Below are 72089 nucleotides of genomic sequence, written 5' to 3'. Positions count from 1 at the left end.
TGGCGCCTCTACTGGAGTCCTCTCCAGAAACCTTTGCTATGTGCTCTCCAGCAGCTGCTGCAGTGTCTTCTCTAATAGCCGCTTCAGCATCTCCTTCAGCAGCCACTTCAACATCTCCTCCATCGGCAACTTCAGCATTCTCTCCAACGGACACTTCAAAATCTCCTTCAGCGGCCACTTCAGCATTCTCTCCAGCAGCGGCTTCAATATTCTCTCCAGAAGCTATCTCGACCTCTTCCTTGGAAACTACACCAACATCCTTTTTAGAGACTGCCCCAACAGCCTCTTGAGGATGCGCCGGTTCGTATACATCAGAGTCGAGAATTAAGATACCGGTGTGAATAGGTTAATCATAATTATTCCCACCTGTAGGTTGTTTAGGCTCTACCCTTCGTTGTTTCAGTCGAGCCGCGAATCTTTCGGCCCTGGCGCTTGTTGGTTGAGAAGCTTCATCACGCTGAGACGCTTCATCACGTCTCCACTTCTCTTCCATGTCAACTGAAGCCAAGAAATCTTGAACGCTCCCTCGAACAATGCGTAAATTTGTGAGAGGCATACCTTATATGGCACGACCAGCTTCACGAAACAGAGGATCAATTTTACCTAATACTTCCTCACACGCAGAAACTCTGGGTTTGTGTAGATGGGAAAAAATGATTTGCTGGTTTTTACGGAATCGAGGAGATGACCGTGCGGAGGAGACTCCTTGAACCGAGAAAATGCTCAACCTCACACAAATGTACTGCAAGAAGGGAGTGCTTTAAGTTCGAGATATCAATCTGTAGGAATCCGGCCTAAACCAAGACAATGGCCGTTCCAGAGTCAATTCGGTCATAAGAGAGGATGTGTCGGTATGTAGGAGGGAAGATGACAAATGTGTGAGATCAATGGTGATCGAGATTGTAGGTGTGTTGTGTATTCTTCGTCAGAAAGTTCTGAATGATTGAATTTACTCAGTTGAGACTGATTGCTCAGATGATGAGTTCGTGTAGACAAAAGATTGTCTGTATGAACTTGTCGAGGAATTCTTGTCTGTTTCAATCATGATTCAGAGGCCTTTTATATTGCTGAAATTGTAAACACCTTGATCCCATGAAGTGTAACAGTTGCTGAAGTCAAGGAGTAAAGATGTGGGAAGTTGTGTTAAAACCAGTTGCTCATCGTGCGGAGACTTGGTTGATTTCCCATCCACTTACTTTGCTAACTTCTCCAACTGATTGCACGACTTGCTCACATTCTCATCATGTATATGAACACACGTGCCGTAGAACGCCAGACCAAAACCCTAGTTAATATTCCCCCATGTGACACGATTGACATCTCGTGATTGTGGAGTCAGTTGCTGACTTTATGGGACGACGAGTCCTTGTATTGCTGAGTCGAACGTGATTTGCAAATGTTCTGAGACTTGTGATTTGAACATGCCTGCTGAGACAAAAGTATATTGTCGAATAAATGTTGATAACTTAAGGTGAGCAAATGCTGCTGAATTGTTGAATATTGATAGTTGAACTAATATTCCTTAGTTTGAGCAAATATTGCTCGTATAAGCAAGTGTTTCTCGTTTGATAAATTGTTGATGTCAAGACCAGATAAAATAAAATATTAATTTAAGATACCAGCAGCTAGGCCGAGCATAATTATTAAAGTGTTGATCACGGGATCAACGTAAAATTATTAATGTTTGAATCTGCTCAAAATTATGTTTTTGCAGAGCTCTGGATTCGAAACCCTAATTTGATCAATTGATGATTTATTGAAAATCAACCACAGTGAAGGAGGTACCGTCTACATGGGATGATTAGGGCTGCACAACGGGTAGGGTGGGTAGGATATGGCCTATACCCGTCACCCTACCCGTTTACTGGCGGTTAAGAAAATCTTTACCCGCCACCCTACCCGCCAAATAATGGATAGGGTAGGATACGATTAAAAAACTTGCGGGTAGGGTAGGGTTGGCGGGTATGGGTAGGGTATGTGCACTCCTAGGTAGGGTGGGTAGGATATGACCTATACCCGCCACCCTACCCGTTTACTGGCGGTTAAGAAAATCTTTACCCGCCACCCTACCCGCCAAATAGTGGATAGGGTAGGATACGGTTAAAAAACTGGCGGGTAGGGTAGGGTTGGCGGATATGGGTAGGATATGTGCACCCCTAGGGATGATGAGTCGACCATGTAATGCCCAGATGCTCAGACAATCAAAATACCAAAGTCTCCTGATGACTAGTTGGTGAAAAGATGATTAAATGCTGGTTTAATCATTTATTAAAATAGTGCTCGTGTGAGCGTCAGATAGTAAAACCTGATTATGGAGAGACGAGGGACTGACCAAGGGGGCATGATACCGGCCCTTGGTGGTCACGGGACCAGCTGATGGTCGTTTGAGCAAACTCCAAGTTGTTTGAGAAGAGTTTGGACCTAATATGAGCAATTTAGCAAATTAGGTCAAAATTGTTAAAACACGTGGGACCGGTTCTTTGCAAGCCTCGGGGCCAGCCTTGGTCGGTCAAGGATATGTTCCTGTGTCACCATAATGTTCATGTCTCAGTCCTGATAGTTTCGATATTTTCTGATGCGCGTTTGAGCAACATTTTGAGAAAATATGAAGGATTCAGGGTTTTGCTGAAACAGGGGAATCTTCATGAGATGATGAAAAATAATTAATAAAATAGGGAATTTCAAGGTGTGGGACCGGCCACGGCTAGGGCATGGCCGGCCATTTAGCAAGCGCGGTCCCGCAACACCTTTCCCAATTTTATGCAATTTTATGTATTTTCCCTGATGTGAGCGAAATACCATAAAACTGAGGAATTTCATGAGATCAAAGAATTTCCATGAGATTATGGAAATAATAATAATAAAACAGAGATTCATGAAGTGTGGGACAGGCTATGGCTATGGCATGGCCGGCCGACCAATGAGCACGGTCTCATGGCACTTTCCCTAATTTTATATTATTTTCATGACTTTAGGGAAATATCATGAAATCAAGGAGTTTGTTGAAACTAAGGATTTTCCTTGAAGTGAAGGAGTTTCCATGGGATGAGGGAAATAAATAATATTAAAATAATGAGACAAGAGCGTATGGGACCGTCCACGGCTAGGGCATGGCCGGTCGGCCAATGAACCCGGTTCCGTGCATTTTCTCCCTAATTTTACATAATTTTCATGAGTTTAGGGAAATATCATGAAATCAGGGAATTTTCATGGGATGAAGGAAATAATAAAATAATAAGGAACCATGAGGTGTGGGACCGGCCATGGCTAGGGCATGGCCGACCGTCTAGCAAGCTCGGTCCCACGACACCTTTCCTTATTTTTATTATTTCTTTGACATGAGAAAACACCATGAGATTAGGGAGTTTCCTTGAGACGAAGTAGATTTGCTCAAATGAAAAGACTTTCATGAGATTTGGGAAAAATAATAAAACATGATAAAATATGAAATTAGGCGTGGGACTGGCCACGGCGTGACTGGACGGTCGGTGAGCCCAGTCCCCTAGTGCCTTTGCTAATATTTTTTTATTATTATTTTCCATCCCATTTTGCATAGGTTCATTGTTCCTTCGTGTTTTGGAATGCTCGTTTGTGCCTTCAGGTGCTCGTTTGTGCATTATTGCTGAGTACACTTGCACCGTTTTAGTCGGGGCTTAATCGATAGCTGCTCAGATGCTCGTATGTTGAACATTTATCACTAACACGTGGAATTCTGCTGGGAAGAACTACGAATTGAAGTGACGAAATATTACGAAGAATCGTAGAGTAGAATATTTTTGAATATTCAGTTAACGATTAGAGATAATTAATTGATGGCTCTATACTAGCAGGCATGCTGTCTAGGAGCATTAATTATCTGAGAATTGAGAAATATGAGCTTGTTGAAACGTCATATCTCTTTTATATAGTCAGGGAAAACTGGTTGCATCCTGAAGACGTTATTGCTCTATACTAGCAGGCAAGTTGTCTAGGAGCCTGAAAAAGCGGAGGTCTAACAACACCACTCAATATTTCACTTAGAAATATGTATGGATAAACTCAAATATACTTTTAAGAGAATCAACAAGACTGAATCAATTAAAAGTACATCAACAAGTTTATATCTCTCTCTCTTGATTTGATTTCCTCAAACAGAAACTGCGAGTACTAATCAAATACAAGGAATAACTTGGATGGTACCAAAGACCAATATCCAAGGATCAATCAATGACAATCAACAACCAAAGGTTGGATTACTCTAATTGATGATCTGACGCACAACCTGTATTATTTCAATTGTAAAGATAAAACAATATAATGCGGAAACTTAAATAACACAGACACTAGAAATTTTGTTAACGAGGAAACCGCAAATGCAGAAAACCCCCAGGACCTAGTCCAGATTGAACACACATTGTATTAAGCCGCTACAGACACTAGCCTACTCCAAGTTAACTTCGGTTTGGACTGTAGTTGAACCCCAATCAGTCTACCACTGATCCAAGGTACAGTTGTACTCCCTACGCCTTTGATCCCAGAATGATACTGCGCACTTGATTCCCTTAGATGATCTCACCCACAACTAAGAGTTTCTACGACCCAAAATCGCAGGCTTTAACAATAAACAAATCTGTCTCACATAGAAAAGTATATCAAAGGATCAATCTGTCTCCCACAGAAAAAACCCTAAAGTTTTTGTTCCGTCTTTTGATAATAATCAAGGTGAACAGGAACCAATTGATAATCCGGTCTTATATTCTCGAAGAACAGCCTAGTTAAATCAATCACCTCACAACAATCTTAATCGTATGGTAGCGAAACAAGATGTTGCGGAATCACAAACAATGAGACGAAGATGTTTGTGACTAATTTTTATATCTTTCCTATCGGAGATATTAATCTTAAGCCAATCAATCATATTGTACTCGTACGATAGAAGATGCAAGATCAAATCACACAACTACGATAAAAGTAGTATCGGTCTGGCTTCACAATCCCAATGAAGTTTTTAAGTCGTTAACCTGGTTTTAGAAGATGTATTGGTTATGCTAACAGATTTCTTACTTCTTCTGGAATATTTACCTTGCTTATCTTTATCCAGACTCACTTTTTGCATGTTCTTTTGAAGTTTTGTGACTCTTTTGTTGCTTTTTTTGAATCTTCAACAGGTATCTTTATCATGCCTTGAGTTTCCACATAAGGAGCAGATCAATGTAGATTTTTCATCTCCATGTAATTTTTCCTGTTTGACACAACACACAACCATTTTTTCCTGATCTGCAAAATCCATCACTTTTGTTGTTTTGCTTTTGAATCCTAAACCATGATTGTTCCCAAAGGATCTCTGACCAAACAACATTGTTGCAATTTTTTCAGAGCTTCCAGACAGCCTTTGCAGGTCATCTCTGAGAGAATTAATCTCTTCTTCCTTTAGAGACATGGTTTTGACGAATTTAATATGAAGATGCTCTATCTCAATATTTTTCGTCTGGAGTGATGATTCAACATTCCTCAAGGAGGCTTTAAGCGAAGGTTCTCTAGAAGAATCTCTTTATTCAGGAGATCAACCAACTCAGTGTCAAATTCAAGTTCCGAATCAGAATTTGAAGTTGAAAGAGAATCTGAAGTAAGGGCAGTAAATCCATTGCACCAGTTAGACTCATCTAAGTTATATAGAGAAGTATTGTCTTCTGTTGAATTATTTTCAGCAACTAGAGAAGATGGAAAACCTGCAAATCTATTCTTCCTTTTTATTAGATTCTTGACCTCTTTGATTACTAGTAAATGATCACATTCATCACCCCAGGACAGGTGAGAGGAAGACATCTCAGGTTTGTTCACAGCGTTGAGTGCGAACGTTTTTCCTGTCTCTTGATCAAGAATTCTTAACTTTCCAATTAGTGAAGTCTTGGAAAATGTATAAGGGTTATTTCCCTCAATGATGGCATGCTTCTTAGAATCGTATCTTGATGGCAGCGATCTGAGGATTTTCATCACAATGTCCTTTTCAGGAATGGTCTTACCCAATGCAAATGATGCATTAACAATTTCAGACACTTTGTGGTAAAAATCATCAATCGATTCATTATCTGCCATACGAAGATTTTCCCATTTAGAATTCAGATTTTGAAGTATGGCTTCCTTTTCACTGGTATTTCCTTCGAATACGTTTTCTAAGATATCCCAAGCATCTTTATATCTAGTGCAATTTGACACATGGTGCTGAAGGTGTGGGGTAATGGCATGTATGATGCCATTCAAACCGTCGGAGTTTTGCTTTGCAGCAAGTATCTCGGAAGGATTATATTCACCAATATTCTTGGGAACGTTTACGTCTCCAATTGCCACAGCATGAGCATCATATCCATTAACAACATATACCCATGATTGAAAATCACGTGCTTGAAGAAAAGCTCGCATAGCAATTTTCCACCATAAGTAATTAGAGCCATCAAAGACTGGTGGTACGTTAATAGAGATAGTACCTCTGTCCATGGAGTCAGATCGCTACGAACACAGACTTGTAAGGTATTGAACGTGTTTGCCTGCTCTGATACCAATTGAAAAGGCGGGGGTCTAACAACTCCACCCAATATTTCACTTAGCAATCTGTATGGACAAACTCGAATATACTTTTAATAGAATCAACAAGACTCAATCAATTAAAAGTACATCAACGAGTTTATATCTCTCTCTCTCTCTTGATTTGATTTCCTCAAACAGAAACTGCAGTACTAATCAAATACAAGGAATAACTTGGATGGTACCAAAGACCAATATCCAAGGATCAATCAATGTCAATCAATAACCAAAGGTTGGATTACCTAACTGATGATCTAACGCACAACCTATATTATTTCAATTATAAAGATAAAACAATATAATGCGGAAACTAAAATAACTCAGACATCAGAAATTTTGTTAACGAAGAAACCGCAAATGCAGAAAAACCCCGGGACCAAGCCCAGATTGAACACACAATATATTAAGCCGCTACAAACACTAGCCTACTCCAAGCTAATTTGGACTGGACTATATTTGAACCCCAATCAGTCTCCCACTGATCCAAGGTACAGTTGTACTCCCTACGCCTCTGATCCCAGCAGGATACTGCGCACTTGATTCCCTTAGCTGATCTCACCCACAACTAAGAGTTGCTACGACCCAAAATCGCATGCTTTAACAATAAAAAAATCTGTCTCACACAGACAAGTCTATAAAAGGATCAATCTGTCTCCCACAGAAAAAACCTAAAGTTTTTGTTTCGTCTTTTGATAATAATCAAGGTGAAAAGGAACCATTTGATGATCCGGTCTTTTATTCACGAAGAACAGCCTAGATAAATCAATCACCTCACAACAATCTTAATCGTATGGTAGCGAAACAAGATGTTTCGGAATCACAAACAATGAGACGAAGATGTTTGTGACTACTTTTTATATCTTGCCTATCGGAGATATTAACCTCAAACCAATAAATCAGATTGTACTCGTACGATAGAAGATGCAAGATCAGATCGCACAACTACGATAAAAGTAGTATCGGTCTGGCTTCACAATCCCAATGAAGTCTTTAAGTCGTTAACTTGGTTTTAGAAGAAGAAAACCAAAGGTTAAAGGAGACACGACTCTAGCACGTAATTGAAGCAAAGATGATTTGACTCACTTGAATCGGTTCATGAACTTTATAGCCACGGTTTGCAAATTGCATTCCTTAGTCTTTATAAGTTTAAGTTCAGAAATCATCTTCAGATATATAACCTTCTTAAGTTCGCACACTAGGTTCGCGGACTTAAGCAACCGGGCAGAGTTTACAAACTCCAGCAGAAAATCTCGGCAAATACTTTCCGCCGGTTCGCGGACCGGTACTCACGTAACAAGTTTGTCAACTCCAGCAGAATTTCTCGGGATGAGAAGTTCGGCAGTTCGCGGACTTGGCAACAAGCCATTCTTATGGTTTCTCTTGATCAACAAAGTTCGCAAACTTTGGTTCAAGGAATAGGACTTTTGCACATATGTGTTTCGACAACAATACTTATGTCCATCATTGGTTATGTAATCTAAATTCTCATTCTAACCGTTGAAACATTCTTAGAGGACGTTATATAGTTGTTACACCATTTCTCGTCAAAGAAAATTTCAAAGTGATTGAAACATATCATGACTTTCGTCACTAGGTAAAGATAAACATGGTCGAAGCGAAACGCTTACCAACACATATTTCGAGATATAGATAGGCGAGGTATACTCGGCTCGAAATACCAAATGTGTACAATCCAAGTCTATATATAGCATACGACTTTTTTTCTCAATAAGTAGGAGATAGAGTAGATAGACTTTTGAGTGACAGATAAGTTCAAGTCTTCACATACCTTTTTGTCGAGAAGTTCCACCGGTTCCTTGAGTAGTTCTTCTTCTTGTATGATGAATCGACATGAAGTCCTTGAGCTCAACTACACTTTCTATCCTAGTCCGAGACTTAGCTATAGTAGACTAGAAATCAAGACTTATAGTTTTGATCACTAACATTGACAAACATGCTTGAGATAGCAACACATGCGAGTTCGACCGAGAAATGCTCCAACAGAGCCGTCCAATCTTTCGATTCTATATAGAAGTAATTACTGAAATTGCTCAGTATTCATGAGATGTGTCGTTTCCTGCTGAGAGACTACACATCTACATATACTCTGAGAGGCAGTAATCTCAGTCAGAGATTTCATGGAACGAGCATTCATGCTTCAATGAAAGACATGAGCCTCAATACTCATCTGATTGCTGGATCAGGAGCATGTATAATTATGGTTTTACGATTTTAACCCTTGTAGAAAATCCACCATCTACAGCTTGTCAACTTCAAAGCTATTCTACGGAGAATTAGAAGAATAATCCTCGCCAGGAGTTCCCATCATATACTGCAGAGAAGTATTATGCTTATATCAACAACCTACAATGTAAAAAACAAAAGGAAACTGCAAGAGGATATGAAGCTATACCTGGAAAGAAGACGAGCGCAATTCTTTGGTTATCGATATGAAAGGAAAGTTCAAGTTTTGTTTTTATATTCCACATAATAAGATCCCGGAAAAGAAAGGACTCTCTACCTACCGAATATAAAGCCTAACATGCGGAATATCGATTTATCTACCCAAAGACAACTTGCATGTGCCAGGAGGACTGCGCTTTTTGGTACTTCATTAAACGTATCTTGATCAAAGATCGATCCGACCTCTATCCTAGTAATGCCTGTCAACCTTGCCTCATAAGTTTTATCTATATTTTTCACCATCTAGTGCTTACCCCGCAACAATGTCAATGTTACGTGCTAAGAAGGGGACTTAATGTTGATGGTGGTTTTTAGTTCAGGGCTAAAATTGTAAAACCATGTATTTAATGAGTCGTTTGCAAAGGGACTGATCCATTTGAAAGTAATGACTGTCCGGGCCTCTCTACTCACACATGTATTGAGCAACTCAGTATATTTATTTAGAATGGTGCATGTAGCAACAATCCCGAACATTCTGTAAACTCTCGCCTGCATTACTCATTAGTGTATGGTTTATTGAGTATTTTCCTGTGCTATGTTCCCTGGCTGAACCCTTAGTATTGGTACGACATGACAATTAGTGTTCACTCGCAGCTGGGTAGTATGAATTTCCCGAAGTATCAAAATTAAGGCCTGCATGAAAATGCTCAATCAGAAGATGCGCTAACTGCTCTCTAGAATAAAAGAATTTTGTGTCAACATACAAAATTTGTTAAATTTGTTCAATTTTGTGATAACTCACAAGATTCAAGTTTTGGCCCAATTAATGTACTAACATTAGATCTTTTGCGCCTTGTGCAAATATCTCGAACCCTATTGGTCGAGGCCAAACCTAGATAAACTGGGAACTAATCCGCCATGGAGCTAGTAGGAGCAAAGTTCTACCAAAAAATGAGAAATAAAGAAGAACTGTGGCAAATGGGAGCTACAACAAAAGAGGCGCGACCACGCAACATAACTGGTCGGTCCATTCCAACAGGCGCCGCCTGTGGCCGATGGCCACGCTCCATGTTGCCCTTGCCAATCTATTTTTATATCGACCAATCAGGTCGCTCTAAATGTACCACACGCATTTAGAATGAGGTCGTCCCCACATTGCTTGTCGGCCCTCTTTCTCATCGACCAATCGGTCGCTCTAAATTTGCCACACATATTTAGAATGAGCCCGACCCCATATTGCTTACCGACCCTCTTTCCCATCGACCAATCAGATCGCTCTAAATGCGCCACACGCATTTGGAATGAGGCTGGCCCCATGTTGCTTGTCGGCCCCCTCTTTTTTGACATCGACCAATCAGATAGCTCAAAATCCGCCACACACACTTTTAATAAAGTTGGAAGTTGGTTGGTCGATGCTCCTAATTCCATTAGGAACCTAATCTAGACGGCCCAAGCCAGTCTCCAAAAAATCACGGCCGCACGGTTTGGCCACTTGATTTATTAAGCTTAGCCGCTCCTAATGATGCAATTTTTACAAGTGGTAAGTAGAGTATCGTTCGCTCGGACTTTTTTTTTTGAATATTCGGTTTTAAGATTAATAAAATAAAATACTAAAGAATTATAGAATATGGAGCAAGATGAAGAGAGATAGGTCTAGGGTTTCGGATTCCACTACTTCTGATTCTTGTAAATTAACAATTTATTATCTCAAACAATTACTCATAAAATACTCAAAACCATATTGAACCCAATCTCATGTTTTGGAAGATATAACGTTTAAAATTAATTATGCGACTTTCGTCGTTACATAAAATATAACCTCCTTCGGTAATAAAAGATCGGTATCTAAACTACCGAAAACAATTAAAATGAAGCATTTATAGAAGATAAATTATTAGTCATGAATAACACAAATAATAGAGTAATTATTATCTAAGAAATAAAACTATTAATAATACATATCAAGAATAACTTCCTCCAAAACCCTAGAAAGTAATTTAGCTACTCATGAGAAGAGAATATGAAGAAATCAGATTAATCGGTGTATTAAAAATAATAAATATATCTTACAACGATTTTCAGTGGCTAAAGACCTCCAGTTACCAAAGCAGTACAATTACCAAAAGCCTATTGCAAGTGGACTATAAACGATAAATGTTGATTGATCTTGACTATAAGACTGCTTTCCGCGACTGTTTCTTAGGGTGTAATGTTCTTCGTTCTTCTCCTTCAATGGAAGCAGCAGAGAGGTTTGGTAACTCTCGATTCTCTGCTCCTAGCCTCCCCTAACTCTCCATATATCTTCCTGGCATCCCAAGCAACATATTTATACTCGATAGGGCCTTCGAATCTTTCTCAATTACTCCCGTCGATCTTCTTTCCTTCTTTTCATGATACGGGAAATAATTCCCTTTTCCTTCCCTATTTTTGTTTCGCACGAGATGGCTGGTGTATAATTCCCTCAAGAACGCTGAGTTCATGTTAAGCACGCCTTTAACACACCTAATTCTTCCAGAAATAGGGCAAAAACACGAAAATACTTCTCGTGTGAATATTGTTCCCGGTTTTTTTCAAACCCAAGTTGCAGCCATATCTAATTGATTCCAACACATGTACATTCCCTGTTTGAATGAAACGGGTCATTTGGCAACCAATGCCGACCAAAAGTCCGATTAAGTCTCAGCCAAATCACTTCCACAAATATACGCAGATGAACAACCAAAAACCGTGAACCTGTTTTCTTTAAATCCAATTATCCAGTCAATTCTGAACGATTCTAAGACCCTTACCGACCATGTTTAACCTTAAAAGGCCCACAACAACTAAATTCAGCGTTTGAGTCTCACTAATCTTTGATTAAATCTCGAGCCCTAATTTCTGCTCTATGATAACCAGTTTTCCCGCCAAAATTGTTTTCCCTGTTTTGCTACAAATCAATCATTCTATCCAATTTTGATCTAATCCGACGACCTTACCAAGCCTGTTTAGCCCTTAGGAACAAACCCATTTAGTTTCAGCGCTTTAGTCTCACTAGATTTTCTCCAAACCACCAACCCTACTTATGGTCCAATTTTCCTGCCAAAATTTGAAATTCAAAAGGTTGAAGATGATATCCCTTATCCAGTTCCGGTGTCCCTTTAGCAATTTGGAGTATAAATAGCAATTCCTGGGGTGCGAATAACAATTTTGGGGTACAAGAAGTAATTTTGGGCTGTACATAGTGAAAACTCATGGGTGGCTTTAGCGACTCCTCCGGGTGCCTTGAAAGCATTTATGGGGAACTTATGGGGTGCCCTTAGCCAAAGTTGGGGTGCCTTTAGTACTTTTTGAGGTCCAGAAACCACTTTTCGAGCCGATTTCTCCATAAGAACTTATTTCCTTGAAAAGACTTAAAACAAAATTATTAGCAATAAAATGAGTCCTACCGAATGTAATTATGGGTGAAAAATCGTTTGCACTTACGTGCTTATAAAATTCCCCCACACTTACATTTTGATAGTCCTAGAGCAAAAGAGAAAATATATATCCGCTCAACAACTGGATAAAGAGTGATGTCTGCTAAACAGATAGACGAAACCACTAAACAGCGGTATAAAGATGTCTGCTAAAAAGCGAGACAGATCCGCTAAACAGCAAGACCGAGAAAAATGTCTGCTAAACAGCGAGACGGATCTGCTAAACAGCTAGACAGAAAGACCCGCTAAACAGTCGGTCAATTATTTTTATTTATTTATTTATTTATTTTTTAAGGAATTAACATGCAAGAAAATGCACATACCATACAATAGACTCGCTCAACAGGTGGTCATAACATGCAAGGAAATATCTAAAAGTTACCCACTCCCCCACACTTAAAACTAACATTGTCCTCAATGTTTCTTAATGAAAGCACAGTACCAAAAGTGAAGTAACATGAGGAATCAATAAAGATATAGGAAAGATAGTACCTGGATGAAGCGTAGCAATCCTTCTATGGGGAATAAGAGGAGGGTCCTCCAGAGGGACCTTAGTATCACCATGTACGGGTTGCCTCCCATAAAGTGCTAAGTTTAGTGTCTTCAGCCAGACTTCGGTATAATTAGTCACCACGTAAAATCATATAGTAATAGTCGAAACAACCGTGGGTCATCTGCATCAAACATTGTTAACACAAAAAGAAGAAAACTGCAGCAGACCAAGAAAGTGAACCAACCAAATACACCCTTATCAAGTTTTCTATTTAAGACAACTATGTCTAGTTGTGGTTCGGGTTCAGGTTCTATGAAAGGGTCTAAATAAAATATTTTCATTGGATGAGTTTCCTCATAGACAGGATCTCGGGAATCAGGTTGTAGATTCTGGAAAAACTCAAATAAAAACTTAGAAGCACATAATAATAACCTGAATAATTATGGATCCTCAAATTCAATCAGACTTGACCCACACAATTGACCACAATGAAAGTGGTGGTCATTCTTAAGAAAATGTATCGACGGTTCTATTTTCTTAAAATAGTTAGGTTTAGTTCTAAAAACTATATAACGACACATTTCAAATTGAGATACTCCCACATTTGACAAATAAACTATTGGTGGGACAACAAAGTCAATTATGGTATCATGGATCGGCTTAACCACATCAACCAGAGGATGAGTTTTTATCAACTGAGTTTCTTTTTGGACATAACTAGGTTCAGGAAAACGTGCATGAAAATAGTCTCTTAAGATGGTAGAGGCACATACGTCAAGTCCCAAGCTAGGGACCTTTGTAAGAGTCAAGGGTAAACCACGGGGAGAATGATATTCAGCCCCAAACTTAGAATTGTCAATATCCTTGGATAAACTAGTCACAATTTCCTTAATTTCTAAATTATCAGATTTAGGAAAATGGTCTTTTATTTATTCTAAGTTGTAATCATGTGGTTCTAAATTTCTATAATCCTCAGAAGGGACTATTATTTCCGAATCACTAGACTCTAAAACACTAGTCTCAGGATAAACTCTTTCCTCTAATCCATCCTCGGCTTCATAATCATAATGGTATACTACACCATCTAAAACTATGGTATCCCTAGTCAAATCCTCATCCCTTTTGAATAGGTGAATAATTATCAACATTATCAGGATTTGAACTAGAAACAACATTATAATCATAAGGCTCAATTGGTGTAATAATTTTCTCGTCACTATGACTATATATTTCAAATTCTTCATCGACACCATCCTCATCATCATAAAAATACGAAGATGGTTGAAATGGTTGAACCTTGTCTAAACATGCAGTGTTTTCAGATCTAACCTCGTCCTCTAAATTAGGTGAATAATTATATGTATTATCAAGGGTAAGATTGGAAACACTATTTTGGAATTCAAGTTCATGATGAGCAATATCCTTAGGTGCATATTGTTCCACATACTTATTAACAGTCTCACTCATTCTATCCAGGATTATTTGAGATTGACGCGCATATTCACGTGTAATTTCATTGAACTTCTTAAGTAATTCCTCTAAAGAAAGACTTGAATATTCATCACTACGTGATATACCAGTCACTTGTTGAAACTATTTGAGTGCATCTTCTAAGGAATGAGTTTTATACTCATCAGGAACTGGTGGCAATTGTCTGATTAAATCCTCTAAAGATGGAGAACTCTCATTTTTTTCATTATAATATTGCTCATTCGCCCGTTCGTATGATTGATGGACGTGCGAATAATAATTGGGATCACCATGGTAAGAACCATAACCTTCAGAAGGTCGGCATTGGTCCCAACTACTATCCACACTTCGGTCATAGTACGGATATTTTCCATTCCGATACTCAGTCGAATTATTGTTATATTGGTCTTTATAATACCAACTCGACATTTTTTTGTGCACATGCAAGTGCAGGGTCGACTAAAATTTGTAGTCTCAGGTTACCTCAGCAAAATATACCTACAGGTACGAGGCCGAGGCTTGTGGAATTTCGGCTGGTAACTCCTATAAGGCCCAAGGAACGGGTTCAGCGTACTTTTCCACGGGTTTTCCTAAAATCGGTTTTCTGACGATGCAATTGGTGTGTGCAACGTGTTTTTTTTTATATATAAAAAGAAAAAAAAAATTTACAAAGAAAATAAAAATCCTAGACTAATTATATACAAATAAATAAAATATCTAAAGAATCAAAATATTTCCTAAAATAAATATTTACAAAAATAAATAAAATTACAATTGAAACTTTGATACTTACCTGTGTGGCGCACAAATTTTATTTCCAATTTAAATTCCAATTATCCTGCACACGAAAAATAGAAAATACCCAAGAGTAAAATCTAATAAAATAATAAATAAAATAGCAAAATATTTACAAAAAGAAAATTTAAAACCTAACCTAAAGGCAAGTCCGCGTCGGCGGCGCCAAAAACTGATGCAGATTTTACAAGTGGTAAGTAGAGTATCGTTAGCTCGGACTTTTTTTTTGAAGATTCGGTTTTAAGATTAATAAAATAAAATACTAAATAGTTATAGAATATGGAGCAGGATGAAGAGAGATAGGTCTAGGGTTACAGATTCCACTACTTCCGACGTTTGTAAATTAACAATTTATTATCTCAAACAATTACTCCTAAAATACTCAAAACCATATTGAACTCAATCTCATGTTTTGGAAGATATAACGTTTAAAATTAATTATGCAACTTTCGTCGTTATACAAAGATATAACCTCCTTCGCTTATAAAATATCGGTAGCTAAACTACCCAAAAAAGTTAAAATGAAGCATTTATAGAAGAGAAATTATTAGTCATGAATAGCACAAATAATAAAGTAATTATTGTCTAAGAAATAAAACTATTAATAATACATATCAAGAATAGCTTCCTCCAAAACCCTAGAAAGTAATTTAGCTACTCATGAGAAGAGAATATGAAGAAATCAGATTAATCGGTGTATTAAAAATAATAAATATAGCTTACAACGATTTTCAGCGGCTAAAGACCTCCAGTTACCAAAGCAGTACAATTACCAAAAGTTTATTGCAAGTGGACCGTAAACGATAAATGTGATTGATTTTGAATATAAGACTGCTTGCCGCGACTGTTTCTGAGGGTGTAATTTTCTTCGTTCTTATCCTTCAATGGCAGCAGCAGAGAGGTTTGGTAACTCTCGATTTTCTACTCCTATCCTCCCCTAACTCTCCATATATCTTCCTGGCATCCCAAGCAACATATTTATACTCGTGTTGATGGTGGTTTTTAGCTTAGGGTTAAAATCGTAAAAACTTAGTCAGACAGTGATGTCACACTTGAGTAATAATGTCGCCACTAGCACATTTATTGAACCATTAAACATGTCTGCGTAAAATTACCAGGGTACCTTTTTTATATGTCATGATCCACGGAAGAGTCCTCGGTATTGAATGGCATCATCTCAACCATGCCAGCCACACCACCGTGTCAATGACATGCCATGCCAGCCACATCTCCGCGCCAAAGGCATGCCAACCATGCCAGCCGCACCACCGTACCAATGGCATGCCATGCCAGCCACATCTCCGCGCCAAAGGCATGCCAACCATGCCATCCGCAACACTGTGCCAATGGCATGCCATGACAGCCACATCTTCGCGTCAAAGGAATGCCAACCGTGCCATTCGCACCACCGTGCCAATGGCATGCCATGCCAGCCACATCTCCGCGCCAAAGGCATGCCAACCATGCCAGCCACACCACCGTGTCAATGGCATGCCATGCCAGCCACATCTCCGTGCCAATGTCATGCCATGCTAACCACATCTCCACGCCAAAGGCATGCCAACCATGCCAGCCGCACCACCGTGCCAATGGCATGCCATGCCAGCCACATCTCCGCGCAAAAGTCATACCAACCATGCCAGACGTACCATATTGCCAAGGCATGCCACGCCAGCCACACCTCCGCACCAAAGCCATTCCGGCCATGGCTCCATGCCGCTGGCTGCCAATCGAAGGGTTGCAACAATCAACGACCACTCTTCCTTCTGAGATGCAAATCTCAGCCGTCCAAGTTCGCCACTAAACGCGTGGCAACTTTTGGCCCAATGCCAAGCCCTAATTTTGCCCGCGCCTAAACTATGCCAAAACCCTAATTTTGGCCGCGCCTAAAACTATGCCAAAATCCTAGCTTGGTCGCGCCTAAACCACGCCAAAGCCATGCCGACCATGCCTCCATGCCGCTGGATGGCAAACGAATGATTGCAACGTCCACCCTTCCTTCTGAGATGCAAATCTCAGTCGTCCAAGTTAGCCAACAAAAGTGTGGCAACTTTTGTCCCAATGCCAAGCCCTAATTTTGGCCACGCCTAAACTATGCCAAAACCCTAATTTTGGCCGCGCCTAAAACTATGCCAAAATCCTAGCTAGGCCACGCCTAAACCATGCCAAAGCCACGCCGGCCATGCCTCCATGCCGTTGGCTGCCAAACGGAGGGTTGCAACAATCAACGGCTACCCTTCCCTCTGATATGCAAATCTCAGCCGTACAAACTTGCCACCAAACGACTTGTGGCAATCTCTTGGCTACGGTGCCAACTCTTGGCCACGGTGCCAAAACCCTAATTTGGACACGGTGCCAAAGCCCCAATTTGGCCACGCCAAAGCCATGCCAGCCATGCTTCCATGTCGCTGGCTTCCAAACGGAAGGTTGCAACAATCAACGGCTATCCTTCCTTCTGAGATGCAAATCTCAGCCGTACAAGCTCGCCACTAAACCAAACGACTTGTGGCAACCTTTGGCTACACTGCCAACTCTTTGGCCACGTCGCACACTTAACTATGCCAATTCTATGGTCACGACACCAAACCCTAATTAGCCACGCCAAGATCATGCGAAAGCCATGCCAGCACCGTGGCCACGCCACTGGCTACCAACGGAAGGTAACCACAATCAACGGCTAACCTTCCTCTCAAGATGCAAAATCTCGACCGTCGAAGGTCACCATTGAGCCGGAAAGCCTCCCAAGCTCAACTTGCCAAACAATAGCAACATGCTACACAAAACACTCGAGACATCAAAACATGTCACAAACCGGGGGATGCTCATCAGGGTATTCGTCTGGCGGTTTACAGAGTGCGGCGTACACTACGCCCATTACAAGAAAGTGTCATAAGAGTGAGGCGGTTAGTAAATACAAGAAGTAATGGTGAAACGTTACCTTCATTATGGAAACATCAATTCTAGGTGTTACCCGTTACCGCTTTCTTCCATTTACTCAACCGTTTCCACTTTTTACGAGACCAGGGTACGTTTCGTTGTGACTTGTACAAATAGTTCTCATGTATTTCCACCAAAGAACAAGTTTTGTTCAGGAGAATACAACACTCAGAAATCACTTGTTAGCTTTCCCATATGTTAGCTTTTTACTTTCTGATACAAGTGTTTCAGGGTGAAAACGGTTTCTGCTAATTTTGGTAATTTCGGGTGGGTGGGTGAAAAACGAATTTAAACCCTAAACAATATACTGTAAGGGAGTACTTTAGATTCGAGAGATCAATCTGTCCAAATCCGGCCTAAACCAAGAAATGTCCGTTCCAGACTTGCTTCGGTCACAAAGTGAAGGAGAATGGTTGGTTTTGGGAAGGGAACCGAAGAAAGTGTTGAGACCAGAATAGTTGATTTTGCAAGAGTAGTTGTTTCACGACTTGTATCAGAAAGTGGGAAGCTAACAGATGGAAAGCTAGCAAATGTTTTCTGAGTGTTGTATCTTCCTGACCTGAACTTGTTGTTCGGTGGAAATAGGTAATGCCTATTTATACAAGTCGAAGTAAAACGTACTCTAGTCTCACTAAGATATGGAAAACGGGTGACTAAATGGGAGGAGGTGGTAACCGGTAACGCTTGGAATTGATGTTCCATAACAGAAAGCGTTTCACAATTACTCCCTGTATTTACTAACCGCCCCATCCTTATGACACTTTCTTATAACGAGCGTAGTGTACGCCGCACGCTGTAAACCTCCAAACCAATACCCAATAAGCATCCCCCAGTTTGTGACATGTGTTGATGTCTCGAGTGTTTTCGTGGTGTAGCATGTTGTTGTTGTCTGGCAAGTTGATCTTGGGAGACTTGTCGGCTCGGTGGTGACCTTCAACGGTCGAGATTTTGCATCTTAAGAGGAAGGTAGCCGTTGATTATTGCAACCTTTCGTTTGGTAGCCAGTGGCATCAAAGTATGATCAGTATGGATTTAATATGGCCCAGTTTAGGCACGGCCAAAAGTTAGGGTTTTGGCTTTGTTTAGGCGTGACCAAACTAGGGCCGAGGTTTCCATGAGTTACCCGGTAACCTTGGACGGCTAACATCTGCATCTTAGATAAAAAGGTGGTCGTTGATTGTTGCAGGCCTTCGTTTTAGTAGCCGCATAAGGAAGGCCGGCATGGTATGGCGCGGAAAGGTGGTTGGCATGCCATTGGCACATGTGGCATGTCATGCCTTGGCGCGGTTTGGCGTGGTCAAAACTAGGGTTTTGGGCCAAAGGTTACCATGCGTTGTTTGGCTACCTTGGACGGCTAGGATTTGTATCTAGGATGGAAGGGTGGCCGTTGATCGTCGCACGCCTTCGTTTGGGTAGCCGCATGGGGAAGGACGGCATGGTATGGCGCGGGAAGGTGGTTGGCATGCCATTGGCACATGTGGCATGGCATGCCGTGGCGCGGTTTGGCGTGGCCAAAACTAGGGTTTTGGGCCAAAGGTTACCATGTATTGTTTGGTGACCTTGGACGGCTAGGATTTATATTCAGGATGGAAGGGTGTCCGTTGATCGTTGCACGCCTTCGTTTTGGTAGCCGCATGGGGAAGGCCGGCATGGCATGGCGCGACAAGGTGGTTGGCATGCCATTGGCACATGTGGCATAGCATGCCTTGGCGAGGTTTGGCTTGGCCAAAACTAGGGCTTTGGGCCAAAGGTTACCATGTGGTTGTTTGGCTACTTGGACGGCTAGGATTTGCATCTAGGATTGAAGGGTGGCTATTGATCGTCGCATGCCTTCGTTTTGGTAGCCGCATAGGGAAGGCCGGCATGGTGGGGCCAAGGCAAATGGCGCGAAAGACTTGGCATAGTGGGGCCAAGGGTTTGGCACTGACGGCTTGGCATGTTGGGGCTAAAGCATGGTGCGATTGGCTTGGCATGGTGGGGCCAAGGGTTTGGAATGCCATTGGCGCATGGTGCGGCTAGCATGGTTGGGGCCAAGGCAAGGTGCGGTTGGCTTGGCATAGTGGGGCCAAGGGTTTGGCATGTCATTGGTGCATGGTGCGGCTAGCATGGTTGGCATTCCTTGGAGCGGTAGACGTGGCTGACATGGTTTGCCAATGGCACAGTGGTGCGGCTGGCATGGTTGGCATGCCTTGGTGCGGAGATGTGGATGGCATGGTTTTCCATTGGCACAGTGGTGCGGCTGGCATGGTTGGCATGCCTTGGCGCGGAGATGTGGCTGGCATGGTTATCCATTGGCACAGTGGTGCGGCTGGCATGGTTGGCATGCCTTGGCGCGGAGATGTGGCTGGCATGGTTTTCCATTGGCACAGTGGTGAGGCTGGCATGGTTGGCATGCCTTAGCGCGATAGCATGGGAATTAGGGTTTGGCATAGATGATGTCGGTCAACATTAAGGGTTCTGTCGTGGAACATGATACATAAAAAAAAAGGTACCCTGGTAATTCTTACGTAGGCATGCTGATCGTTTCAATAAATGTGCTAATGGTCATGGTGACGTCATGTAAGTTGTGCGGTTTTACGATTTTAACCCTAAGCTAAAAACCACCATCAACAACAAGTCGTCAAACAACTACTCTTCCCGAATAAACTATTCTGGTCTCAACACTCTCTTCGCTTCCCTCCCTAGACCAACCCTTCTCCTTCACTTTATGACCGAAGCAAGTCTGTAACGGCCATTTCTTGGTTTAGGCCGGATTTGTACAGATTCATCTCTCGAATCAAAGTACTCCCTTGCAGTACATTGTTTAGGGTTTAGACTCGTTTCTCACCCACACACTCGAAATTACCAAAATCAGCAGAAACTGTTTTCACCCTCAAACAATTGGCGACCACAGTGGGAGATCAATCTCTCGGTTGCAATATCGATTTCCAGTTTCACCTTTCAATTCCAATTTCAACATGGTAGAACTCATATCCGGGTCTGCAACAAGCCCTGCGGTTGGCAAGTCATGGCGCGGACGGATTGACATGGCGGGGCCAAGGCATGGCGTGGTTCCAGAAAATCTAGCATGGCGGACGGCTTGACATGGTGGGGCCAAGGCATGACACGGTTTGGTGAGGCAAGCATACCGGACGGCTTGGCGTGGTGGGGCCAAGGCATGACACGGTTTGGTGAGGCAAGCATAGCGCAGACGGCTTGGCCCAGTAGTGGCTTGTCTTTTCCGGCATGGTTACATAGGAAGTTCTTTCCTTATTCAAAACCCCGCAAGTGTTATGCCTGTAGAAAGGGGGCGTCATTCGTTCTCCTCATGTCACCTTGTCGGTTTTGTTTTTTCCAAGTCTCGATGCTGGCGGCAGAGAAGTAACAATGCGGGCAAGCGTGTCTTAAACATGTACTTCCACGTTTTCTCACCAAACCCTAATTTACCTCACGTGTCCAGGCATTCCCTTATGTTCGCTAGTAGAAAACGGTTTCATTAGAATCTGATATCACGCCTCAATCCGCGGCTAGTAGGAGGCTTTCCTTTTCGGGACCTCATCGCTCTGCTGGTTATAAGATATTATCTTGAATCCTTCACTTGCACAGGTCGTTCTGAAATCGTGTCTATCCTCTATCTTTTCTCTGGTTTTGTAGCGCATAATGGGATCTTCCAACGACAGACATGTCTCCAATTTTTCGGGGAGAAACTTTGGAATCGACGAAAACCAGTCTTCTTCTCATGGAGAGGCGTTGAATAGAATTGAATCTTTGTTTCATGAAGCTGGAGAAATCATTCGGGACATACCTTTGGAGGAAGAACGGGAAGGCGGCAAAGCATCCCAGTGCGTTGGGAGGATTTGGTGCAACAAAACCTCTTCGCGGCCCACTGTTAGGGAGGGACAGTTTGCTTCTCAGTTGAAACGGCGGAAGGCCGAGCTTGTGAAACTTTTAGGGGAAAATCAACGTAGCTCCCCTGTCCAGGACGGTGTCATAACCCTTGATTCTGATGAATTGAGAAATTCTCCTCGAAAGGTCGCTGAGAAGACTTCCGAGGAAGATGATGATGTTGCGGTTGATGAAACTGAAACAACTTTTGGAGAAGACGGTGAAACTGTTGTCGGCGACATTGCATAAGTCGTGTTGGCATATGCTGGATTGGTTTCCGAGGCGGATGTCGGTAAAAAGACGGATGATATTGTTGCTGAGACGTCTTCCGAATGGGATGTTGAGGCTGTTATTGCTGATGTGGCTTCCGGATGGAACTTTTGATGCCCGAAAGATTGTCGGGGAAAGTGTTTGGAAAAGCTCTGACCGAGGCATTGGAAATTCACACATTAAATTTCTATGACTAGCTTCTTCTTCTACATTGTTTCTATTCGTCGCTTAGTTTTCATGATGTTTTGCAGACTTTATTTTTTACCTTCCTTGTATTCGCGGCGAAGTTAAGGTTTCTTCAATTAGCATCCCGCTTGTGATTTCTGTTTTTGAATAAAACTTCTCATTTTTTGAAAGACCAAAGCCTTCCCTTAGAATGGGTTGGTGTTTCTGGTTGTGATTGGATGGTTAATGGATCTCAATGATTTGGGATTTATTTGGTATATTTTTCTGAGATTTGGAAAACTCATTCGGAAAGAAATGTATGCCTTTTGAATAAAAAGGAAACCCTAAAGAAGAATACAAACGGTGCATTCATCTTGGGGAAAAACAAATATCAAGTGGAAGGAGAAATTGTTGATGAAAATACTAAAGGGAGAGTGGTGGAAGAGGGTAGTACAGCGTTTTAGGGATTGAAAATCTTGAGCAATCGCGAGTGAACTATCACACCTCCCAGCTTGTCTGTGTTGATGAGCTTGCAGTAACCTCCCAAAAGGACGTCTGCCACCAGATATGGCTCGTCTTCTTTTTCCTTGGTTGAATCGGTCCGAACAGCTATTTTTACCGCCATCTTACCAACTTGAAACGAGTTCACTTTGACCACCATATCTCCAATTTGAAACAAGTTAGGGTGTTGTGTAACCGTTTGAATCTTGGTCTCGTCAGTTCCGATGGCAGCTTCCAAATTCTTTGCAAAGCATTTTCCCAGCGCCCCATTCACATCTCTTGACAGCGTCCGCGCCAGTAATCGCGCTGAGTCCTCATGACGGAATAGAGGAAGAAATGACTAGTTGTAGAGAATATCGTTCAGCCAAACTTACTTGTTTGGAATCCATGAGTTAGCGCCAACAGGTCATCTCCAGGTGTTCGGGTTCCATCGGTAACTCGTCGATGCGACAACAAGTGGGTCTGTTTGTTGGAGATTCTTTCGGGCGTTGACATCGGTAGAGGGGATGTTCCCAATTTCTCCTTGTTGTCGAGTACCCACAAGTGCCCCAATATCATGTCGTAACCCAGTTCTTTGACAATGTGGAATTTTCTATGCGTTATAGCGTCTCCCATCTTGATATCGGGGTTAATGTAGCTGTACGCGTTCAAGGCTTCCCCTCCCGAGTTCTTAATCACGGATGGGGAATGGGTAGCCTCTTTTTTCGTCGATCCCGCAGCTTTCAGAGTCTTGAAAGCAACAATGTTGAAGTCAGAGGGTCGTGTCGATTAGCGTGTTATCGAATTCAATACCTCTTAAATAGGACGTGGTCTTCAGTCCCCAGTTTTCATTTTAGATTCCGCTAGCTGAGAGAGCTTGGGATCTTGGCGTGGCTTCCGTGGAGGGAAAAAGCCGTTTGCCCGACACGACACGATTGAGAGCCGTGAAGATATCTTGGCGCTGCACCTTGGAAAGGTAGAGAATTTTGCATACGTGCTGCATCAAGGATCACACAGTCTCGTGCACTGAGTCCCCAAAGACTCCAAAATTCCTCACCGGAAGTGGGTCTCGATGTACTCCCTCTTTTGCTAGTTGAAGTTCCCCTGCTTCTATCCTTTCTTTGAAGATATGCTTCAGTCTGTTACAATCACTGGTTGAGTGGTGAACTAATCTGTGGTAGTGGCAGTATTTGGGTTTGCCATCTCGACCTCAGTCGGTGGGCGTCTGGGAGATGGTATCCTGATAACATCATCTTGAATCCATGCTTCTAAGATATCGATCACCTCCTCAATGGGAAACGGTAAATCCAGGGTATTTCCTTCATCTTCGTGATGATGCATGGGAGCTTTAGCGGTGGCCTTCCGTGGCGGAGTTGATCGTCATGCTGGTGCTTCGCGTTTAGGCTACTGGTCTGCGGCTGGGCCCTTCATTTTTCCTCCTTCGTTTACTACGCTCACAGAGGAGGAACAAACATTGTACTGCTTGTTGATGAGACGTCTATTCCCGCGAGTTTTACGCATGTCTTCGGCTCTAGCTGTTCTAGCTCTTTCTAATAATGCTGGTGATGTCGTTGTTGATCGCCTGGAAGCTTCATGGAGCTCATAGAATGTCTGGAAACGCAGGTTCTCTAGCAAGGCGCGGTAAATGGGAGTCATACCATTGATGCATGAATTCACCAGTTGTTGCTTGGTCACGTTTGGGTCATGACAGTCCAGTGATTGAACCCTGAATCTCTTAACAAAATCATTTGGATGTTCTTTTTCCCGTTGGTACATCCTTCCTAGTTCCGAGAAGGTAACTTGTTCAGACACAAAGAAGTACATCTTGTAAAATACGGTAACAATGCCACCCAAGTTGGGGATGCTGTTGTACCATGTGTACGCTCTTCCGGTAAGCGATTTCGAAAACTCCCTTAGACGAAGAACATGATTGTATTCATATTCGCCTAGGGACTCCAAGAAGCGAGAGACATGCTCACGTGCATTTCCGGTGCCATCGTATAGGGTGAATTGAGGAGAGGAGTATCCTCTTGGAAGAGGAATTCTTTGTATTTCAGGTGGGTAAGGAGATTGATGATGATGCATGTCTATTTCATCATTCTTGATTCGATTCCGGAGAAGTTTCTTTAGATCCTCTCATGTGACAAAATTGAATGGTTGACTTTTTTCCAATGGGGTTCTGGCACGAATCTCCTCGTCCGCGGAGACGCGTTCCGCCGAGGTGCTAGCGTCGGGGGTGTTGAAGGCTTTTCTAAACGGCTCTGGAGGGCGTGACTCACACGGCAGTCGCTCTGTCAGGGCTTTGAGAAAGACGAGTACTTCTTTCTGCGTCGAAACCATATCCGTTTAGGCTCTAGCGAGAACCTCCTGTCGTTCCATCAAATCAGCGACGGTGATATAGAGTCGGCTTCCTCTTGTTCCTCCGGTTTCTCGTCCCGTAGGTTGGGTAGTTGGAGTCTTAGTGGAGGTTGGAGGCGCCATGCTTGACGAAGCATTAGGAGCGGTAGCGGCAGCTCTGGCCCTGGTGACTGGTGGCGTAACGCCTGAAGGAGCGCTTTCAGTACTGCCAGGATTCTGGAAGGGTTGGTTTTGGGGAGGGAAGCGAAGAAAGTGTTGAGGCCAGAATAGTTGATTCTGGAAGAGTAGTTGTTTCACGATCAGAAGTGGGAAACTAACAGATGGAAAGCTAGCAAATATTTTCTGAGTGTTGTATCCTCCTAACATGAACTTGTTGTTCGGTGGAAATAGGTAATGCCTATTTATACAAGTCGAAGTGAAACGTACTCTGGTCTCATTAAGAAATGAAAAACGGGTGAGAAAATGGGAGGAGGTGGTAACCGGTAACGCTTGGAATTGATGTTCCATAAAAGAAAGCGTTTCAACATTACTCCCTGTATTTACTAACCGCCTCATCCTTATGACACTTTCTTATAACGAGCGTAATGTACGTTGCACGCTGTAAACCTCCAAACCAATACCCAATGAGCATCCCCCAGTTTGTGACATGTATTGATGTCTCGAGTGTTTTCGTGGAAAACATGTAGCATGTTGTTGTTGTCCAGCAAGTTGAGATTGGGAGACTTCCCGGCTTGGTGGTGACCTTCAACGGTCGAGATTTTGCATCTTAAGAGGAAGGTAACCATTGATTATTGCAACCTTTCGTTTGGTATCCAGTGGCATGAAAGTATGATCACTATGGATTTAATATGGCTCAGTTTAGGCGCGGCCAAAAGTTAGGGTTTTGGCTTTGTTTAGGCTCGACCAAACTAGGGCCGAAGGTTCCATGAGTTAGTTGGTAACCTTGGACGGCTAAGATCTGCATCTTAGATGAAAAGGTGGTTGTTGATTGTTGCAGACCTTCGTTTTGGTAGTCGCATAGGGAAGGCCGGCATGGTATGGCGCATCAAGGAGGTTGGCATGCCATTGGCACATGTGGCATGGCATGCCTTGGCGCGGTTTGGCATGCCAAAACTAGGGTTTTGGGCCAAAGGTTACCATGTGTTGCTTGGCGACCTTGGACGGCTAGGATTTGCATCTAGGATGGAAGGGTGGTCGTTGATCGTCGCACGCCTTCGTTTTGGTATCTGCATGGGGAAGTCCAGCATGGTATGGCGCGGCAAGGTGGTTGGCATGCCATTGGCACATGTGGCATGGCATGCCTTGGCGCGGTTTTGCGTGGCCAAAACTAGGGTTTTGGGCCAAAGGTTACCATGCGTTGTTTGGCGACCTTGGACGGCTAGGATTTGTATCTAGGATGGAAGGGTGGCCGTTGATCATTACACGCCTTCGTTTTGGTAGCCGCATGGGGAAGGTCGTCATGGTATGGCGCGACAAGGTGGTTGGCATGCCATTGGCACATGTGGCATGGCATGCCTTGGCGCGGTTTGGCGTGGCCAAAAATAGGTTTTTGGGCCAAAGGTTACCATGCGTTGTTTGGCGACCTTAGACGGCTAGGATTTGCATCCAGGATGGAAGGGTGGCCCTTGATTGTTGCACACCTTCGTTTTGGTAGCCGCATGGGGAAGGCCAGCATGGTATGGCGCGGCAAGGTTGTTGGCATGCCATTGGCACATGTGGCATGGCATGCCTTGGCGCGGTTTGGCGTGGCCAAAACTAGGGTTTTGGGCCAAAGGTTACCATGCGTTGTTTGACGACATTGGACGGCTAGGATTTGCATCCAGGATAGAAGGGTGGCCGTTGATCATTGCACGCCTTCGTTTTGGTAGCCGCATGGGGAAGGCCGGCATGGTATGGCGCGGCAAGGTGGTTGGCATGCCATGCCTTGGCGCGGTTTGGCATTGCCAAAACTAGGGTTTTGGGCCAAAGGTTACCATGCGTTGTTTGGCGACCTTGGACTTCTAGGACTTGCAACTAGGATTGAAGGGTGGTCGTTGATAGTCAAACGCCTTTGTTTTGGTAGCCGCATAGGCAAGTCCAGAATGGTGGGGCCAAGGAAAATGGCGCGGACGGCTTGGCTTAGTGGGGCAAAGGGTTTGACACGGACGGCTTTGCATGGTGGGGCCAAGGCAAGGTGCAGTTGGCTTGGCATGGTGGGGCCAAGGGCGTGCCATTGGCGCATTATGCGGCTAGCATGGTTAGGGCCAAGGCAAGGTGCGGTTGGCTTGGCATAACGGGGCCAAGGGTTTGGCACGGACGGCTTGGCATGGTGGGGCCAAAGCAAGGTGCGGTTGGCTTGGCATGGTGGGGCCAAGGGTTTGGCATGCTATTGGCGCATGGTGCGGCTAGCATGGTTGGGGACAAGGCAAGGTGCGGTTGGCTTGGCATAATGGGGCCAAGGGTTTGGCATGCCATTGTGATGAGTCCTAAAAAGTGCATATTTCTATATCTTTTTGTTGGCACTTAACTCATCTTTTGTGCATTAATTCTCCATTTTAACCCATATTCTGTATTTTCATTGTTTTCAAGAATAAATATTTTTATTAATTAATTTTGCATTTTTAGGTACCAAATAAAGTTTGGATGAATTGCGGAGCGGAAAAGAGCAGAAAAGTGGTGGAAGCCAAGAGGAATCACACAAGGAAGCCGCGAAGAATGTTGTGCGCAAGACCAAAAGGCTAGAACTGGGCTTGAAGAGGAAGAATTGTTCTTAAAGAAGATATGGGCTTGGCATACCCAAGGCCCAAAACCCTCACCCAAACCCATTTCCAATATCCATACCCGCCTTTATATTCAGCCGTCGGATTGGATCATCTCAGCATCGTACGGTCGCTTCATCATAGTGCATCAAAATCTGAAGATCCTGAAAAACACTATAGCACATAACTCCATCTTGAGCCGTCAGTTTCGTTGTACTTCCGCATCCAACGGTCGCTCCTCGCTTCCTTCCATCTCGTCGTTAGATCGATCCATCATCTCCACATCCCACGGCTCATCCTCGCTGTTCATCCAATTTGCTACAACCACCCAACACCCGAGCACCTAACACCTATACCCGTCATCCAAACAGACCTTACCCAATTTTCCATCGACCACCTTCTTCTCCATCTTCTCCCCCATCCCTCTGCAACAGATCCACCAACTCCATCGCCACCACACCCTCGTCTCTGCCAGCCACCAAATTCCACCGAAACATCACAACCACTCCAACCACTAAAACCCATCATCACCCTATTTCTCTAGCCATCTATTTCATCTATTTCTCACCTCACCTCTCCCTGAAACCCTAGGTGAGAAATTGATGAAATAGGTGAGTCTATAGACGTAATTGGAAGGCATGGAGAGGAGCAGGAAGAGCAGAAGAAGAGTGGGTCGAAGAGATGGAGCAATTGTCCCATCTAATTAGGTGAAAAATCAGAAACCCTAACTGCCCTGTTTTGAATTTGGGGGAAAATTGTAAACCCTAATTTTGGGTATAAATAGAAGGCTTATGTGTTGTGTTAAAGATATTCCTAGATTAGCCAGAGCACCACCAAGAGGCCTGGAATAGCCAGGACCTCAACTGTTAATGTTGTTTCAATTTCAGTTCAAGTTCAGTTCAATGTTTTAAACAATTTAAATTTCATTGTCATTTAATTTCATTATGTTCTAACTCCATTTGCTAGGGGTTAGATGATACTCTTGAATTGTAAGCTAGGATAGTCCTTGTTCATGTCACTGTTCTTGTAGTGCTGAAACTAAGTAGGATTGATAATTGGCTAGTTGAGTGAATGCACCTGTGATCAGTTGTGCTGTAAGAAGACAGCTGATTCTAGGGGTGTAAGAGTGAGAGTAGCTAAGGATTCAGTCCATTTGAAGGGTTGTGCTTAATTGAAGTAGGGAAGTTAGTAAACTTAGTGATCAAATGCACCTGTGATTGAGTGTGCTGTAAGAAGACACTCAATGCTAGGGGTGAACTAGAGAACTTAGGGGATTAACCTTCCACCAATGCGGATTGCTAGATAACTGGTTGAGCAAACAAGCCTGTGATCAGCTGTACTGTGAGAAGACAGTTGATGCTAGGGGTAAGTTAGTAAGATTAGTTAAGTAAATCATCCATAATCTTCCCTGAGATGAAGCAAGAACATGATTTGATTAGGATCTGCCTTAGTTTAGGATCAAGAAGTGGATTCAAAAGCCCTAGCATGTTCCTGTTTACTTGCTTTACATTCTACTGTTTTCAGTTCAGTCACTGCCATCATCTCAAGTGTGTTTTAACACAACCAAGACTCTTTGTTACAACTCAGTTTTAGTGAAACCTTAAGCTTCAACTACACACACCTTGTCCCTGTGGATCGACCCGTATTTGCATTGTTCTACACCTCGACACCGTGCACTTGCGGTATTAGTTTGTAGGTCTTTTTTAGAAACCTACCACATTGGCGCATGGTGTAGATAGCATGGTTTGGGCCAAGGCAAGGTGTGGTTGTCTTGGAATAGTGGGGCCAAGGGTTTGGCATGCCATTGGCGCATGGTGCGGCTAGCATGGTTGGCATGCCTTGGCGCGGTAGACGTGGCTGGCATGGTTTGCCATTGGCACAGTGGTGCGGCTGGCATGGTTGGCATGCCTTGGTGGGGAGATGTGGCTGGCATTGTTTGCCATTGGCACAGTGGTGCGGCTGGCATAGTTGGCATGCCTTGGCGCAGAGATGTGGATGGCATGGTTTTCCATTGGCACGGTGGTGCGGCTGGCATGGTTGGCATGCCTTGGCGCGGAGATGTGGCTGGAATGGTTTGCCATTGGCACAGTGGTGTGGCTGGCATGGTTGGCATGCCTTGGCGCGGAGATGTGGTTGGCATGGTTTGTCATTGGCACAGTGGTGCGGCTGGCATGGTTGGCATGCCTTGGCGCAGAGATGTGGCTGGCATGGTTTGCCATTGGCGCAGTGGTACGGCTGGCATGGTTGGCATGCCTTGGCGCGGAGATGTGGCTGGCATGGTTTCCCATTAGCATAGTGGTGCGGCTGGCATGGTTGGCATGCCTTGGCACGGAGATGTGGCTGGCATGGTTTGCCATTAGCACAGTGGTGCGGATGGCATGGTTGACATGCCTTAGCGCGGTAGCATGAAAATTAGGGTTTGGCATAGAGATGTCGGTCAACGTTAAGGGTTCTGCCGTGGAACATGACACATAAAAAAAAGGTACCCTGGTAATTCTTACGTAGACATGTTGATCGTTTCAATAAATGTGCTAATGGTTATAGTGACGTCATGTCAGTTGTGCGGTTTTACGATTTTAACCCTAAGCTAAAAACCACCATCAACAACAAGTCGTCAAACAACTACTCTTCCCGAATCAACTATTCTGGTCTTAACACTCTCTTCGCTTCCCTCCCTAGACCAACCCTTCTCCTTCACTTTGTGACCGAAGCAAGTCTGTAACTGCCATTTCTTGTTTTAGGCCGGATTGTACAGATTGATCTCTCGAATCAAAGTACTTCCTTGCAGTACATTGTTTAGGGTTTAGAATCGTTTCTCACCCACACACTCGAAATTACCAAAATCAGCAGAAATTGTTTTCACCCTCAAACAATTGGCGACCACAGTGGGAGATCAATCTCTCGGTTGCAATATCGATTTCCAGTTTCACCTTTCAATTCCAATTTCAACATGGTAGAACTCAGATCCGGGTCAGCAACAAGCCCTGAGAGCACCAGCACGGAACCCGTCCCTGGTACTGACACTCCTTCCTGTGACATCAATACGTCACCTAGTAATCCCAGCAACACGGAAAGCGCTCCTCCAGGTGTTACACCACCAATCACCAGAACCAGAGCTGCTGCCGCCCCTAATGTTTCTACGCAGCCTGCTAATCCCAGCAACACAGAAAGCGCTCCTTCAGGTGTTACACCACCAGTCAATAGGGACAGAGCTACTGCTACCGCCCTTAATGTTTCGTCGAGTATGGAGCCTCCAGTTACTCCGCCATCAGGATGAGAAACCGGAGAATCCAGAGGAAGCCGACCCCATGTCACCATCGCTGATTTGATGAAAATAGAGGAGGTTCTTGCTTGAGCCTAGATGGACATGGTTTCGACTCAGAAAGAGGTACTTGTCTTTCTCAAGACCCTAACGGAGCGGCTACCATGGGAGTCGCGACATCCAGAGCTGATGAGGAACACCTCCAATACCCCTGGCGCCGATACCTCAGCAGGGCACACTTTTGCAGACGAAGAAAGTCGCGCCAGAACCCCGTTGGAGAGAAATCAAACCGTCCAATTTTGTCACGCGAGAAGATTTGGAGCAACTTCTTCGGAATCGAATCAAAAGTGATGATATAGACATGCATCAGCATCAACCCCCTTACCCGCCTGAAATACAAAAAATTCCTCTTCCAAGAGGATACTCTTCTCCTCAATTCACTTTATACGACGACACCTGGAATGCACGTGAACATATCTCTCGATTCCTGGAGTCCCTAGGAGAACATGAATACAATCACGTTCTTCGTCTGAGGGAGTTTTCGAAGTCGCTTACCGGAAGAGCATACATGTGGTACAACAGCATCACACCAAACAGCATCCCCAACTGGGGTGGCATGGTTACGGCTTTCTACAAGAAGTACTTCTTCGTGTCTGAGCAAGTTACCTTCTCGGATCTAGGAAGGATGTTCCAACGAGATAACGAACATCCAAATGATTTTTTCAAGAGATTCAGGGTTCAAGCGCTAGACTATCACGAACCAAACGTGACCGAACAACAATTAGTGAATCCCTGCATCAACGGTATGGCTCCCATCTATCGTGCCTTACTAGAGAACTTGCGGTTCCGTACATTCTCTGAACTCCATGAGGCATCCAAACTATCTTTCACGACAGCACCAGCATTGTTAGAAAGAACCAGGCCAACCAGAGGCGAAGATGCATGCGAAACTCGAGGAAGTAGGCGTCTCGTCAACAAGCAATACAACGCTGGTCCCTCCTCTGTGAGCGTAGAACACGAAGGAGGAAAAAGGAAGGCCCTAGTGGCAGACCAACAACCTAAGCACGCGGCACCAGCACGAAGGGCGGCTCCACCACATAAGGCCACCGCCAAAGCTCCCATGCGTCATCACGAAGTTGAAGAAGATGTCCTGGATTTCCCGTTCCCGATCGAGGAGGTGATTGAACTCTTAGAGGCCTGGTTCCAATATGACGTCATCAGACTACCACCACCCAGACGCCCACCGACCGAAGCCGAGATGGCAAACCCCAAATACTGCCGCTACCATAGGTTTGTTCACTATCCGACCAATGACTTCAACAGACTGAAGCATATCTTCAAGGAGAAAGTCGAAGCAGGAGAACTTCAGCTGGGAAACGAAGGAGTACATAGAGATCCACTTCCAGTCAGGAATTGTGGGATCTCTTGGGACTCCGTACACGAGACTGTACAATCCATCATACAGCATGTACGTGAAATTCTTTACCTTTCCAAGGCACAGCATCAAGATATCTTTACATCCCTCAATCGTGTTGTGTCGGGCAAACGAATTTTTCCAGTTACGGAAGCCACGCCAGGATCCCAAGCTCTTTCAGGGAAGATGCCGAAAAACAGAACTGGGGACTGTTGATCACGGCCTATCTAAGAGGCGCTGAGCTCGACAACGCACTAATCGACACGTCCTCTGACTTCAATGTCGTTATCATCAAGATTCTGAGAGCTGCAGGAATTTTGAAGAAAGAGGATACCCACTCCCCAACCATGGTCAAGCATTCGGAAGGAGAAGCAATGAATGCATGCGGCTACATTAACCTCAAGATCAAGGTGGGAGACATTATAACGCATAGAAAATTCTATATTGCCAAAGAACTAGGTTATGACATGATCTTGGGGAGCTCGTGCGTATTTGACAACGAAGCAAAATTGGGAGCATCCCCTCTGCTAGTGTCGACACCCGAAAGAGTTTCCAACAAGCCGTCCAACCTGCTGTCGTATCAATAACTTACCAATAGAACTCGATCACCCAGAGAAAGCCCGCTGGCGCTCGCTCATAGATTCCAAACACAAGTAAGTATGGTCAAACAACCTTATCTGCAACTAGTCACTTCTTCTCTTAGCCCGTCATGGGGACTTGGTCCAATTATCAGTACGGACATTGTTAAGAGATGTGAGTGGGACGGTGAGCCTTTCAAGCGCTTCACCAAGAATTTGGAAGCTAAAATCGAAGATGACGAGACCAAGAGTCAAGCGGTTACACGACGCCCAAAGTTTCAAATTGGGGACATGGTAGTCAAGGAAACCTCATTTCAAGTCAGAAATATAACAGTGAAGATAGCTGTTCGGACTGATTCACCCGAAGAAAAGGAAGACGAGCCATATCTGGTGGAAGATGTTCTTTTGGGCGGTTACTGCAAACTCATCAATACTGACAAGTTGGAAGGCATAACAGTCCACTCTCTATGGATCAAGCCCTTCAATACCTAAAGAACGGTGCTACTTCCTCCTCCAAAGTTCTTCCTTTAGTATTTTCTTCAGCGATTTCCCTTTCCACTCAATATTTGTATTCCCTCCAAGATGAATGCACCGCTTGCATTCTTAATTAGGTTTCCGATTTCTATTTGAAGCATACTTTTCCTTTCAAACGAGTTTTCTGGATCTCAAAAAAAAAAACAAAAACAAAAAAACAAATAAATCCCGAAACATCGTGAAACTATTACCCATCAAATCACGACCAGAAAAGCCGAAACCCTGCAAAAAAAATACTTTACTCGAAACTTTGAAGGGAAGAATATACAAGGAATCATCAGACGACAGGAAAGGTATGGAATATCAAACAACTTATTTTGATGAAGGTTTTGGATCATTTCGAAAAAGAGGTTTTATTCAAAGAAGCTAAATAAGCGGGATGTTATTTAGCGAAACCCTAACTTTGTCATGAATACAAAGAAGATAAAAATGAGTTTGTGAAACATCAAAGCGGCTACACGCCATAGAGAAACGGAAAAAAGGGAAACTGATCATCGAAAGAAGTCTCCCGGATCACCAACGCCTCTATCAGATCCCTTTCAAGCACTTTCCCCAACAATCTTTCGGACAACAAACGTTCCATTCAGAAGCCGCCTCCGTAACAGCAACTCCAACATCCCACCTGGAACCGCCTCAACAGTAATAGTTTCCGCCTCCTGTCCAATACCCACTTCGACAACCGTCTCAGCATATGCCACCACAGCTTCTCCAACGTCCCTGACAGCAGTTTCGGCGTCCACTCCAAAAGCTGCTTCAGTTTCGTCAACCACAGCGGCGTCTTCCTCAGAAGCTTTTTCAGCGGGCTTTCGAGGATGTCTCGGTTCATCCGCACCAGAATCAAGGATTATGACACCATCTCGGGCAGGGAAATTAAGCTGGCTCTCCCCTAGAAGTTTCACAGACTCAGTCTTCCGTCGTTTCAACCGAGAGGCGAGTTGTTCATCCCTATCACTGGGCTGTGAAGAAGTTTTGTTGCTCTGTGGTATCTCAACGCGCTGGGATGCTTCACGATCTCCCCGCTTTTCCTCCATGTCCACCAGAGTCATGAAGGCCTGAGTATGTATCCGCACTCCACATAAATAGGTGGAAGGCATGTCATGAATAATTTTGCCAGCTTCACGAAACATAGAATTAATTATGTCCAATGCCTCCTCATGAGAAGAAAACCAGTTTTCGTCGATCCCAAAGCTTCTCTCCGAAGAGTCAGAGGTACGATTGTCACTGGAAGATCCCATTATGTACTACAGAATCAAAAGATGGGATAAGTTTTCGCCCTATCTGCACCAGCAATCTGCATGAACAAGAAAACAGAGTGAGGAACCAGGAGAAATCAAGAGAAGATACATGTAAAGAGGATATACGTGATTTCAAGACGATCTGTACGAACGAAGGATTCAAGATCGCCTCTTATATTCAGCAGAGAGATGAAATCCGAAAAGGGAAAACTTTCTACTAGTCGTGAATTAAGGCCTGATATCGGCTGGAAAAGATATTTGTCTATGCGAGTCAATTAGGGTTTGATAAAAAAAACACGTAGAAGTACGTGTTTGGAACACGCTGGCCTGCGTTATCGCTTTTGCTCTACTGCCAGCCCCGGAACTTGGAAGCGAAACCGGCAGTATAACATGAGGAGGAGAACTAACACCTTTCATATGGACGTGATACTTTGGGATATGAATAAGGAAATGATTTCCTATATGAGCCACGCATGGAAAGAGGCAACCGGGCCTGCAAGCGCCGCCAACAGTCCGTGCCACGCAAAGCCAACAGCCTGCGCCACACCAAGCCAGCGCTCATCCCAAGCCGATCCAACGCTAACGGCTCCATTCCAAGACGATCCATCGCTAACGGCTCCATTCCAAGCCGACCAACGCCAGCGGATCCGTTTTAAGACACACCATGCCAACAGCTTGCCAAGCCAAGATAGCAACGCCAATAACTCCGCGTAACCCAGCCTAGCCAAGCTGACGCCAACTGTTTGCATCCCGGACAGCAACCACCACTATCACTCCGAGGCCTAGCTAGAAGCACCACGAGCAGAATCTACGCAAAGCCACCAACACAAGAATCACGAATTCTCCTTACCTCTCGAAAAAGTTAAGACGGATCTTCCTGACCATCTTTTCATGACTTGCCACTTCGATTTTATCCTTGTCTGTCACCATATTATGCTTACCTCTCAACAATACCCCTGTTCCGAGCTAAGCAGGGGACTTAATATTGATGGTGGTTTTTATCTTAGGGTTAAAATCGTAAAACCTTAATCAAAGAGTGACGTCACACTTGAGTAATAATGTCGCCACTAGCACATTTATTGAACCATTAAACATGTCTGCATAAAATTACTGGGGTTCCTTTTTTATATGCCATGCTCCACGGAAGATCCCTCGGTACTGACTGGCATCATCTCAACCATGCCAGCCGCACCACCGTGCCAATCGCATGCCATGCCAGCTACAACTCCACGCCAAAGGCATGCCAACCATGCCAGCCGTACCACCGTGCCAATGGCATGCCATGCCAGCCACATCTCTGCGCCAAAGGCATGCCAACCATGCCAGCCGCACCACCATGCCAATGGCATGCCATGTCAGCCACATCTCTGCGCCAAAGGCATGCCAACCATGCCAGCCGCACCACCGCGCCAAAGGCATGCCAACCATGCCAGCCGCACCACCGGGCCAATGGCATGCCATGCCAGCCACATCTCCGCGCCAAAGGCATGCCAAGCATACCAGCCGCACCACCGTGCCAATGGCATGCCATGCCAGCCACATCTCCGCGCCAAAGGCATGCCAAGCATACCAGCCGCACCACCGTGCCAATGGCATGCCATGCCAGCCACATCTCCGCGCCAAAGGCATACCAACTATGCCAGCCGCACCATAGTGTCAATGGCATGCCATGCCAGCCACACCTTCGTACCAAAGCCATGCCGACCATGCCTCCATGCCGCTGATTGCCAAACGAAGGGTTGCAATAATCAACTTCCACCCTTCCTTCTGAGAAGCAAATCTCAGCCGTCCAAGTTCCCCACCAAACGCGTGGAAACTTTTGGCCCAATGTCAAGCCCTAATTTTGGCCGCGCCTAAACTATGCCAAAACCCTAGTTTTGGCCGCGCCTAAAACTATGCCAAAATCCTAGCTTGGCCGCGCCTAAACCATGCCAAATCCATGCCGGCCATGCCTCCATGTCGCTGGCTGCCAAACGAAGGGTTGCAACAATCAAAGTCCACCCTTCCTTCTGAGATGCAAATCTCTGCCGTCCAAGTTCTCCACCAAACGCGTGGCAACTTTTGGCCCAACGCCAATCCCTAATTTTGGCCGCGCCTAAACTATGCCAAAACCCTAATTTTGTCCGCGCCTAAAACTATGCCAAAATCCTAGCTTGGCTGCGCCTAAACCATGCCAAAGCCACGCCGGCCATGCCTACATGCCACTGGCTGCCAAACGGAGGGTTGCAACAATCAACGGCTACCCTTCCCTCTGAGATGCAAATCTCGACCGTACAAACTTGCCACTAATGGACTTTTGGAAATCTCTTGGTTACGGTGCCAACTCTTGGCCACGGTGCCAAAACCATAATTTGGCCACGGTGCCAAAGCCTTAATTTGGCCACGCCAAAGCCATGCCTCCATGCTGCTGGCTTCAAAACGGAAGGTTGCAACAATCAACGGCTATCCTTCCTTATGAGATGCAAATCTCAGCCGTACAAGCTCGCCACTAAACCAAACGAATTGTGGAAACCTTTGGCTACGCTACCAACTCTTTGGCCACGGCACATACTTAGCTATGACAATTCTATGATCACGGCACCAAACCCTAATTAGCCACGCCAAGAGCATGCGCAATCCATACCAGCACCGTGGTCACGCCACTGGTTACCAACGGAAGGTAACCACAATCAAAGGCTAACCTTCCTCTCAAGATGAAAAATCTCGACCTTCGAAGGTCACCACCGAGCCGGCAAGCCTCCCAAGCTCAACTTGCCAAACAATAGCAACATGCTACACAAAACACTCGAGACATCAAAACATGCCACAAACCGGGGGATGCTCATCAGGGTATTGGTCTGTCGGTTTACAACGTGCGACGTACACTACGCACGTTACAAGAAAGTGTCATAAGAGTGGGTAACGAGGTTGATGCTGATGCATGTCTATTTCATCATTCTTGATTCGATTCCGGAGAAATTGCTCTAGATCCTCTCGTGTGACAAAATTGGACGACTGATTTCTTTCCAACGGGGTTCTTGCACGAATCTCCTCGTTCGCAGAGACGTGTTCCGCCGAGGTGCTAGCGTCGGGATGTTGGATGAGTTTCTAAACGGTTCTAGAAGGCGTGTCTCACGCGGCAGCCGCTCTGTCAGGGATTTGAGAAAGACGAGTACTACTTTCTGCGTCGAAACCATATCATTCTGGGTCTAGCGAGAACCTCCTGCCGTTCCATCAAATCAGCGATGATGATATAGGGTCGGCTTTCTCTGGTTCCTCCGGTTTCTCGTCCCGTTTGTGGGGTAGTTGGAGTCTTAGTGGCGGTTGGAAGCGCCATGCTTGACGAAGCGTTAGGAGTGGTAGCGGCATCTCTGGACCTGGTGACTGGTGGCGCAGCGCCTGAACGAGCGCTTTCATTACTGCCAGGATTAACAAGTTGTGCAGGGACATTAGAGGCGGCAGCGGCTCTGGCCCTGGTGATCGGTGGTGTTACACCTGAAGGAGTGCTTTCGGTGTTACTGGGATCAGTAGGTGGCGTAGTGATGCTATTGGAAGTAGCGTTAACACCAGGGACAGATTCTGCGTTGGTGTTCTCGGCAGCTGATCCGGATCTGAGTTCCACCCTGTTGGAGTTGGAAGTGGAAGGTGATATCGGAAATTTGGAAATCGATATTGCAACCGAGAGATTGATCTCCACCGTGGTCGCCAATTGTTTGAGGGTGAAACGGTTTCTACTGATTTTGGTAATTTCGGGTGTGTGGGTGAGAAACGAATTTAAACCCTAAACAATGTACTGCAACGGAGTATTTTAGATTCGAGAGATCAATCTGTACAAATCCGGCCTAAACCAAGAAATGGACGTTCCAGACTTGCTTCGGTCACAAAGTGAAGGAGAAGGGTTGGTTTTGGGGAGGGAAGCGAAGAAAGTGTTGAGGCCAGAATAGTTGATTCTGGAAGAGTAGTTGTTTCACGATCAGAAGTGGGAAACTAACAGATGGAAAGCTAGCAAATGTTTTATGAGTGTTGTATCCTCCTGACCTGAACTTGTTGTTCGGTGGAAATAGGTAATGCCTATTTATACAAGTCGAAGTGAAACGTACTCTAGTCTCATTAAGAAATGGAAAACGAGTGAGTAAATGGGAGGAGGTGGTAACCGGTAACGCTTGGAATTGATGTTCCATAAAAGAAAGCGTTTCACCATTACTCCCTGTATTTACTAACCGCCTCATCCTTATGACACTTTCTTATAACGAGCGTCGTTTACGTCGCACGATGTAAACCGCCAAACCAATACCCAATGAGCATCCCCCAGTTTGTGACATGTGTTGATGTCTCGAGTGTTTTCGTGGAAAACATGTAACATGTTGTTGTTGTCTAGAAAGTTGAGCTTGGGAGACTTCCCGGCTTGGTGGTGACCTTCAACGGTCGAGATTTTGCATCTTAAGAGGAAGGTAACCATTGATTATTGCAACCTTTCGTTTGGTAGCCAGTGGCATGAAAGTATGATCACTATGGCTTTAATATGGCTCAGTTTAGGCGCGGCCAAAAGTTAGGGTTTTGGCTTTGTTTAGGCGCGACCAAACTAGGGCAGAAGGTTGCCATGAGTAAGCTGGTAACCTTGGACGGCTAAGATCTGCATCTTAGATGAAAAGGTGGTCGTTGATTGTTGCAGGCCTTCGTTTTGGTAGCCGCATAGGGAAGGCCGACATGGTATGGCGCGGAAAGTTGGTTGGCATGTCATTGGCACATGTGGCATGGCATGCCTTGGCGCGGTTTAGGGTGGCCAAAATTAAGGTTTTTGGCCAAAGGTTACCATGCGTTGTTTGGCGACCTTGGACGGCTAGGATTTGCATCTAGGATGGAACGGTGGTCGTTGATCGTCGCACGCCTTCGTTTTGGTAGCCGCATGGGGAAGGACGGCATGGTATGGCGCGGCAAGGTGGCTGGCATGCCTTGGCGCGGTTTGGCGCAGCCAAAATTAGGGTTTTGGGCCAAAGGTTACCATGCGTTGTTTGGCGACCTTGGGCGGCTAGGATTTGTATCCAGGATGGAAGGGTGGCCGTTTATTGTTGCACGCCTTCGTTTTGGTAGCCGCATGGGGAAGGCCGGCATGGTATGGCGCGGAAAGGTGGTTGGCATGCCATTGGGACATGTGGCATGGCATGCCTTGGCGCAGTTTGGCATGGCCAAAACTAGGGTTTTGGGCCAAAGGTTACCATGCGTTGTTTGGCGCCCTTGGACGGATAGGATTTGCATCCAGGATGGAAGGGTGGTCGTTGATCGTTGCACGCCTTCGTTTTGGTAGCCGAATGGGGAAGGCCGGTATGGTACGGCGTGGCAAGGTGGTTGGCATGCCATTGGCACATGTGGCATGGCATGCCTTGGTACGGTTTGGCGTGGCCAAAACTAGGGTTTTGGGCCAAAGGTTACCATGCGTTGTTTGGCGACCTTGGACGGCTAGGATTTGTATCCAGGATGGAAGGGTGGTCCTTGATCGTTGCACGCCTTTGTTTTGGTAGCCGCATGGGGAAGACCGGCATGGTATGGCGCGGCTGGCATGGTTTGCCATTGGAACAGTGGTGCGGATGGCATGGTTGGCATGACTTGGCGCGGAGATGTGGCTGTCATGGTTTGTCATTGGTACAGTGGTGCGGCTGGCATGGTTGGCCGCACCACTGTACATGGCGCGGAGATGTGGCTGGCATGGTTTTCTATTGGCACAGTGGTGCGGCTGGCATGGTTGGCATGCCTTGGCGCGAATATTTGGCTGGCATGGTTTGCCATTGGCACAGTGGTGCGGCTGGCATGGTTGGCATGCCTTGGCGCGGAGATTTGGCTGGCATGGTTTGCCATTGGCACAGTGGTGCGTCTGGCATGGTTGGCATGCCTTGGCGCGGAGATGTGGCTGGCATGGTTTGTCATTGGCACAGTGGTGCGGCTGGCATGGTTGGCATGCCTTGGCACGGAGATGTGGCTGGCATGGTTTGCCATTGGCACAGTGGTGCGGCTGGCATGGTTGGCATGCCTTGGCGCGGAGATGTGGCTGGCATGGTTTTCCATTAGCACAGTGGTGCGGCTGGCATGGTTAGCATGCCTTGGCGCGGTAGCATGAGAATTAGGGTTTGGCATAGATGATGTCAATCGATGTTAAGAGTTCTGCCGTGGAACATGACCCATGTAAAAAAAAGGTACCCAGGTAATTCTTGCGTAAGCATGCTGATTGATTCAATAAATGTGATAATGTTCATAGTGACGTCATGTCCGTTGCACAATTTTACGATTTTAACCCTAAGCTAAAAACCACCATCAACATTAAGTCCCCTGCTTAGCTCGGAACAGGAGCATTGTTGCGAGGTAAGCATAAGATGGTGATGGGCCAAGGACAAAAATCGAAATGACAAGTTGTGAAAGGATGGTCAGGAAGGTCCGACTAACCTTTTTCGAGAGGTAAGGAGAGTTCATGATCCCGTGTTTGGAGGCCTTGCATATAAGATTGCAAAATTCAGTATTAAAACCAAACTTCATTAGAACACCATTGAGAAAATTCCATTATATTCTGTCAAAAGATTTTGACAAATCAAGTTTAAGAGCCATAGTTCCAGAAATACCACCCTTATGTTTCATAGAATGAATCATTTCATGAGCAATAATAATATTGTCATGAATTGATCTACCTGGGACAAAAGCAGCCTGATAAGGAGAAATAAGTTTTTTTTTAAAAGTTTTTTTAAAAAGTTTTTATTATGTTTGCTAAGATTTTCGAAATAATCTTATAAGAAACATTACACAAGCCTATAGGTCTAAATTCAGATGGCAATTTAGGACTCTTGCACTTTGGAATAAGAGAAATATATGTTTTATTAAGACTTCTAGGCATGTGACCACTTTGAAAAAACTTTTTCATAACATTAATAATATCCTTTCCAACTAACTGCCATTGAGTTTGATAAAATCCTGCTTGGAATCCATCTGGACCAGGGGAACTCCAAGCAGGCATACTCTTAACAACATTTTCAATTTCAGAATCAGTGGGAATGTTATTCAAAACAACATTATTAGCATCATATATAACACAAGGAATAACATTGAAATTATTATCAGTGAAAACAGGATTGGAAGTACTAGCAATTGTTCTAAAATGATTAGTTAAAAGCTCACTAATATTATTCTTATCTCTAATCCAATTACCATTAGCATCACAAAAAACATTAATAGTATTAACATGCATTCTCTTATTGACCATAGTGTGAAAATATCTAGTATTGTTATCTTTGTCAAACTCAGACATATCCCTAGACTTTTCTCTATAAAATTCAGATTGAATTTTGTACCAGTTTTCAAGCTCATTAACAATAGACTTAACTCTATCAGACCGATAATCAGAAAAAGGTTCATTTTGAGCAGCATCTAGTGTATCTTGCAAATTTTAAATGTTCTTGTGGATATCTCCAAACTCCTTCCTATTCCAATGGGATAAGGCCAATCTAGCACTATGCTGCTTTTGCTTAAACTGATAGGCAGGACTCCCTTGAAATTCTATATTCCAAGATTGATCAAGTTTTTCCTTAAAACCATTATGTCCTATCCAAGTTCTAAAGAACTTAAAAAGCCTCCAAAAATGCTTAGGGATAGGATAAGTTATGAGTAAAACAGGACAGTGATCAGAAGCAATAAAACTTAAATGAAGAAGCTTAGCAGAAGCAAAATTAAGAGTCCAATCATATTGCTAAGGCCGGTTCCTATGGAAAATGGCTAAACCCTCCATTTGCCATGCCAGCTGGCCTGGAAAACTGGCCGCGCCACTAAGGGAGAAAACACAAGCGACCGAGTCTACACCGACCGGTGGAGAAAAAACCGATCGGTCTTAGTTGAACCGCCAGCGGTCGAGTCTCCACCGCCAGCGTCCGAGTCTCGACCGCTGGCGGCCTTTTTGAAACCGGTCGGTCTTGTAATCGCCGCTTATTTGAGTGAAGTAACGGCTATTTCCCCCGTGTTTATCTATAAATTCGCCCCATTCAATTAAATTTAATCACACCTAATTTTCTCATTAACTCTATCTTGTACCTTAATCATCTGTTTAATTATTTTTTTCAACTCAATGGATATGGATTCTTCTGACGAAGAAGTGCGTATTCATATGGATCGATTTGAAGAACAACAACGAATATTCGATCAGGCCTTGAAACAGATTGATGATGAGTCAGATGAAGATAAAGAACTAACCAACACCTTGATGCAAATAGATTCATCGGGGCAAATACCTAGAGATCCAGAGCCAAAAGAAGTGTTCACAAGAAGATATACGTACTGTAGTCAGGATGAATGGCACGAGAAGCTGATGCACAATTATTTTCTTCCTGACTGTGTGTTCTCTGATGAAAATTTCCAAGGCCGATTCCGCATTCCTAGACATTTGGTGCTAAAGATTATTGGTGATCTTTGTCAGGTAGAACCTCAATTTAATTACCAGTATGATGCACTAAATATTAGGGGTCATAGACCTGAACAAAAGGTTTCTTCGACTTTGAGGATTTTAGGATATGGAAGACTTCCAGATTCTAATGATGAGTACCTTCGCATTGGCAAAACAACTGCATACAAGTATCTTGCGTTGTTTTGTGAAACAATGATTAATCATTTTGATCCTACCTATTTACGAAAACCAACTTATGCAGATGTTAGAGAAATATTAAAGCAAAATCAGGAAAGGGGTTTCCCGGAATGTTGCATTGGGTCGGATGCCACCTATTGGGCAATGCATGTAGTCTTGAATGCATGCATTGGGTATGGACCGGATGCCCTACCTATTGGGTCGGTCAGTATAAAGGTCACTACGCAAAACCAACGGTGATCCTTGAGGATGCTGCTTCTTATGATTGTTGGATATGGCACGCTTTTTTTGGTCTCCCGGATCTCAGAACGACATAAATGTTTTACACAAATCGCCTTTGTTTGAAGATTTAAAGTATGGAATTTCTCCTCAGGTAAATTTCGCTATCAATGGGAATCACTACACTCATGGTTATTCTCTTTCAGATGGAATTTATCCAAAATGGTCAATTTTAGTTCAATGTTACTGTCAGTCACCTGTCGGTGAAATGGGTCGTTCATACTCGTATTTCAATAGTAAACAAATGAATCTGAGAAAACATGTGGAACGGCTTTTAGAATTCTGAAGCAGAAGTTTGCAATCATTTGTGGGCCTTATCGTGGTCTAAGTGCTCGTGAAATGCATAAGACTATGTTGACTTGCATCATTATGCATAACATGGTTATCCAGGAGACTCGTCGTAATAAGAATTGGACTAACCATCAAGATGAAGACTTAAGGCCTGAGATTATACCATCAAGAGGATTACCTGCAAGGAACTATGTGCAAATGACCAGTCATATTGAGAACAGAAACCTGTATAACAGGTTAAGGGAAGATCTCAGAGCGAATTTGTGGGATGAGTTTGGAAGAGATGGGGACGAATTGAGTAGTTTCATTTGTTATTTATTTGTTATTTATTTTTATTTTCTTAAATTGTTTAAGTTTCATTTGTTGTTCCATAATTTTGTTTTGTAGTTGTTCTAAAAGTAGCGGTCTAGGCTCAACCGCTAACATTCCTTTATAAAACCTTCACTTCATCAATTTCAAACTCACACATCACTTCTCTACAAAAACTTTTCAAAAACTTCTCACATTTCTGTTTAAATTGTGGATCATCCTAGATTCACTGAAGATGAAGATTTATCTCTTTGTAGAAACTATGTAATATACTACCCGAAGAGAGGTGAAGAACGACGGATGAGCGGTTTACCTGGTATGAGTTATTTGGGTAAAATTCATGATTCCTTCTGCACAGAGACAGGTAATCCTCACAATTGGGATCGTGCTGATTTGTTTTGCCGATTCATGGATATCAAAAAAGAGCTTGTGGATTTTATAGCAATGAAAATGATTGTCACTCGATACCGTCTTAGAGGTGAGACCAATGCGGAATTGGGAATACGAACTCGAGACGAGTGGCGAAGATGGAAACGAAAAGATTTCGAGTACGAAGCACATTACAAAATTCTTAAAGAGTTTTGAATAGCTCGTATGGGATGTTAGGCTTATAATGTTTTCATTGATGTTGTCAAGTTAAGGTTTTAATGTAATGAAAAAGAAATGGTTTAAGTTTAAATGTAATGAAAAAAGTAGAACAATTTGTAATGAAAAAACCAGAACAATTACATTCACCATAACCAAAGTACTACATATTCATTAAAATTAAAGCTGATACATTAATTAATTAAGTGACACTACTTCATCGTCGTCTTCATCATCCTCATATTCAGCTTGAATCCCAAATTGTTTTTCCATGTTTCTCTTGTTTCTTTTTTCTTCCAATTCCTCTGTTAACCTGTCCATCTCCATCTCCCGTACCATGAATTGTCTGGAATTCATTTTTTCGGTGTTTGCATTTAGAATCTTATTCTTGTCATAGTCCGAAACAAATTTTTCTTGAGTTAGTCGATGTTTTTTAACCTCCTTAGTCAAGAAATTGCGGTCTACAACTCTTTGTTTTTCGACGGTCTTCTGATGCTCTATCAAAGTTTCCATAGTACTACTACCTCCTTCACTTGCTTCTCCTTCTTGGGCATCTTTTCTCGCTGCTCTTGCATGATTTCTTCCTAATAATTTTCTCTTAATTGCAGTATTGACATTCAAGTTGGAATTGTTGTTTCCGGTGGTTTCTGGTGAAGAAAATGGATTATCTGAAGGGGGTGAGATGATTGAGATGGTTGTGAAACTGGCGTTGAAGGTGAAGAAGTGTATGGTGAACTCGCAGGTATATTCTGCATGTTTGCTAACACTTCTGGATTATATTTAGGCAACACTTTCAAAATATGATAACAACTTTCATAAGCAAAATTTGTCCCATGTTTATGGTGCCAATCAGTTCGGCACTTTAGTTCGACATCAACATCGACAAGACCACTCTCTCGACCACGAGAAGTTTGCATTATAGCAGCGACATACAAGGAAACTTGGGCGTTGATTGTAACAAAGCGACCGGATAATCCATTTGCATCACGCTCGTTGATGTTCATAGTTTCTTGACGAAAGTTTGCAAATATGTTACCCACAACTTGTTAGATTGTTGACTGGCACCATCGATACTATCTTGTGTAAAGAACACATAGTTTCTGCAAATGCTTTCATCTTCGGCTATGGTAAATTTTGGACCCCTAATCTTCTTCTTTTGTTGTTTAGATTGAGTATTAGATTGAGACATATTAAAGAAATTATACAATACGAGTGAATGAAAGAGTTAGATGATGAAATTTGTTTTAGATTAACAAATGTGAAGAGTAGAGAAGAGGAGGTGTGAGTTAAAATGGTATAGGAATGTGGTATTTATAGGGGGATATTTATGACCGTTGGATCAGATTCTACGCAACGGTGTAAACTAGGTCGGCCGGTCTAATAGGAGCCGCTAGCGGTTTAGTAAACACCTAACAGTGTAAACTACACCAAGACTCCACCGCTCGGTAGAAACTTGACCTGGCCTGGCTAAGTGGCAAGTTTGCCACTTAGCCAGGCCGTTTTGCATGTTTTCCACCTCCATAGTGGGTGCATAAATGGCAAACTCTTTGGTTTGCCACACCCATTGGAAGTGGCCTAAGGGCCATATCTAATCCGGCTTTCCTAGTACCAGTTCTATAGGAGTGTAATCTTTACCTTCATAGCCTATGTCAATTAAACCAGCATCATTGACTTTATTTTGAATCCATCTATCTGAAGTATTATTATACTTGTCTAAATGGAAATTTAAATCTCCTAAAATTAGCCATAGTTGTTGAACATCCTTACTAAATTCAGATAAGAAATTCCATTGAGTTTTCTTAGGCTCATTATAGGTAGAACCATACATAAAAGAGACAAGTTCCTTAGGTTTGCTAGGATCTAATTTGATAACAACATGAATTATATTATTTTCACAACCAATAATCTCAACATCTATACCATCCTTCCACATCAAAATAAGCCACCTGCATAAGCAATTCTATCAGTGAAGCTAAGATAATGAATTGATTGTGCTATTGAAATCATCCTATTTTCATCAATCTTAGTTTCACAAAGAAAAATAAATTCAGGATTCTGGGTTTTAACAAGATTTTGGAATTGTTGTTTTGTAAAAGCATTTGCAATACCTTGCACATTCCAAGAGATTATCTTCATTTTGAAATTTAAATAAAAAAGAGAATAAAAAACAGAAAGAGTTTGAGATAACCGAGTCTCCCTTGTGATGCCTTTTTGGTTGTCCTTTTCAGTGATTACATGAGCTGTCTGTGTGTTCACTTGTTTGCCACTACCATTCTCAACATGTTCCAAAATATGTGTACATGGAACCTCATTTCTCTGCCTCTTACTCAGTATTTCTCCTTCAGCAAAATCATTTTGTCCATCTTAAAAAACTGTACTAGAACTTATAACTTAGCCATCTTTTGGTGGAACAAATCCACTACCTTTCTTGATATGTCTCTGAGTGAAATTAGGGACTTGATCTCCATCTTTTGAAATCACAATTTTCTTCCTTTCTCCTTCTTTCATCTCTCCAAAATAATGGGGCTTAGCATGAGCCTTAGTCAAATAGTCAGTAGCAGCTTTACAGGCACCTTGAGTATGGTTTATGATATAACAATTGGGACAAATCTTATGAGGCTGCTTTTCATAAAAAAAATTAATCCATATAGTAGTCCCGGCATTAGTTTTTGATATTAATCCTCTTCTTAAAGGATAGTTCAGATTAAGTTGAACACATACCTTCACTGGGACACCTTCTTCTGGTACTGCATCTGCAGGCTGAATAGCCAAAACTTCACCCATAATCTTCCCAATTTTGGTTATAGCCTTCACATTCATATGTTCTGGCAGAATCTTCCTTACTTGAATCCAAAAACAATGAACATTCCAATCCAAATCCTGATAAATCACCAAAGAGTTGTAAAGAAACAAATTTATAAGATGGAAATTAATACTCCAAGGACGAGTATCAAATACTTTTTTCTTAATATCTTCATTCTTGAATTTGAACTCCATAATGTTATCATCTAGCTCAAAAACTTTAACTTCTCCAGCCGGTATGAAATCCCACATGAAAGTGAGAGACCTTTCCACCATCTTCAAACCCATTTTTCCTTCAATAAAAATCTTCCCAATCAGATTAATTTCTTCATTTTCTTCTTTATTATCATCAATATCATCACTTTGATGATAAATTACTTCCTCAACATCTCCAAGATCCAATGCAGCTTGCATAAATTTTGTTGCAAGATCCGAAACAGCATTTGAACTTCCTTCTGCCATTTTACATTGTGAGATCTTTCGATGAGAACAAGAAAACTCTCTAGGGTGAAGACTAACAGCATAAATTCCTCCTTTATAGTCTAAACAACCTAGATAATTTAGGTCAAAGATTGAATTCAAAAATATATTCATCCTAATATCTCGTAATTGAGAGAGAAATACTGGTTGAAATATTGTTTCCATAGTAGGTGTTGCTCCAGAAAAAGAAGGGTTGACAAAGAACAGACTTCCGATAATAACGAGAGTGATTAGCGGAACAGACTTGTAACGGATTTTCTGAAATTTGAATTTTGCTCTAACGCGGCATTTTCCAAAACACTAAGTTTCCCAGGTGAATCGGCAGAGAAAAGTTTCCAGATAATCAAAAATGGCAAACTGAAGTAACACAAGAGCTTCAAAAAGCTTCAGAACAACTGCTGCAAACGCCTGAATCACATTTAAAGACATGGTAAACACCATTTTAAGGATACCAAACTGCAATCACAAAAAAGATTGAAAGAAAATCAGTTATGCATATTTAAAAAAAGAGAAATCACCATTTTTAAATTAGAAATAATGGATTTGAAAGTAACAATTACTCAACAAAATTGACACATAAAGAAGAAACAGAAATCTAAACTCATAAGATTAAATCACGAAACAAAAAAGATAGAAAAAGAAATAAGAAAGAAGAAAAAATTCAATACTGAGTCAACTCAGATTTTCTACCGATATGCAGAGCTCACTTCTCTTCAAATTGATGCAGGGAATACTACAATTCCAGAAGATTCCGCTTAGAGGTTTGGCTTCCATGGTTTCCTAGTTTCAGTCTTTCTTATTTTTAGGATTCTTTTAGATTTCCTTTTAGTTTTCTGTTTCCTAGTTTAGTTATTCTTCAAGCCTATATAAAGGCTAGATTAAGTCTTGTAAGAGCTATCTATTACTCAATCAAATTATTAAACAGAAAACTTATCTTTCTCTTCTTACTTGAATTCTCTTCTTTTCTTGCTTATAGCAATCTAGTATTGCTTTCTTTTACCTTGTTCCACATTACAAATTGAAAAATGTATCTGATTAGACATCTATTAATCGGGATAAATTAACCATTAACAAAAATAGTTAATTAAAAAGATTTTCATTTTACTTCAAAATATCTTATTTTATCACGTAGTGATAAACCCCAAACCAGCCATGCATACAAACTCTACCGTAAATAATGAGATATTTATAGCACACATTTATCTAAGGAAAAAGGGACGGATGCAATTTATGCATGAAGTCAACCCGTTAAGATTGAGGCTGACCTGGCTGAGCCTAGGACAGTGTATGTGATGCGTTTTGTTTAAGGGTGCATACTTAGCATTTCATTCGCATTAAACAATACAAATGAATTTGTTAAGTTGTTCTTGTTCTTCAACTCCAGTACTCATTTTCTCATCGAAACAAAAACATCTAGTAAAATCTTCTCTATCAACCAAACCCACTGCTAGTTTGCCTTCAATCAACACCCAAACCAACAATTTCTTTGCTTCTTATGCTAAATCCAAAACCCTTGATCAAACCCTTCAACTGTTTCAACTTCTTCCAACTCAAGACACAACTACATGGAACACTCTGTTATCAGCTTGTTTAAGCCAATCTCAATTAACCACTACCATTAATCTCTTCTTCCAAATGATCACCTCAGATGCCTCTTTAGTACCTGATGTTCTCACTTTCAGATGGGTTCTTAGAGCTTTCTCTGAAACTAAAAGCTACTCGCTAGCTTTTCAAATTCATGCATATATGACAAAATTATATGGACCATGTTCTCCTGATTTGATAACTAATACTTGCTTGATCAATATATATAGTGAATTCGGATGTATTAAATCTGCTCGTCCGTTGTTTGATTTAATTACCGATAGAGATGTTGTTGCTTTTACCTCCATGATGGTAGGTTATAACAATGCAGATGAGTATGCAGAGACAGTGGGGATTTTCAAATCCATGGTTGGGATTTATGGATTAACGCCCAATGGGTTCATTTTCACTTGTATATTAACTGCTTTGGCGAGTTTGTCGTCTTTGGTTGAGGGGGAATAAATCCATGCTTATATAATAAAAACATCATTTCAATCCGATGTGTTCGTTGGGACTGCACTAATCAAAATGTACAATAAATGTGACAGAATGGACTATGCGGAGAAAGCTTTTTTAGAGATCGAAATGCCAAATGTGGTGTCTTGGAATGCTTCGATGGGTGGAAGTTTTAGTGGTGGAAAGGTTTTGCAGTTCTTTACTAGAATGAGAGGGTCAGGTTTGAGACCTGATCATGTTACCTTGGCCCATGTTCTTCAAAATATCAAAGATGTTGATCTGTTTTCGGCTCAGCAAATTCATAGTTTGATCATAAAGATGATAGGTGAAGAAGTGGATGTGTATATTGGTGGTGCTCTTGTTGAGATATATACAAAATATGGTTATATTAGAGAGTCTCAGAGAGTCTTTAATAACATCCGTGGAAAAGATATTACAGCTTTTAATTTGGCAATTCAAGGATATATTCGAGATGGGCATGTGGCTGAGGCATATAGGTTATTTTATGCAGCTCTCCAGATGAGTATGGAGCCAAACCAAGCAAGCAACGTTAAAGTCACTAATGATCAGAACTGAAAGCGAGAAACAGGGGAAGCAATTTCATGCTTTGGCCATTAAGTTTGGTTACGGTGATAACAGTAATAGTGATGGTTCCATTGCTAGTTTGCTGATTATGATGTACTCTGAGTACCACTGTTTTGATGATGCAATTCGGCTTTTTAATGGAGTACCTTCACCCGATTTGGTTTTGTGGACCTCAATTATATCTGGCTTTTCTCAGAGTGGCAAAAGCCAAGAGGCATTAAAATTTTACGCTCTCATGTGGGAAGAACTAGATGAGTACCCAAACAATTATACATTCTCTAGTGTCCTATGCTCATGCTCGGGTCTAGCTGCAGTGGAAGAAGGAAAGCAGATTCACTGCCAGATTATCAAGTTAAGTTCTGATATAGGTTCTGCTGAGTTTGTTAGTAGTAGCTTGTTAGAGATGTATGCAAAGTCTGGGTACATTGAAGAGGCAAAAAAGCTCTTCAACAAGACTTTACAACGAGACATAGCAACATGGAATTCCATGATCACAAACCTAGCACAACATGGAGATGCTGCAAGTGCCCTAGAAATATTTGGAGAACTTCTGGATTTGCCTAATTTGGAGCCTAACCATATCACCTACGTAGGAGTTCTCTCAGCCTGCAACCACAAAGGCCTGGTAGAAGAGGGTTATGAATATTTCAAAATGATCAAGGATCCCACAATTGATCACTACACTTGTTTGATTGACCTCCTTAGACGGGCTGGGCGTGTAGCTGAAGCATTAAGCGTCATAGAACAAATGCCATTTGATCCGAATGAAATAATATGGTCGTCACTACTGGCAGCTAGTGCACTTCATGGAAAGGTCGACCTAGGAGAATATTCAGCTAACCGCATATTGCAGTTAAATCCAAAAGATTCTGGAACCTATGTTGCTCTGTCAAATATTTATGCTGCAGCAGGTAGATGGAATGATGTAGATTTGGTAAGGAAGATAATGAAAGATCAAGGTGTAAGGAAAAATCCAGGGCAAAATTTTTTAACTGTAAATAGATTGAGCCGTACTTTCCTTGCAGCAGAAGGTTGAATGTAAATAATGTAAGTTGGTGTAAGTTTAAGAGCAAAGAAGATTCAATTATACTGATATACAGATACAAGACGATTAAACAATATATCCTTCAGGACCTCCTATATCTATGAAGCAAAGAAGGATGACAGGATGTTGGATGTCTATAAAGTTTAGTAGTATGGTGTAGACATGAAAAACTAAACTCTGGGATCAACACATTTAGGAATTATGACCAATGGTGATTGTTATGCAGGCCTCATCGGTCGTAATCCGAACAAACAAATCTTTGACAGTGGTTTCATTGGCTTGAGATAGTTTTTCCTGAAAAGGCTTTTTAAAGATTCATGTCGGCTACTTGATTTACAAATGAATGTATGACTCGCACAGTCATGGAAGCTCTACAGGGATCCATTTTGTTCTGCTCTACAACTCATTGTTACACTGTAAGTTTTTCTTATATCAGTGCTTTCTTACCAAGCGATGCTAGTATATGAGATGAATTTTAAGATCAGTTAACCACAGCATTTAGAATAGATTTAATCATGCACACAAAACATGTTAAATTTAGATCCGTTTCAATAGGATATTCGTTACACTGACTGAATTTTAACTGATGTTGGTATGTATTAGTGTCAGTTGTATGCTTGCAATTGCATGGGTTTCATGAAAGGGACAATGGAAAGTATCAGACCACAGAAAACCAGTATGTAGACAATAGATAGATGAAAGATAAGTGCAACATTTATAACATTACCAACGGGAGTAGAGATAAATATTTTAGGGTGAATCAGACTCTCTGCTCGGAGAACATATTAACTACCAGATACAAAGCTTCTCGCGTCCCTCCATTCTCTTAAGCCTTTGATGGAAGGATGTAATCTACACTCTCGTCTACATAAAGCGGTTAGAAGTAGCATCATGAATAAGCATTTTTGTTGTCAAATGTTAAAACACACTGCTAGTCTTATGAAGGGAAAATAAACTAAGAATATTTAAACCGTTGCAGATAAATCTGGTATTAAAAGAGAAGTTATTAGGAACATGTTAGTCAGAAGAATGCTCGACTACCATAGAAAACCCTCGAACCATCCTTCTTTTTTCCTTCCTTTTTATCCGCATCTGTCTTGTTATTGGTTTGTTGAACAACATCACCATTGTCGCTATGTTCTGGTTTGCCAAGATCCATTGGAAGCTTCATCTTCGCCAATGATTCTGTAAACTGGTGCATGCTTCTCATGTACATATCAACTATCTGTTGTTGCATTGCAGTCTCTTCGGCTTCAAGATTGATGTTCCCAAGTGGAGCTGCAAATACAGAACTCATACTTCGTTCTTTGGAACTCTCATCTTCTTTGTTTGAGAAATCAGCATCTTTGTCACTCTGTACTTCATTCTCTGTCTTTGAAGTTGGTGTTTCGGGAGATGCCCCAGAACTCTGATGTGCATCAGCAGAGACTGAAGCAACGTGAGAATTAGATAATTCACCAGCCAAACGATTCTTTTTTTCCATTGAATCGTTCGAGTTTCTATCATCACTTAAGCTAGTTGTGGTTGAACCAAAGAAGCCAGAATTCTGAATGCTTCCATTAGGAGAGACATATTCACCACAATCTTCAGAAGAATTCAAAGTCATTTCATAGTCACCCACATGCTGTGAGAAAGCTCCAAGATGGAGAAAAGAAGCAGGTCCCAGTACAACATGTCTCAAAGACAAATTTCGTTCGAAATATTCAGAAACCATTTGTTGATTCTGCCTTGCCACGTTGACGTCAGGAAATTCAATATTCCCGTATTCAATTTGCTCTGAGTTAACCTCAGGGTTTTTACGGTGTAATAACACGACCTCAGAAGTTATTGACGAGTTAGTAGCACAGTCAGATGATTTTGAAACGAGATTAGTGGGTAACAATGTATGGAGAAACAGAGTCAGCTGAACTGTTCCAGCTGGTGAATGGAATAGATCAGTAGATGAAAGGGTAAAGTCTCGAGTCACCTTTCCCTTCCCTGTCACAGAAGACATGGGTACCAGAGCAAAGCCTAAAAGTTGATCTTCCATGAAGTTTCTCGCTCTACTGTGCATCCAAATCTCGCATTTGAGAACTGCGTCCAGTTGGGTTATTTTCATTCTAAGATTTTCATTGAATTCAGGGTTTTTGCCACCACCGTTAATAATTTTAGTTGAAAGGGTTTCATCTGGACTATAAGTAAGTGAGAATTTCGCATAGACATCTTGATTGTCATAAATACATATGTTGTGTATGTTTCTAGCATGATGCACATAGATTTCAAGAAGCGCGGAAAACTCACCTTCACCATCTGTTTCTGAATTGTGATCATAACAGAACTCAGTTGTTCCATTAAAAGAATCCATTTCAAAACACCAACTCAAATTCTTCACAGGTGTAATTTTCAGCTTCTTATTCTTGGCAATTCAACAATGAGAATGTTATTAAGAAATAAGTACCTGAAATAACTTGTGTTTGAGAGAGACTACTTACAAGTGAAGAATGGAAAATGTGTTCTGGAAATTGTAGAAGTTGGTGTTAGGTGAGATTGAAAGAAGAAGAAGAAAGATGGTGATGATATCATGATAGTGATGAAAATGATGATGATGTTTATGTTTATGTTTATTTTCTTCCCATTCTCACTCTAAAAACAACTGTCTGAGTTATTTTAAGAGTTAATTCTACTTTTGCACATTATCTCTTCCTTCTTTCTGTAGAGTGGGTGGATTTTGAGATATTTGTTTTGTTTTTAGTTTATCTGTTTGCTTTGCTTGACATTGCAGCTTCCTTCCATTTCCATAGTGTGTATATAGTCTACTCCACTGATGGAAATGGAGGACCCCACTCTTCTAACCTTTTCAATGAAGCTGATGATAACAAATATCTTGTGTTTACCAAGTGAAGTAAAGTAAGCTGCTACTGTTGTTTGAATTTTGAAGCAATTGGAGGAGGATTCTTTGCACTACTCAACTACATTCTGGACTGAATTACTGGTACTACCTCCCTTTTGTTGTTTCTTTTCATTATCCTCTTGGCAATCACACTACCCCTTACTTTTTTGAGGGTCCAAAAAAGCAAATATAATCAAACAAGACTATAACTCAAGTTGGTGTAGGGTGCATGTGTGGCACCCATTGTTTTAGTGTGATAAATAATCATAGTTTCCGAAACGCGCAAGGGGGAAGTTGGAGTATGACTCATCTAATCTGATCCATCACCAGTCGCGCATGGATCAAGAACGCCTGTTCTTGTCAAGTTATTTAGCATCCACCTTCGCACGGACTAGAATTCGTTCTCATACATTTTGGTGACCCTGGCAGTAAGACAGATATTTGGTAGTGGCGAAGAATATGCAACTTTTGCACACAAGCTTTTCATGTAAATTCGTTCTTTAGAGTTTAGATTCTAACTTATATGTTGACTTGTTGCCCACCTCCTATTGGACTAGAAGAGAATCAACAAACCAAATCCCTCCTGATCTCTTTAGATTCATCCCATACCCTAAACTGGTCTTTGTTTGTTCATTTACCATGCATTTGATGAAGTCGGCTTTGAGAAACTTCTCAAAGTTAGATGAAAATTCATCAAACCAACAAAAGTAATTCGATGAGAGTAGGTTGTTTTAGGGTTTCATTAAGATGACTAACCTTAACCATTTATAGGATTCTATTAGGTAGCCTGTCGCTATCCGTCATTTAACTTGACGTCAACCTACATACGTCACCTTGAAGACTTTTCCATTTTGATAAACAGTCACCGTCAGGGTCTAAACTCTTTTCATCCTGGACTCTTCTTTGCTTTTATTTTTTTATCCTTCATCATTCACTGTCAGATCAGATAGAACAACTGACGAGTAACAAGTTTGGGCAGTTAAGAGTTTTGTCTGCAGAGAGAAGAATCGCCAGTTACCATTTTCTAATAAAGTGTTAAGTGAGTTTAACTTCTAACACTTGATACATTGATGAATTCGTAATAATATCAAGCATCTCAGTGGAGACTCTACTGCAACTTAGTAAGTGTAACAAAATATAAACTGTCAACCCAACAATAAAATTTTCTGGTTTTAAGTGTTTAACAAGTAGAAGTAAAAAAACTCAGTTAGTTGATGTTGATGTATGGAAAGGAGCTACGCAGAAAGTTTACACTGAACTCTATAAATAACAGGATCTGGCACCAAATACTCCCAGGCACTACTGACAAAAATCCAAGTATAAGAAAAAGGTGAAGATATATGAGTACAAAGCACAGCTAACCCCTTGCACATGTATTAGGAAACAGCAACACCGCTAAGTTCAAGTTGTGCAACTGTAGCATTAATTGCATCTATCACATCCAGCTTTGCCAGGGTCACAGCCTCATCCATTGGAGTCCGATCATGGCCAACCAAAACCAGATATCAAAATATTTTAGATAAAAGCAAAGGCAGGTGCTTACATCCAGTAACAATGATAATGCTAAGTGTTTGAAATGCACCTGTTCAGAGAGGATAACTTTGCTCCAGCCAAGATCAAATTTTTAACAACCTGAGAGATGACAATTGCTAAATCTTTGAGAAAACAAAGAGGTCTAAAAATTTTTAGAGAAAAGCTATAATTACCTCAATACGCCCGTTAAGGCAAGCCCAGTGAAGAGGAGTATTTTTCTCTGCATTACAGACATTCAGATCCTGCATCACAGAGGATTCTCGAGTCAGGCAGATCTTTAAGAGGCATTTTGACGTGAAAATGTCAGAAACATGACAATTAAAAGCATCGAACATGCTCATTTGAGAGTGAGCTATCAAAATTTCAACATATCACATGCTTAGATCAAGTTATGGAATATGAATTGGTCATACAGTGTTAATTCTATTCAGACCAATTAGCATAACAAGAAAATGAAAGAAGAACATATTAATCCATCCAAAACCAAAGAACCTACAAATACAAAAACGTATAAGGGGAGCAAAGTAAGGACCAAACTTTTCTGACTGATGTAGCCTTAAAAGGCATGACAAAGCATGGATTATTCGCAACCTACCTTCTAGTGTGCTGTATTATGATCTATGTCAAGAGACCCATGAGTTGGGTCTTCAAAGTAACGAAGACAACAGCACATCTTGGATCAATCTTATGAATTTGTTAGAACACATTATCTAGCTGAATGTGTATAAAAGCCTGAAAGTGGAAAACAATATCCTTTCCATATAAATGCTACTGATCTACAGGTATGTGGTCTCATACATTAAGTCTGCTCATTGAAAATAAAGATGCATAGCCTAAAGAAAACAAAACACAACAAATAGTATGACTGATTTTCTATCAGAAAGTCACGCATCAGTAACTAAAAGTGTGCATAACATAAGAAGAGCGAGAAATCTAATAAGTTAGCCTCCTCACCACCCCACTTTTGATAAGATACTCCACAATGCCAAGATGACCATTAGCAGCAGCCATATGAAGTGCTGAAAGTAGTTGTCCGAAAAAGCAAGTTAAACAAGGACCAAGATAATGCCATACTACATGGAGATGACGCTGTAAACAAAACCATAAAATACTATATCTAAGTAGAGTAATGGCATATAGGATGCACATGACAAAGAACCAAAGAGAATAAGCAAATAATCCTATGTGCCTAGCAACCTCTGAAGTTTTCATTTTGTCAAGTGTTGAGTTATATTTTGCTTATCAATTACACTCTAGGTTACTAATAGTCCACTAGTTCCATACTCTTTGAGTTTTCAAGGCCGGAGTATCCAAATCTGTTTTCAGCTTCATCTCTTCCTGTTGCTCAATGCTTCGTAGAGCGGTTAAAGGTGTGAAACATGAAAAGGAGAAAAGCCACGCCTAGCTTTTAAACACAAAATAAATCTTTCCAACTCGTTATTTACTGAAAGGGGCCATAAAAACCTAGCTCGTAAACACAAACTAAATATTTCCAACTCCCAACAATACCCACATTTAGTGGAAATTTTTCTTTGAGTTCATAGAGGCTCACATTTTACATGAAAGATGTAGCAGCATAAGAAATCCTAATAAATTACAAGTTTTAGAATGTAACCTAATCTCAAGTTTGTAGGTATTTGGAGTCTTTTGATAGTAGTCTCCTAACTAAAAAACAAAGGGTTATTTTGAGGGTAGCCCTTAACTAACCAAATTGGAAGACCCAACCAAACATACCTTACGGTTTATACATCTGTAATTTTCACACCCTGGTCATAATTTCATCTAACTCATTTATCGCAAGCAAGTTCATAGCCTTGCTGAACAAATTAAAACACATCATCACTAAAATTTTCTATTATTTTTAAATTAATTATCTTAAATTCTTGAAATGAAATACAACCTTAAGTTCAAATATTGTGTAATAACGCAGAGATAAAACCAATTATAAAAAAATACAATAACTTGTAAAAGATATAAAACCTGTGCGGCCTTCAGAATCCATAGAATTAAGAGAAACACCAGAAGATGCTAATGTTTTGACATCTTCAAGCTCATTATATCTAGCCGCCTGTTAATCACGTAAATCAAGTAGCTGAATCAATTATGGTTTGTAAATCAGAACCATAGCTAAAACCCTAATTTCAATTATGCGGAGTTAGAGAGATGGAGGCGGTACCTCAAGCAGGGCGTCAATGTTCTCTTGTTCCGTCCCGTTTCCGTTAACGTTCTCTTCTTCTTTCCCCATTTTGATTCCGTTTACTACTACTGCTACTATGCTCGACTCGGACTGTATTCGTTCTACTTTTTAATGGCGGGGTTAGAGGTCACACAACTCGCAAGAGTCGCCACGCGTGAAAGAAACCTCTAGGACTAAATCCCCTACACGATACTTATTACTCCCCGTTTCTAATTTAAGGGCGGCAGGGACACCCACCCACCGTTCTCGTGGGTGGGCAGGCATCTCAGGATTGAATAAGGGCAAAAAGGATCATCAAGTAACAATCTCAAAAAAAAATTATCCTAATAATTTGTTCATGGCAAAGATGCCCTCGATTTAATTTGTGCTAATACACAAATATAAGATTAGCGATTATATTAGCTTAATTGGCTTTTTTTTTTTGTTTGTTTGATAAACAAGGAACTTTTTTATTAATGGGATTTCAAGATTACAATGAGTTTAAAATCGAAAATAAGAGGATACAAAGTAACAAGAACATACCGTAAGAGTACAATACCGAGAAATTCGACAAGAGAAAGAGAAGGATTACCGGAGTGAGACAAATACAGGTATGAATAAGATCCGATTAAATCGGAAGAAGGATGGTTTTTCTCGGAATTAAATTTCAACCATTTAGTTTGTTTTTCTTCTTTAAAAAGAAATGCTCCCAAAGTAGGAGTGATTTGCTCAAATCTCTTGTAAATAGTGATGAAGCTCCCGTAGTCAAAAAGCCCACTAATAAAGATTTCGTCACCGGACAAGTTGATGATGCAGATTCCGATGAAGAGTTCGTCGCTGGAGACAACGAAGATGGAGATTTCGTCGTTGTAGGGCATCACTATTGATCTTAGAACCCAACCCAATAACCCAAAATCGCCATTAAAGCGAAGATAAACCTCAAAAGAGTAGATAAAACCACCAAAACGGTGTAGATACGTAGAGAACATAATAAAAACTAAACTAATCTACTAACTAACTTAGAAAGCAAGGAATAATGAAGAAATCTGCTCAGATCTGGTCCATTTTTGGACCAGATCTGAGCAGAAAAGGGTTGTTTTTTATGGTTTTGTTGGAAAGAAGAAGAAGAGAAAGAGATACCCATTAGCTTAATTGTTTGATGTGTATTTTTTTGAAAATTATTGTTCTTTTATTTTTTTATCTAGAAAAAAAGTCGAAGAAGAGGACATTTTTGATTCTTTCTTTTTTTAATCTTTAAAAGAAAAGTATGAAGAAACATGTTCTCAAAATAGTCAGGAACATTTCTAACTTAATTCTCATTACAATCTTGTTGCTTCTAATCGCTTAAAGTACATAAAAATCTTGATTTATTTTACAGTAATTGCGGTTGGGACACTATGAAATCTTAGCCGTAACACTAATATGTGTGGTTGGGAAAACATTACATTTCAGTTGTAAATTACAATCTACAGCTCTAAATCGAAGTTGATCGTAAATACGAAGTAAAGGCATATATTCTTCAACTTTTTTCGTATATCTCCAAATCGACAAAACAATTGATCTATATCATTGTTATTAGTATTACCAGTTTCACTACAAAAGTTTTCATAAATATTTTTTTCCAATAACTAACATTAATTGAACCACCTGGCATTCGTTCTTCTCCTTTTTTTGGATAACATAGTAATAGTTTTGCAAAGAGATAAGTCTCCATTCAAAGTAAAATTGGATCGATCCATCTCTAAGTATAGTACGTTTATGAAGACTCTAAGTGTTTCTGGGGGAGATTATGGATCTAAAAGGATGGGTATATACAGGTGGACTTTATGTAAATAAGATGTGCAACGACTATATTCTTCAAACAACTACCTAACTAATTTTTTAACGATACTATTTTTCAAAAGCTAGCCAATAAAATGTTCCATAAAATTAAATCCAAGTACTTACAACTAAGAAATGTTTACGTCAACCTAGACATAAAGAAATAAACATTTTGGTTGTAGTTCTGTCGGATTTACGGTTAGGAATCCAAACCTTTAGACATGCAGTTCTAAATTTATGCACGATTTACAGCTGTAAATCTTAATCACTATACGACACTTACGTCTAGGAAATCTACTCATATGAAATGGCGAAAAAAATAGTTATCCGGAAGCTCATACGGCTAGAAATTTGTATTGTAAACCTGTTTACGGCTATAAATTCTAGGCGTAAGAATGGATCAATTTTTTTGAGTTATTCAGAGACACTTACGACTAGTAATCCTGACTATAAAATCATTTACGACTAGAAATCCCCACCTTAAGTCATAATTTACGGCTAGGATTCTAGCCTTAATAATGAGTTAATTATTAATAGAGCATATTTATAAAGACTACACCACTATGTTTTGTGAATTATCGACCTAGCCATAAGTAATCTTGAATTTTCATTATGTGTTTTCTTTCTCATTATATTGAGAATTAGATAAATGAAAATACTAAACTTTATTCATGCATGCTAAATTAATATGGATAACTAAAGAAAAATTGCAATATCTCCATTCCAGATCCATTATCAAACACTAGACAACGTCTTAGATAATAAAAATTCAAAATAATAAATATCCATAACCAAACTCTATAACTTCATAACACTTTTATCGGAATCCTCATCATGTTTCTCTTCTATAACTTGATCTCGAGCTCGACTATGTTTACCTTGACCTCTACCACATTGACCCCAACCTTTGCTTTGGACAACAATATTTTCTTGGACATCCTCGCCAGATGAAGAAGCAGTGGTGTATCTGATTCCTCACAAGGTGAAGAAGCCCTAGTCCTCTTGGTATGTCTTGGTTCGTCATCTTCATCTTCATACACATAGAGAGTTCCTTTATTAGAGTTAGGAAATATTGAACTCGATTTTGCGGTACTCTTGGATGTTCAACCCTCAACACATCCTCAATATCGATGCAATGGTTCATGTCCTTAACCACCCACTTAATTCGGTCCATCCATTTTCATATCAAAACCACAAAATTTTAAATTTACTCATTTATAATTTCAAAAACTTACAGAAAAATAAACTTAATAGTATTTGTACCACCACAATGCATTTATTCTTCCAAGCATTTTCTTCGTTGGAATTTGGACTATCCACCTTGTGTTGATAGTGTAGCGCTTTCAGATCCATATTCATCACATAAGAAAAGCAAACTCAGGTAAGGAAGTGTCATTAGAGGTACTTAGCGCTTGCGTACATGTTTGGTTTTGAGTGCAGCATTCCAATGGTCAATCGATTGTGGTGGCTCATAGGTCAGTCTCACGTGCTTAGAAGTAAAAATTGAGTTTATTTTGCTCAGTTAAAAAACAAGTTCTTCGGTTACTTTTTTCTGTCCAAAACCCTACAAGGATTGTAAATCATGAACCTGGTTGGATAAGACAATAGTCCATTGTAGGTCGCCACATTGGAAAGTTTTCGATCATCATCTTCATTTTCACTAAGTCTCAAATATAAATCAAACACCACTTTCTCAATTGTCAAACTGTCCAAAGTAGTCCTCATCCCAACCATATTTATCTCTTTGCCCTTTTGTTGGGTCCCTGAGAAGGGGAATCTGCTTCTTACAGGTTTATTGAGATTCCAAGAACTATTCTGAGAGGCCTCAAGCCTTTAAAATGGTCCTAAAACCATGACTACAAAAAAAAATCAATAAAAGATTGGACACAAACCAATATAATATTATAACAAAATTGGAAATGGAAAACAAAACTTACTTATAGAAGACCAACATTCCCCGCAATTTATGTTTTGTTCCACCTCGAAGCTTGGAAAAGACTGACAAGTAAGCAGGAAATTAAAGGTGCGGACGCCCCACGAGTTCTTCAGTACTACGTTTGTCTCTGAATCAATATTGAGATTCTCTAACCACTGTAGATAACAAGCATTGCCCATGCTAACCGCAAAATCGGGGAAAACGATGGTGCCAAGTGTTTAACAAGTAAGATATAGATGTATGTATAGCTCTTACTTTATCCATCACTAACTTCCCAAATTTTTCTCTGGTAAAAGTGTTAGAGCACTGCGCTGTCGAACTCGCAAGCGTTGCTATCCCAAGTTTAGTTTCCAAAACTATAAGTCTTGATTTCTAGTATACTTATAGCTAAGTCTCAAACTAGGATAGAAAGTGTAGTTGAGCTCTAGAATCCACGACGTTCATCATGCAAAGACGAAGAACTACTCAAGGAACTGGTGGATCTTCATCGACTAAAAGGTATGTGGAGACTTGAACTTATCTATCACTCAAAAGTCTATCTACTCTATCTCCTATCTTGAGACAAAAGTCGTATTGCTATATATACTTCAATTATACACATTTGCTATTTCGAGCCGAGTTTATCTCGCTTATCTATTTCTCGAAATATGTGTTGGTAATCTTTCGCTTTGGCCAAGTTCATCTTTACAAGTGACGAAAGTCATGTTGATTGTTTCAATCTCTTGAAAATCGCTTTGATGAAATATAGTGTGTGAATAACCACTATATAACATCCTTTAAGAATGTTTCAATGATTGAAATAAAGAGTTTAGAATATGTAACCATATTTGGATATAAGCATATAGTGTGTTCGCACATTAGTGTATAAGTCCAAAACCGGGAACCAAATGTATGCATACTTGTGTGTGTACTAAATGGTTGATGGAGACTGACCCGTACGTATACCGGCGGAAGTTCACGACCGTGAATTTCTACTGAGTTTGGAAATCAAAACCAACTCAATATGATTACCTAAGTATGCGTATCTGTACGCATACTAGCGGAAAGTTCATGTCCGTGAATTTCTACTGAGTTTGAAAACCAAAACAAACTCAAATCCGGTTAATTAAGTACGCATACCCGTACGCATACTTAAGTGTGTTACTTTCTAAAATTGGTTTATTCATGAACTATGACATTTATATAATAAGGAATGTAATTTGCAAACCGTGGATATAATGTTCATGAATCGATTCGAGTGAATCAAAACCAATTTTGCTTCGGTTGTATCTTGTATACTTCTATAAGATCTAAGCAATTGAACAATTCTCGAACTAGTTCATTTGAGTCATTTGGACTAGCTATGGTGAAGATGAATAAGGTTGATATGAAAGTGCTCATATGGCTAACCATTTGGTTAACTACTGTTGAACCAACTAGGTGTACACCTTTAGGTACGGTTACACAAACCTAAATGAACATGCATTTCATGTGTGTATAACAAGCTAAGGTTCGATCTAACAGTTAAAAGATATTAGCTTGAATCTAATCAGGTTTCCATCTAACGGTGAATATTGAATGCTTTGTTACCAAGGTAGCATTTATTCCAAACCCTGATTTCAAGACTATATAAAGGAGAACTCTAGCAACTGGGAAACCTAATCCCCATACCTCCTGTGTGATACTAGTTGTATAAGCTAGAGTCGATTCTCCTTTAACCTTAGGTTTCTACCGAGACCCTGTAGGTTAACAAATTGAATACTTTATTGGGATTGTGAAGCCAGACCCTACTATTTTCTATGTAGTTGTGTGATATGATCTTGTTGTTTCTATCGTATCGAGTACAATTGTAAAATTGGCTCGAGATTAACTTCTCTGATAGGCAAGATATAAAAGTAGTCACAAACATCTCCGTCTCATCGTTTGTGATTTTACAATATCTTGTTTCGCTAGTCGATTAAGATTATTGTGGTTGATTGATATTTCTAGGCTGTTCTTCGGGAATATAAGTCCGGTATATCAATTGGTTCCTGTTCACCTTGATTTATCAAAAGACGGAACAAAACTCCTAGGTATTTCTGTAGGACACAGGTTTATCTATTATTGTATACTTTTCAGTGTGATACAAATTTGTTTATTAAAGTCTTCGACTTTGGGTCGTAGCAACTCTTAGTTGCGGGTGAGATCATCTAAGGGAATCAAGTGCGTAGTATCCTGCTGGGATCAGATACGTAAGGAGCGCAACTGTACCTTGGATCAGTGTGACATTTATTAGGGTTCAACTACAGTCTAGACCGAAGTTAGTTTGTAGTAGGATAGTGTCTGTAGCGGCTTAGCAGTGTGTGTTCAATCTGGACTAGGTCCCGGGATTTTTCTGCATTTGCGGTTTCCTCGTTAACAAAACTTCTGGTGTCTGTGTTATTTATTTTCCGCATTATATTTTGTTATATAATTGAAATATCATAGGTTGTGCATTGAATCGATCAATTGGTAAATCCAACCTTTGGTTATTGATTAAAATTGATTGATCCTTGAACATTGATCTTTGGTACCGTTCAAGTTAATTTCTCTTGTATTCAATTAGACTCGCAAATTGCTATTTGCTTGAGTAAGTATTGAATCGACAAATTGAGATATAACTCCTTGATATACTTTTCTTAAGATTGAGTCTGGTTGTCTAGTTGATTCTCTTGAAAGTATATTGGAGTTAGTCCATACAGATTGTTAAGCGAAATATTGGGTGAGGTTGTTAGACCCCCACTTCATCAAGAATAATTCCCAAACTTTCCCCTCAAACGACCCAAGTCTTTCTTGCAATAAGAACTGATTCAGAAGGTTCACATGTTTATCTGAATTTCCTTTTTTTTTATCTAGGTTTGGCTTCGCCACCGATCTTAAACTCTTCATCTCTTTCATCTTTGCCTCACATAAGAAAGTCTTCTACCAAGGCGTGAAGAGGTTTAAAAGAAATAGAGTTGTCGAAACCCTCTGTTACAGCTTTTCCTTCAAATGAAAGACTAGTAATTTGGTGGGCATCATTCAGGGTGATAGTCATCTCGCCGAATGAGAGATGAAAAGTCATGGTTTTAACCCAGAATCTTTCCCTAATTCCACATACAGTAACAACATCATATCTTCTATGTGCAGATTCAATTCCGGCCATAACCCCTAAGATTGTAAAAAGGCTACCACCATTTCGTGCTCCCCCTTCATCGAACAAAACTTCTTCTGCTGGTTTTTCAATTTCGGGACCACATGCTTATACAAAAATTATAAAAATATTGTTGTTATAATTAACAATCCGTAATTAAAATAACATGTACAATCTTAGAATTAGATTATTACTTGTACGGTACAAACTCTTGTGGCCTTAGAAGTTTTGTAACCAAAAAAGACTGATCTATCTCTTGGCACACCCCAAGGTCTCCTTGCCAGGAAAAAACACCATAGCCAGCATGATGGATTTCAAATAGTGATTGTAGTAGTGGTAAAAAGGTTCTTTTCAGACTTGTGAAGAAAACAATTTTTAGATTTAAATTAAACTAGACAATTAAATAAAGTTGTTCAAAGTTATAGAGAAAAACACCAAGACTCTGGATTCCACCATTGTCCCATTAAATGATAAATTCTATTCAATATTCATGCAATTTTTTCCTTTTCAAGTGATTCTAATATTTGCCTATAATAAATTTTTGAAGTAATAATTGTAATCACAGAGTATGAAACATCAAAAGTTTTAAAAAACCCAGCATGCTTCATCAAAATAATTCACAACTACTCAATAAAAATCAATTTATCTATTTCAATTCCATGCAAATAATCATATAAAAAATATTGCAAATAAATAATAAAAATAGAATTATACCAATTAATCTGGGACAATGGCTTCCTCCGTTGCCTCGGCTAATAGGTTTAGCTCCTCATCCCAAAAACATAATCAAAATATCTGTTCATGACTTAATAGGTGTTTTTATTGATGAAATAGTGTAAAAAGAAGTTTGCAACGCTGTAATGGTGTTACAGCGTCACTGTTACAAAGATAAGTGTAGCTGTAAACGATATATTTTTGTTGCTGTAAAACAACGACACTCTGTTTCTCTTTTAAGACTGTTGAAAAATGACTGCCTTAGCTTGTCTGTTCTTCGTGTTCTTGAAGGTCTTCAATGGCGGCAGCAGCAGCAACAATATCTCTCTGTAACTCGATTCTCTCGTCTCTCCTGACCTCTAAACTCTCTCCAAAACTTTTCCAACCCTTCTATGACATAAACCCAACTATTTACAAGCTTTAAATCCCCTAGAAACTCGATCGAAATCGTTGAAACTTCCCATTATTCTTTACGGGCAGTTGGGAGAATAATTCCCTTTTTGTTGCGTTCCACTGTTTTGTTAGCTATTATCTCGTCACAAATCTCTTCTATGACTTGGACTAAACTGATTTGACGTGTATCTTACATAAGAATATCCCATAAATCTCTCAAACAATTCTTGAACCCTAAACAGAGAAGCGGTATCCTATTTGGACTTTGATCTCTTCTCCCGGCTATTCCAGCCCAATTGGATCGAGGAAATTTCCCATAGAAGCCCAGTTAAGTCTATTAGAGTCCAGCCCAATCGAAATCCAGTGTTGAATCTCATAAAATCACGTCAAAAATCCAAACTCTAATTTACTGCTGTGAACTCCAAATTTCCCGCCATTTTTCTGTTTTGAACGTGAAGAAGAAGGGTGTCTCCCTATCCTCTGATGGGGTGCGAACAACAGGTGGTCACCCCTTATCAAGTGGGTGCCCCTTATCCAACTTAAGGATGCCTTTAGCAATTCTTCTGGGATGTTTTCCGCACTTTTTCGGGGTTCCTCAGGGGTATTTCTGGGGTGTCTCCAACATACTTCTGGGGTGCTTCTGGTAGTTATCAACGGATGTCCAAATGCCGCATTTTTAGCCAATTTCGCCACAAAGCCTTATTCTTCCAAAAACACCTACAAATAAATAAAATAACCAAATAAGTACGATATCGAGCACTAACAATATAACAAATGAGTTATATTAGACACATAAATGCGTCTATCAAATACCCCCAAACTTATTATTTGCTAGTCCCGAGCAAATCAAAACTACAAAATAAAATCCTAACTCACTTTCGCAGGCATCGTCGATTGCATTTAGCGTATGCAATAAGCCTTTAAACCCCTAGGTGGCCCTAGTGGCCGAGTTATAGTCTCGGGAGGGCTTACAAGAGATATACCCACAAAACCTTAATACTACAGATCCTAGCTATCTACAACGAACCTTGGAAGGCACTAAAGAATCTCCTTGGTTGGCATACTTATTGACTACAAGAGGAAGTACCCTGATGCGAAATTCCAATTGATGTACACGAGTTTGCACTCAAGCATATTAAAATTCATATAAAGTGACAGAGCTCTACTCAGATAGTCGCACTATGGACATCAATATCCGGAGTCAAAACTAATCACATGGATAGATCAAGAAGATGGATATAGAGAAAAACATAGATGGTTCTGATGTTTACTAAGTGAACGGCGTTTCCCATATCTGTCTGAAGGCCTCCGCCAAAATGAACCTATCCTAATGGATTGAGGTACTAGTCTGACTAATATCAACACACTGGCATATACAAGGGAACCAGTGGTCGATAACCTAACTCTAGGTCAACACAACTGGCATATACAAGGGTACCAGTGGTCGACTTTATTGAGTTTATTCCTTTTGGTAAAATGGTCTGGTCTCAATTTTTTTTTTATCTCTTTTTTTTTCATCTCTTTTTTTTTTTCAACTGTTTCAACTTTTTTTTTTTTGGTATCTCAATCACTCTAATTCACCCTAGCATTGGTAACAACTTGAATTGTGGGCCTCACCTATCACCTAGAGAAACATAGTTTAAAAACAAAATAAAATAAAAATAGAAGTGAAAAGGACTCAACGAGATATGGTGAAACTATCATGTTATTTATAACACCTGAGCTCTGTGCTTTTATGAATAGACTCTTTAGATGTTTCCATCTAATCAGATTGGTTCCTCAACTCCTAAAACCAAAATGCTTCCATCCACTTAGATTGGTTAGTGATATCCTTAATATGCATAAATTTCTAGGCTCTGGAGTTTATTTATAATGCAACTAAAAAGTTTCTCCCATACCCCCAAACTTAAATCTAACATTGTCCTCAATGTTCTAAAGAAAATTAAAAGCATGAACAAGGAGAAACTGTTACCAATGAAGCAAAAGAGATAAGGAAAGATATTACTGTGTTGCATGAGATTGGGTTACCTCCCAAGAAGTGCTAAGTTTAAAGTCTTCAGCCAGACTTAGGAAAGGATTAGTCAACTCGAACAATATAAAAGTAGTCGGAATAATTGTGGGTCTTTAAAACCAAAAAGAGATGACAAAAGGAAACTGCTGTGAACCAACGAAATGAACAATACTAGCATGCCCTTACCTAGTTTCCTGATAACTATCGCTATTTGCGGTTCAGGTTCAGGTTCTATGAAAGGGTCTAAATAGAATATTTTCCTCGGATGCATTTCCTCATAGGTTGGATCCAAATTATTAGAACCTAGAGTCTGGAAAAACTCAAATAAAAACTTAGAATCACAAAATAATAACCTAAATAACTGAGGATCCTCTAAGTCAATCAGGTTTGACTTACATAATTGACCACAGTGAGAGTAGTGGTCATTCTTAGGAAAATGTGTCGATTCTATTAACCTAAAGTACTTAGGCTTAGTCTCAGAACTTAATATTCGACTCATTTTAAATACAAACGTTCCCACATTTAGAAGAAAACTATTTGGTGGGAAAATAAATTCAAACTTGGTGTTATTTCCTGGGCTAACCACATCTACCAGAGGATGGGTTTCTAACGACTGAACTTCTTCTTGGACATTATGAGGTTCGGGAGAGCGAGTATGAAGATAATCTTGTAAGATGGTTGAGGCATTGATGTCAAGTCCCAAGTGAGGGACCTTTCTAAGAGTTAAAGCATATGGAGAATGATAATCACCCCCAAACTTAGAGTTTTCAATGTCTCTAGTTAGACTAGTCACAATCTCCCTAATTCCTAGGTCATCAGATTCCTGAAAATGGGCAATTGATTCTTCTAAGTCAGGTTCATCCTCAGTAATCTCTACGAGTTCATCTAAGACTATTGTTTCTAAATCGTACGACTCTGAAACAGTATTCTCAGGATAAAACCGTTCCTCGAAACCATCATCAATTACAGTTTCTAAATCGTTCGACTCGAAAACAGTAGTCTCAAGATAAAACGGTTCCTCTAAACCTTTATCGGATTCGTAAACAGGACATACTACATCGTCTAAAACGGGGATATTTCTAGTCAAATCCTTGTCCTTTTGAATAGGTGAATAATTGTTAAAATTATTAAGATCTGAACCAGAAATAATATAATCATTATAAGGCTCAATTGGGGTAAGAAATTCCTGATCACTATTCCCACATTTTTCTGATTCTTCATCAGCACTATCCTCATCACAATCGTTATTATAATAGCATGAAAATGGTTGAACCTCATCTAAAGTAGTGTTATCAATTCTAACCTCGTCATCCTGATTATGGAAATAACTATTCTCAAGGGTATTATCGGAAACACTATATCGAGCATTCTGCGCCTCTAACAAACGCTTCTCAATCCACTCACAAGATTTCCTGATGGTATCATGTATCGAAGGTTCACTATTAGTTGCGATTCTTTCGTCCATAACTAAGTCATTTATCTCAGTTGACTCATATGTTGACTCAAATAACCTACGACGTGATGACTCAATTAGCCTACGCGCCTCATCTAGAGGAGAGGAATTATAAGATTTTTGCTCGTAAGACAAATTCGCGTGTGGATAGTAATTGGGCTCACCATGGTATGAACCATAACCTTGAAAAGGTTGGCGTTCCCAACTACTATTCTCACCATGGTCATAAAATTGATGATGTTCATATTAAACTTCAGGTCGATACTCATTGTATTGGCTTCTATTATACCAGTTTGACATTCTTAATTGCAAGGGAATTCTACAAAATCACAAACAAGGCCGACTCGACCAAATCAAACCTATAAAATCTAGCAAACAAAAAGCATGATGGCTCCACTTAGATTGTTTCTAGACCAGCTTCTATCTCTCGAAGGGGAATTCGTTACAATTTGAGCATACCCCTCTGGAATCAATCCGAGCTAATGTAAGTTGAATCGAGGCGAGGGAAGCTTAGTAGAGCTTTGATACCCAAGGCCTCACCGCATTAGAAGGCGGCGCAGTCACGCATTCAACTCACAGAAACCATCATGAACTTTGAAGTGTGCTTAAAGAACAACCAATATTTTTCGAACGAGTTTCCTATTAAGCTCGTTACCCTATCGGTCTCGTTCTATTCCAAATTTTAAAGCTTGGGCTCGCGTTAGGTTTTGTTTTCCTAAGGCGGGCAAGAAGGGAGCGGTGATGAAATCCGAACCCTTATCTTGTATTGGCCAGGCCTTGCCCTTTACTAGGAATTTAAAAACAGTCCAAATTCGTCCTCAATCAATGAATCACCTTAAGGAATACAGTAAACCCGCTGACAGGATATTCACGAGTGTTTCCCTGCACACAGTTATATTTAAAAACAGTACCAGACGGGGGATGAACCGTTGAAGTCGACTCGGGCCACGACTCCTATGTCATGTACGAACCCGAGGGGCCGAGACGATATAGTAATCGTCGTCCTTCCCTGCACACAGTTATATTTAAACCACCCTCCGTAGGGTTTAAAAATAAAAAAATGTCCAAAGTTCATAGTCCAAAAGTCCAAAAATAAAGTGCAAAAGAAAAAGTAAATCACAAAATATTTCCTAATACAATTCTAAAAAAAAAATAATAAAACTAAATCCTAAAACAAAAATTGTCTTCTTTTTCTTCTCTTTTAGCTTTAAGCTTTGTTCCAAGCCCTTAGTATCCAACTTCAAACCTGCAAATCAAAGACACACCCAAAGAAACGTAAAAAGGAACAAATAAAAATAATAATAAAAAATAAATCTAAAAAAATGCTACCTAAACACAAATCCGCGTCGGCGGCGCCAAAAATTTGATGGATTTCAAATAGTGATTGTAGTAGTGGTAAAAAGGTTCTTTTCAGACTTGTGAAGAAAACAATTTTTAGATTTAAATTAAACTAGACAATTAAATAAAGTTGTTCAAAGTTATAGAGAAAAACACCAAGACTCTGGATTCCACCATTGTCCCATTAAATGATAAATTCTATTCAATATCCATGCAATTTTTTCCTTTTCAAGTGATTCTAATATTTGCCTATAATAAATTTTTGAAGTAATAATTGTAATCACAGAGTATGAAACATCAAAAGTTTTAAAAAACCCAGCATGCTTCATCAAAATAATTCACAACTACTCAATAAAAATCAATTTATCTATTTCAATTCCATGCAAATAATCATATAAAAAATATTACAAATAAATAATAAAAATAGAATTATACCAATTAATCTGGGACAATGGCTTCCTCCTTTGCCTAGGCTAATAGGTTTAGCTCTTCATCCCAAAAACATAATCAAAAGATGTGTTCATGACTTAATAGGTGTTTTTATTGATGAAATAGTGTAAAAAGAAGTTTGCAACGCTGTAATGGTGTTACAACGGTCACTGTTACAAAGATAAGTGTAGTTGTAAACGATATATTTTTGTTGCTGTAAAACAACGACACTATGTTTCTCTTTTAAGACTGTTGAAAAACGACTTCC

General features: G+C 41.0%; 5 protein-coding genes across 5 annotated transcripts; 3 read left to right on the top strand and 2 right to left on the bottom strand.

Annotated features, from left to right (window-relative positions):
* The first annotated feature begins 49695 nt into the window (after window positions 1–49695).
* Window positions 49696–50394, top strand: LOC113324474 (pentatricopeptide repeat-containing protein At3g53360, mitochondrial-like). The gene has a single exon (XM_026572794.1). It carries the CDS (start codon window positions 49696–49698, stop codon window positions 50392–50394), a length of 699 nt encoding a protein of 232 aa, XP_026428579.1.
* An 87-nt stretch (window positions 50395–50481) lies between these two features.
* Window positions 50482–50964, top strand: LOC113324473 (putative pentatricopeptide repeat-containing protein At3g23330). The gene has a single exon (XM_026572793.1). It carries the CDS (start codon window positions 50482–50484, stop codon window positions 50962–50964), a length of 483 nt encoding a protein of 160 aa, XP_026428578.1.
* Window positions 50965–51064: 100 nt separating this feature from the next.
* Window positions 51065–52009, top strand: LOC113324472 (pentatricopeptide repeat-containing protein At2g37320-like). Its single transcript, XM_026572792.1, has one exon. The coding sequence runs from the start codon at window positions 51065–51067 to the stop codon at window positions 52007–52009; it is 945 nt and encodes a 314-aa protein (XP_026428577.1).
* A 670-nt stretch (window positions 52010–52679) lies between these two features.
* On the bottom strand, window positions 52680–54775 carry LOC113323043. Its single transcript, XM_026571279.1, has one exon. It carries the CDS (start codon window positions 54360–54362, stop codon window positions 53040–53042), a length of 1323 nt encoding a protein of 440 aa, XP_026427064.1. The 5' UTR covers window positions 54363–54775; the 3' UTR covers window positions 52680–53039.
* A 1238-nt stretch (window positions 54776–56013) lies between these two features.
* On the bottom strand, window positions 56014–58807 carry LOC113323072 (ankyrin repeat domain-containing protein 2A-like). Its single transcript, XM_026571319.1, has 6 exons — window positions 58597–58807; window positions 58401–58488; window positions 57375–57439; window positions 56594–56662; window positions 56470–56519; window positions 56014–56375 (listed from the first exon to the last, which is right to left on the bottom strand). The coding sequence occupies exons 1-6, from the start codon at window positions 58663–58665 to the stop codon at window positions 56264–56266; spliced, it is 453 nt and encodes a 150-aa protein (XP_026427104.1). The 5' UTR covers window positions 58666–58807; the 3' UTR covers window positions 56014–56263.
* Window positions 58808–72089: the final 13282 nt, after the last annotated feature.

The sequence above is a fragment of the Papaver somniferum genome, chromosome 11 (assembly GCF_003573695.1).
Source record: "Papaver somniferum cultivar HN1 chromosome 11, ASM357369v1, whole genome shotgun sequence".
Taxonomy (NCBI): domain Eukaryota; kingdom Viridiplantae; phylum Streptophyta; class Magnoliopsida; order Ranunculales; family Papaveraceae; genus Papaver; species Papaver somniferum.
This window is presented reverse-complemented; position numbering and strand designations above follow the sequence as displayed.

What these genes read in the sequence shown, in the direction of transcription:
- LOC113323072 (XM_026571319.1), bottom strand. Translation starts at nt 58,665, where the DNA reads ATGGGGAAAGAAGAAGAGAACGTTAACGGAAACGGGACGGAACAAGAG. An exon ending in GGATTCTGAAGGCCGCACAG is followed by an intron (nt 57,440 to 58,400) that starts GTTTTATATCTT and finishes AACTACTTTCAG; the next exon opens with CACTTCATATGGCTGCTGCT. An exon ending in GCCTTAACGGGCGTATTGAG is followed by an intron (nt 56,520 to 56,593) that starts GTAATTATAGCT and finishes GTCATCTCTCAG; the next exon opens with GTTGTTAAAAATTTGATCTT.
- LOC113324474 (XM_026572794.1), top strand. Translation starts at nt 49,696, where the DNA reads ATGAATTTGTTAAGTTGTTCTTGTTCTTCAACTCCAGTACTCATTTTC.
- LOC113323043 (XM_026571279.1), bottom strand. Translation starts at nt 54,362, where the DNA reads ATGGATTCTTTTAATGGAACAACTGAGTTCTGTTATGATCACAATTCA.
- LOC113324472 (XM_026572792.1), top strand. Translation starts at nt 51,065, where the DNA reads ATGTACTCTGAGTACCACTGTTTTGATGATGCAATTCGGCTTTTTAAT.
- LOC113324473 (XM_026572793.1), top strand. Translation starts at nt 50,482, where the DNA reads ATGGACTATGCGGAGAAAGCTTTTTTAGAGATCGAAATGCCAAATGTG.